Raw genomic sequence first — 72,089 nt, forward strand, 5'->3', positions numbered from 1 at the left:
TGCCCACTGCTCCGGGTGTGTTTTCACTGCTGTGTGTGTGCACTTTGGATGGGTTAAATGCAGAGCATGAATTCTGAATAAACCACTAAAATTTCTCCTTATTTGAGCATCTGAATCACCCAAACAAAAGCCAATTATCTGTATGGCTGACCAATGGCAAAAGTGTTTGAGAAAACTTGTTTGTTACACTATTTCATATTATATATGTATATATAGGCATATATATTTAATAACATTTACAGTTTCAGTATTCTTTGGCTTTCAATTTTAGTTTCTTAACGCCAATTAGGTTTTATAACTAATTATTAATCATGTTGCTTTGTAGCACACATTGTGTCAACCGTTGATAATAGTGTCCTAATAATAAAAATGTGCATATACAGTAGTGGAACACCTTTTTGCAAACTGTTTTTCAGAAGAGAACAAAACCCAGCTTTCTGAAGTAAATAATACATTTCAAGGCCATTAGAAAGACTTATCAGCTCGGCAGCGTGCGAGCTGTCCTCCCTGTTTATCAGGAGAGAGAGCACTTAGTGACTGTGCCACTTTGAAACCTTTTCAGTATCCCTTCTGGCCTGGTTGTCCTTCATTACTCTCACAGACACTCAAACCGACAGACATCAGGACAGATAAGTGCGCACACAAATGCACAAATTTCCCTATATCTCTTCTCCTCCTTTGTTCTTTGTTGACTGTTCCAAGCACACATACACACGCACGCACGCACACACTTTTCTTTACTTTCCATATTTAAGAGTTTCTTTCTCTTTTTTTTTTTCTTTTTGCACTTGGTTTTATGTGTGAAAGGTTGTAAAGTAAGGATTTTGGCAACTTAGTCCATAAAGCCCTAATTTCACACTCTTACACTGTTCTCCCATCATGCCCTTCTGTGTGAGTGAACAGCTCTAATGAGGAAGGTACCATGCTAAGTGCACATTCACTGAACCATTCACGACCTACTGTGCGTCCAGCACCAGCTGCACATAAATCCTGGCAAAACACCTAAACCTGCTGAGACTTACACAACATATCCAGAGGGCAGAGCTGGATTCTGCTATTGGCATTCTAAAGGCTTTTGATGTACATCTGTGGCCATATTGGCACTCTTGAATTTTAATCATACAGTGCAGTTGGACAACAGAACCCTTCAAATATAATAGTTTGCAAAGTCTGAAAGGTTGCAAAGCAGAAAAGATAATGAAAAATCCTTGCAAAGAAAAATGGACCATTGGCAGTTGAAAGATTTTGGCTATTATAGGAAGTTCTTAAAGCTGAAGTGTATCATTTCTGTGCCAGTAGTCACCAAACACTAAATAAATAATACAGTTATTTATTTTTTTATTTTAGTGCTGTCAAATGATTAAACACGATTAATCACATCCAAAATAAAAGGTTTTCTTTACATAATATATGTATGTGTACTGTGTATGTTTATTATGTATATATAAATACACACACATACAGTATATATTTTGAAAAATTTACCTGTATTTACATGCGTGTGTGTGTATATATATATATATATATATATAAATATATATATTCCATAATATATATAAAAAAAAATATATATATATATATATGTCACGGATACGAACCCTGTGAGTCCCTCCAGTGGCCAGCAGAGGGCACCATCACCCGAATACTGACACTTACATGCATCCAAACACTCACGTACACTGATACTGTCTACATTACCCATAAGCCCCGTACCTTGGACTGATCACTGGCCAGGTGTTCCCTATCAGAGACTGCCATATAAGCCAGACCCTTGCATCACCTCTTTGCGAGGTCTTGTTACTGCCACGGCTAACATTTCTGAGCGTTTTACCCTGTCTTGTTTTCCCAGTTGCCTACCTCTGTTGTTTATCGACCTGTGAACCTTCGCTGCCTACCTTTGAACCCTGATTGTTATACGGACTGTGATAATTGCTTGTTACCCCGACCCACTGCTTGGTATTGACTACGATTCTGATATTCCTGTGACACTGTGTTTGCTGATCCTGACCCTTCGCCTGTACGACTACGAGTGTTCAAATAAAAGCTTGCAAATGGATCCCAAGTCGAGTTATTCTTCGTTACAGAAGACCTCGCCCGGACAAGATCCAGCAGTATATGAACATCTCTGCACCAACCTGGCAGCTCAGGCAAGTCAGATCACTGCTAATCAGCAACAGTTAAATCGTCTTACCGCCGTCACGGAGGAATTGGTGAAAGCTATCCAGAATCTCCACAGTCCTGTTGTCACAACACCCGCGCCACCAGCGGCCGACATTACACATGCGGTTCCCACGCCCTCTCAGATTAACCCACGACTGGCGTTTCCTGAGAAATTCGACGGTGACCCTAATAAATGTAAAGGCTTCTTACTTCAATGTTCGCTGTTTGTGGAACAACAACCCATGCTCTATTCCACTGACAACGGTAAGATTGCCTTTGTTTGCTCTTTGTTAACTGGAAGGGCTCTTGACTGGATTACCGCTGTATGGCGCACGGATGGGTCATCTTTCTCCTCCTTCAACGATTTCCTCACACGCTTCCGTGAGGTTTTCGATCATCCCAAGGAGGGAAAGAGCGCTGGTGAACACTTGCTAGAGCTCTCTCAAGGGAAATCTTCAGCTGCTGAGTATGCTATGAACTTCCGCACACTGGCAGCACAAACGACCTGGGTGAGTGACACCTTAAAAGTTCTGTTTCGGAAAGGTTTAAGTCATGAATTACAAACTGAACTGGCATGTCGAGATGAGGGGAAAAGTTTGAATGATTTCATCGAACTGACAATCGCAATTGACAATCTGCAACGTTCACATAAACCCCGTTCTCGTGTCAGCACTGCCATTAAAGCAGTTCAGTCTGTTGAAGACCCTGAACCTATGCAAGTTAATTCCTATCATCTCTCATCTGAAGAAAGGAATCGTCGCTTGGCAAATCGTCTATGTCTGTATTGTGGATCTCCAGGTCATCAACGAGCCAGCTGTCCTTCACGTCCCTCATCTGTCTCGTCCAAATTGGTGAGTGAATCCTTACACTCTCTCCATCCTGTAAACTGTGTGATTGTACCCCTGAAACTAACCATTAACAACGTTCAAGTGACCACATTTGCTTTACTGGATTCTGGAGCGGCTGGGAACTTCATGTCAGCTGAGTTTGCAAGAACAAACAAAGTATCATTAATACCCTGTGCTAACTCTCTGTCTGTAGCTACCATAGATGGTCGTCCCCTGGGAACTGGTATCATCACTCATCTTACTCAAAGTCTATCCATGACAACCGGTTTACTGCACCAGGAGGTCATTCAGTTCTACGTTCTGCCCACGTCTAATACACCCATAATTCTGGGACTACCATGGCTGAGACTGCACGATCCACTAGTATCATGGAGGGAAGGTCAGATATTAAAGTGGAGCACTAAATGTCAAACAAAATGTCTATCTACCATTTCTCCTCTCCCAGTGCACTCGTTGGTGATTAACGAGGAGTAATCCGAGGTTCCCAATCTACCAGCGGAATATCACGATCTCAAGGCAGCATTCAGCAAAACCCAAGCAAACACATTACCATCTCATCGACCCCATGACTGTGCTATTGATCTCCTACCAGGTCACAATCCACCCAAAGGTCGTGTGTTTCCACTGTCACTCCCAGAATCCATGACTAAATACATCAAGGAAGAGTTGGAAAAAGGCTTCATACGTCCTTCCACTTCCCCGGCATCCGCTGGTTTCTTCTTCGTCAAGAAGAAAGACGGCAGTCTGAGACCCTGCATTGATTACCGTGGTCTCAACGAGATCACGGTGAAGTACCGTTATCCCCTTCCCCTGGTTCCAGCTGCATTAGAACAACTTCGCACTGCCCAATACTACACCAAACTTGACTTACGCTGTGCTTACAACCTGATTCGCATCAGAGAGGGTGACGAATGGAAGACGGCCTTTTCTACAACCAACGGGCACTATGAATACCGGGTTATGCCGTTTGGACTGGTCAATAGTCCGTCCATCTTCCAGGCTTTCATTAATGATGTCTTCAGGGACATGCTGAACAAGTTTGTTGTGGTCTACATTGACGATATCCTTATCTACTCCAATACCCTACAGGATCATATTCAACAAGTCAGAACTGTGCTACAGCGCCTCATCGAACATCAACTGTACGCCAAAGCCGAGAAGTGTGAGTTTCACACTACATCCACTACCTTCCTGGGTTATGTCATCAGTCCGGGGGGAGTTGCCATGGATGACAGTAAGGTCTCTGCTGTACTCAAGTGGCCAGAGCCTCAGACTCTCAAGGAGCTACAACGGTTCCTGGGGTTTGCCAATTTCTACAGACGCTTCATCAGAAATTTCAGTACAGTCGTCAGTGCTCTCACTTCTATGATCAAAAAAGGTACACATCGTCTCACCTGGTCCGAGGCCCCCCGTCAAGCCTTTAAGGAATTAAAGGAACGCTTTGTCACCGCTCCTATCCTGCATCACCCTGACCCTTCTCTCCCCTTCTTAGTCGAAGTTGACGCATCTAATACTGGCATTGGGGCCGTTCTCTCACAGCGACCAGGCCCTCAGGAGAAACTTCATCCCTTTGCTTTCTACTCCCGCAAGCTCAACCCGGCGGAGAGGAATTATGATGTGGGAGACAGAGAACTGTTAGCCATGAAAGCAGCGTTTGAAGAGTGGAGACATTGGCTCGAAGGGGCTATTCATCCTTTCACCGTCTTTACGGATCATAAAAATCTGGAATACCTACACTCTGCCAAAAGACTCAACCCACGCCAAGCCAGATGGTCCTTGTTCTTCTCCCGGTTTCAGTTCAATGTCACATATCGCCCAGGTTCCAAGAATACTAAAGCCGATGCTTTGTCACGTATCCATGATGACGACCCCTCCATCTCAACCCCCGAACGCATCTTGCCCTTCCAGGTGGTGGTTGCTCCCATCCAGTGGGATATAATGACCCTAATAGAACAGCACAATTCACAAGAAGCACCACCAGCCACCTGTCCACCGGATAAAACCTACGTACCTGCCCCCCTACCGTGATCAAGTCCTGGATCATATCCACTGTCTTCCTGCCTCTGGTCACCCCGGCATCACAGCCACACTCCATCTCCTCAAGAACCGCTTCTGGTGGGAAACAATAAACCCCGACACTATTAAATTCATTCGGAACTGTCAGATGTGTAACATGCACAAAACCCCTCGTCAACTACCAGCTGGACTCCTTCAACCTCTTCCTATCCCACAACGACCCTGGTCACACCTTGCCATAGACTTCATCACAGACTTACCCCTATCCCAAGGAAACACGGTCATACTCACAATCATCGATCGATTCTCCAAAGCATGTCGCCTCATTCCTCTACCCAAACTCCCCACTGCTCTTCAGACCGCCGAACTCCTGTGTAATTGGGTGTTTAGGTTTTACGGCATACCTGACGACATCGTTTCGGATAGAGGTCCTCAATTCACCTCTCGTTTATGGAAGGATTTCTTTCAAGCTCTAGGGGTCAACGTAAGTCTCACGTCTGGTTATCACCCCCGAGGCCAACGGTCAAGTGGAACGCCTCAACCAGGAGCTCACTCGGTTCCTCCGCTCCTACTGCAGCTCCCATCAAGAGGACTGGTCTCGTTTTCTCCTATGGGCCGAATATGCACAGAACTCCCTGATCAAGCCATCCACCGGGATCACCCCCTTCAAATGCATTCTAGGGTACCAACCACCCATGCTTTCCCTGGTCAGGTGAACCCACCAATGTTCCCGCTGTAACTGACTTGCTTCAACGAAGCGAGGACACATGGAATCAAGCCCACGTACAACCTACAACAAGCTGTACGGCGCCTGAAGGAACAGGCCGACCGTCGTCGACGGCCTGGACACACTTTCCAACGTGGTCAATGGTCTGGCTGTCCACCAGAGACCTTCGGATGAAATTGCCATGCCGAAGTTTAAGTCCAAGGTACGTGGGTCCATTCAAAATCACACAACAAATCACACCTGTTTCATTCCGCCTTGCTTTGCCTAACACATATCGTATTTCTCCCCACTTTCCACATGTCATTGCTCAAGCCCGCTGCTGCCCCTGAGGAGGAGGGCGAGGGGACGGTCCCGTGAGCAGAGTCCCCAGCCGGTTCAGGTGGAGAGCGAGGAGACCTATCAGGTGCGAGAGCTGCTTGATTCGAGACGTCGGGGACGAGATCCTCCAATACTTGGGTTGACTGGGAGGGGGTACGGTCCCAGAGGAACGTTCCTGGGTCAATGCTGAGGACATTCTTGACCCCAACTTAAACCACAGATTTTCATAGAGAACATCCAAAGAAGAAACCGGCCCCTCGACCTCGAGGTAGACCCGACGTCGTCCTCCACCTCACGCCAGGAGGCGTTCGCAGGGAGGGGGCTCTGTCACGGAAACGAACCCCGTGAGTCCCTCCAGTGGCCAGCAGAGGGCACCATCACCCCGAATACTGACACTTACATGCATCCAAACACTCACGTACACTGATACTGAGCTACATTACCCATAAGCCCGTACCTTGGATGATCACCGGCCAGGTGTGTTCCCTATCAGAGACTGCCATATAAGCCAGACCCTTGCTTCACCTCTTTGCGAGGTCTTGTTACTGCCACGGCTAACATTTCTGAGCGTTTTACCCTGTCTTGTTGTTCCCAGTTGCCTACCTCTGTTGTTTATCGACCTGTGAACCTTTGCTGCCTACCTTTGAACCCTGATTGTTATACGGACGTGTGATAATGCTTGTTACCCAACCCCACCCACTGCTTGGTATTGACTACGATTCTGATATTCCTGTGACACTGTGTTTGCTGATCCTGACCCTTCGCCTGTACGCTACTCTCGTGTTCAAATAAAAGCTGGCAAATGGATCCCAAGTCGAGTGATTCTTCGTAGTACATATATTATATATATAATATATATTATATAAATATATATATTCCATAATTTTAATATAATATATAATATATGGAACATATTTTTCTTCAATATATACATGCATGTGTGTGTTTATTATATATACATAATAAATATACGCATTATACACACATATATTATGTAAAGAAAAACTTTTATTTTGGATATGATTAATTGCGATTAATTGTTTGACAGCACTAATTTATTTATTCATTTAATAAAAATTAATTTAAATGATGATGATGATAATAATAATAAAAGACAACATTATAATGCCTGTTCATTATTTGTACTGTCCTATATTGATAAATGTCAACAGTTTGTTGTTTATTTATTATTAATATATATATTTAATAAAAAACATTAATTTTAACAAGAGAAGGTAGTTAATAAAAATAATAAAAATCATAACCACAATATATGAAGTATAATAATAATAATAATAACAATAATGTTCTTATTATAATTATAATAATGCCTGTTCATTTTTCGTATCTTTCATAAACATCGTAAAAAGCAGTAGCTGAAAGCATAATGAAATCGATAACAACATGCACAAATGAGAAAACTGGTAAATGTGAAAGACAGGAATCTGTGAATATTATTGTGGGATCTTATAAACATGTATACAAATGCAAAGACAAATAATGAGAAAACATTAATTAAAGGCTAAAATAGAATCCCAGTTTGGCCTGACCAGATGTTTCTCTGCTGGATGTAAGAATTAAGTGCTCAGATCCATCTTAGAGGACACAAATCCAATCAGAACTATTACCTAAAGAAACTGAGAAAAATAAGTCCGTTTACCCATTATATTTGGTCGTCTCAGATCAGCACACAAACATCTAAGACAAACTGTTTAGACATGAGCAACATCAGCAAGGAAAAAAAAAAACTTGCATTTGGAAATTACAGTTCTCACATCAGAGTAGTTTAATTACTGAAAGTGTTTTATCCTGCCACACGTATCATTACAAGAGCTTCATCTGTCCCTGCTTCACTTGTATTGACACTGTAATGTAGATCTCAGTTGCCGTAATGGGATTCAGAGACAGATACGCATATGAGAACTAGTCTGCAATTAACATCTAACCTCAATCAGCTCTAATAGCTCAAAAAACTGATCTGCAGCTATATGCAACAGCAACAGAGCAGCTCACAGACCAATTAAAACAAAAGTCGAATCCCATTACTGGAGTTCCAGGGGCCCAAAGGGGACAATCCCTGCTCCTACTGACCTACAAAGGCCAGAATCGGAACCTATGTGGTATAAAATTAAATACATCCCATATATCACTTGAATGCATTAACATCGTAATACATTGTCCTCTATATACCGCAAATAAAACGTCCCTGCCGTCTCTAGCCCCACTATCGGAGGGGTATTTGTCAAGCAAGTGCTGTGTGAGAGGCAGCCAATCATGGAAGGGCTCCAAGAGGAAGCATAGGTTATCCGCAAGACGTCTCAGCAGTGTGAATTGATTTAAGGGTGGAATAGAGGTTAATTAAAAAGGCGAGACAAGGGCAGAGAGAGGAGAGAGGAAGGAAGATGTCTGTGTGTGTATTTGTGTGACTGACATTATGCTGGCAGGACTATCAGGCTGGTTGGTATCGAGCAGCAAACACAAAGCCCAACAAAATATTTGGCCATGAATATAATTTTTTGAGATGCACCTGTATAAATATGTGGTGCTAGTCACTCACAACTTATCTGTCCATACAGTAAGTTCAAGTTCAAATTCTTTATTTGTCCCCAATGGGGCAATAAACAATCAATAAATAGTAAATCACTAAAGCCCATAAAAAAAAAATCAGTCTTAATGTAAGTCACAATACTTTAACATTTTACTCTTATTAAGTGAGAGTAATTTTTAGGATTTTTTTACACAAGCAAAGTCTCTGAGAACCTGACACCTTTTAACTTTGGAGACTCCAGGTAGGTTGCAGTTCTGGAAAATGGTGGCGCTGGAGACTAAATGGTTCTTGAGGGTTTTACACCTGTAATTCTTCACATGAATTCTTAGTACTTTTGCAGTGTCTTTTCTTCTCCACCTGTTTTTTTCTGACCTCGCTGACCCAGTGAGCATTTTGCTGTCCAGTGGACATGTCTTAACTTTACAATTTCTGAATTGCATTAAGTTTGAATATTTCTCATGGGGATTTAAAAAATTTGACATCTCAGTCTTAGTTAAACCTCTTTTTTGTCTCATTTTATCAGTAAAAGAAAACATGACTAATAATTCTGCCCACCTGAATATAAGGAGTCTTTCACTTCCAGCCTTCATGGACAATTATATATCACTTATAAATGATTAAATACAAAATCAATAGTAGTTATAAAGATTGATGTGGTTTGAAATTGGTAAAATGTGCTTGGAAAAAAATATCATCAGAATATCAACGTGCCTGCCTAATAATTATGCACGTTGTATATATGTATATAAATGTATATATATGTATATATATATATATATTGCATCTCAGGTCCCTAAAAGTTATAATAATAATAATAATAATAATAACAATATGGAGTCTATTTTTTGTCCTTCTTTATATATGTTGCCTTTTTACTTCTTAAACCAAAAGTGTTCAACGTACATTAGCTTAATCCATGTCAAATGAACAGAGATCTCAAAATGTGAGGAAAGTCAGCATGAAAGGTTTCCAAGTGCCAAAGGCCAAACAAAATAATATTAGACACAGTAAAATTTCCCTAATACCCAAAGCGTTTGGTTAGATGACTTAAGACGGACCTAAATCATTAGCATGTGCTTATTTCCTGCTGTTATAATGAGTTTGAACAAATGAACTGAAAAAAATAAATAAAAACGTTTTAATCATAATGTATTCTTGCTCAAATGTGGCTTTTTTTAAACACTTTGTGCAACCATCATTTTGAAAAACAAAGTAGCCTACATATTGTTCAGTCCTGCTAAATGATATGGGGCCAAGTACACAAGATAAAACTCACCTGTTGTGAATTGTATCTTGGATTGATTGGCCATCTGCCATCTGGCCTTCCGCAGAGGGTTGCAACAATTCAGATCATGTCGTGTGCGCAGGCATTGATTTCAGCTGATGGGATCAATTGTATGAAGCCACTGCCACTTTGTCTTCCTTGCAGGAGACTCAGAGGGACAGCTGTGTTATTCTACACTAGGAGCTGACATTCCCTTTGCCTGCGTGTAGTCAAGCAGAATGTCAACATCAGAATGTGCGACGTCTTGTGGTTATTGACTTGGGTATCCTGAGCACACCGGAGCGTAACCTCAGACTTCGATACTTATTACCTGTCAGCCAGCGGCTGCTTTCTTTTTCTATGCTTGATTTCATTTGATTTGGCCCCGCGGTCAGCTACTAGACTTCTGTATCTATTCGTCTTTGTTTTCTTCTGCCACTGAACTCTCTGCAGGGTCACTGAGTTTGTAAGCTATCTTAAAGCCGAGAGTCTTAACACTACTGCTTAACACTGAGAGCTTTGGAGCCAAAGTACTGCAATTAAAGTGCAAATGTGCTTATTAGAGTGTATTTTTTAATTAAGGATTTCAAATAAATCTTATACTTATGCCATTTACTAAAAAGGAAGTTAATGTGATGATGACATAATGAATGTGACTGGGGTTAATGTTTAGCGAATACAAGACATCGGTTAAAAGTTTGGGGTTGCTTTTTTTAATTCAGTAACGATGCATTAAATTGATTAAAGGTGACAGTAAACAAATCGGTTGTATCAAAAAAAAAAATTCTATTTAAATTAATTGCTGTTCTTTTTAAGAATCCACAGAAATATTAATAACTGCTCAAGCACCAAATCAGCATATTAGAATGATATCTGAAAGATCATGTGACAATGAAGACTGGAGTAATAAATGACAGTTTATTACAAGACTAAATTACAATTTTAAATATTTTCAAATAGAACAAATGTAATTAGTAAGAAACTTTCCAAAAACATAAAAAAAAAATTAAAATAAAAATAATTCAACAATCTCAAACTTTTGAGCAGTAGTGATTAAGAATAAGCTTTAAATTGCTCTAGCTCTATCTAAACATAATTTAAAAAGAATGTTAACAAATTACTTCAATCATTTTTTCTTTTAACTTTGTTGTAACAATCAACCAAATCTCAAACACAAGCACATCCATAAATTATAAATCAACATACATGCAATTCTATATGAAAATTCATAAAAAATCAGAATAAAAAACCATTATAAACCAATATTAAATATTTTAAATAATTCAGGTTGTAGCAAGCGAGGTTAAGACAGGCTAACTCTAGCCACCGATGAAAACACGACACAGAACAAGCCTCCGACCCTGGCAATGTCAAAAGCATTGAAGCATGTCAAAAGGTATTTATTTCTTTATAGCCAAGATGATTTTGTAGCCAAGCATCTTGCTTTGATGCCACTCGACAGACACAAGGTGGGCGATGGAAAGATTTTCTGCCCTGCTGATTTCCACATCGCATTTCCTGTAACCTATGCTGCCGACCCTGTTGCTGTCAATCTCGCCGGCGGTGGAGCGCTGGCATGTTTCTTCCCGCTGCGCTTGATCATGATGGCAGACTGCTTATGTAACCCATGATGCACGGCCGCGCTGCTGCTGTTGCTGTCAGCCAGGAAATCAATTTGCCTGGTGTTTCAGCAAACTACCCCATCACCTCTGCGCAAATGCCTTTCTTTTGTGTTCATTTCACAAATCTCTTTTTTGGATCCGTTCGCTTAGATGCCTCTCTCATGCCCTCTTCTGAGAGAAATTCTCAAATTGTGCTTTAGTTCCAGACTTGTTTCTAAAGATTGTTGTGTAGGTGTATCTGATTTGCTAAACCCAGACATTTTGATTATTTCACACATATTTTGTGTGAAAGAGTCACCACAGGCATTAAAGTGTCACCGATCGATCTGGGTGGATCCTGCAGGGCAATGGCATAGATTTGGCCACCTGCTTCAAGTCCGACTCTAAAGCAGGTGAGAGACGCACACAGCAGGTGAACAAGAGTGTTGCCAGGACAGACACGCAAATAGAAATCCTAGTCTGAGTTTAGGAACCATGTTCGTGACATTTATTTGACCCCAGGCAGAGTATTACTGGCTGTGGTGACCTTTACTTTGTGGCCTGAAGGATAAGATTTTCATCTTTCATTATGTGACAGCTCCCTGGTGAGATGTAGACATCTTTTGTCACAAAAGGAACATGCAGGGCCTGCCCTTTACATGTACTCTGTATTTGCATAGGACTCGCATCTTGCTAAGCTCCTTGGATAATCAGAAAATCAAGCCCTTTTTATTTCAAAAGTTTGAAAAAAATATAATAATTCTGACTATCATGTAAAAAATTATGTACATTCACATGAGATAAAGTCTTGAGTTATCAATGGTCTAGAACAGGGATAGGCAACTCCGGTCCTGGAGGGCCACTATCCTGCAGAGTTTAGCTTCAGCCCTCATAAAAACTCATCTGCCTGTATCTATCTAGTAATCCCGAAAACACTGATTGCCTCGTTCAGGTGTGTTTAATTAGGGTTGGAGCTAAAATCACAAGAACTTTTACCTATCCCTGGTCTAGAAGAAACTTCAGTTTCATTCACTGCCCTCATCTGTTGGCCACCATTTTGAGATCACATGACCTGTTGAATACTAAAACAAACAAACAAACAAATATTTTTATTGAATAATACAAAATTTTCCTGAATTATCACCTCATACATGAAGAAAATGCATTTTTTGTAATTCACTTTCGATGTAACAAGTCAGAATATTTTCGAACATAATTCCATTGATAAGTTCACATATGTTCTTATATCTAATTTTAATTAATCCTTTTCTTTAATTGAAAAGCTGAAATAAGCTAAATATGAATATTTTACAAAGAAAAAAGCATACCATTTCAAAAACTAAAAATTCAGAATTAAAATGAAAGCTAAAAATAAAAAATAAAAAAGTTAATCCAAAATATTAAGAAAATAAGTAAGGAATAATTGATGACAGGATGTTAAATTTTAGAAAATTAGAAATGTTGCCATATCAGTTTACTGAAGTAAAATGAGTTTAATTGGCTAAAATTACAAAAATGAATAAAAACAGAAGTAGAAACCTAAATAGACATTAAAAAGTACAAAGGCTCATTACATTCCTAAAAAATAATAATAAAAAACAATAATTCAAAACATTAAAGCAATAATTAAAGCGTAACCGATGAAGGGCCATTGAATTGCACACCCTAAGTGGTGGAACTACTTCAAACCTGGAACTACTTCATAACTGTGTTCACACTGAAAAATAACTGTACAACACATAAAACAAACAAAACAAACAAAACCAAAAAATACAAAAAAAAAAAAAAAAAACACAATAAATCTTAAATCTAAAAACAAATAAAAAACATTTTTAGTCAGCATACTGAGGGTTACAATTTTTCCTATAAATTTTTCTACTGCTGTCTTTCTCCCCCTCAGGTCTGAGTGAGTCAGCTGGGGTAGAGATGTCTGTTTTACATGATCATGATCACTTAAAACAGATGCATCAGATGCATGTAATACACAGATGATCTTCACACATCACCCGGTGTGCCAGCATTATTCATAGTCCTGTTCTATTATTCATGTCTGATTCATGCTTATTTTTTCTGCACTAGACATAAGGCAACTTGTGAAATAAATACCTTGCAGCTCAAAAACACCTTGAAAGAGGCCATTTTCTGCTTGGCTGTAATGAATAACATCTGGCTATGGGTCACCGCCACTGTTTTGAATATTAGAGGGTAGCCAAAATCCAGGACAAAGATTGCTCATGCACGTTGTTGATGCATGCGAAACAGGTTTGATTCAATTATGTGAGGAACTCAGGAGGAGGGTGGCTGATGGATAGAAAGACTCTACTACACTTGGCATGTTAACAAAGAAAGAAAGTAAAATATAACCAAGCCAACATAAGCCAAATGAAAAGAGCTCATTGCACACACATACATGAGGATAACAAAAAAACAACAAACAAAAAAAACAAAAAAACAAAAAACACTCGGGGGCGTCCATGGGGCGGCAACCTCAAATACAGATTTGTAACTTATTCAGCCATAAATGGTGCATTTTAGTACTACCAACCTTATTTATATAATATAATATAATATAATATAATATAATATAATATAATATAATATAATATAATATAATATAATATAATATAATATAGCACTGTTACATTTTACCATGTTGGTTAATGGAGTACAGTGTGATTATTTCTTTGTAAAAATGGTTGGGAAACATTTTTCTATTGTTTTACAACTTTACAAAGTCTTTTGCCTCAAAGTGATACTTTATTTGAATAAATGCCACAGTTTTATATTCTGTTATCCAATACTATGGCATTCATACATTTTTAAGTATGGTTTAAGTGGCATTCTCTGAACTGCATGAGAAAACTTCACTTTTTGAAGCATCATTACTGCATTTCCATATTTTAAACATAAAGTGGTACTTTTAAACAACAAATGGCTGAGAAACTCTGTAGCTTCTATCCAGCTAGTCCCACACAGGCTTGCGTTTTCTCACTCTGGGCTCAAGTGTGTGCTCAGCAGCTCTTGACATTATGTCGGCTTTGAGAGGGTAATTTCACACTGTGGATAAATCAGATAAATTTTTGGCAGTGCTAAAATAAAGATTTGACACATTGAACAGAGGTATCTATGAGCAAGAACACTAGAGAGCTTCCTCTTGATTTATTTATAGCTCTATTTCCCATCCCCATAATGTTTTACACTTCAGCCGTGGAGAGGGTTTCTCTTGACCACAATTTTACAATGTGATTCCCAGTTTAATGAGGAGGAATAATGGTTGGGTCTTCACATTACTAGTGGCACCCTGACAGAATTAATAAGAATTGTAACTGATATCCCATGAAGGCATAGCATGTGATGATGTGACTAGAATTGAAACAGTCTCATATCCAGCTAAGGTCTTACATGTAACTGTATGTCATTTCAGAAAAATCCTGGACCTTATTAATCAAACCTACCGAATTCTATGCAACAATTTACAAACATTATGAATACGTATATATACCTGTATTTATGCAAAAAAGCTGTCCTTGATTTATAAATAGCTTGCTTTCACTTTATCTTTATTCCTCCCTGTCTAGCTTGTACTAATCTGAATGATGTCTGAAACGTTGTATTAAGAGCACTATGTGTTTATTTGCCTTTTTATGAAGAATCACTTGTTGTATTCCTCTACTGTAAGTTGCTTTGGAAAACAGCATCTGTTAAATGAATAAATGAATCAATGTAATCGCAAAAATTATTTCTGACTTCCAGCCCCTCATAAAATTGGACACTGGTAAAACCTCTATTAGAATCTAAAGAAAAATGAAATTTACCATAGTTTCTAGCAGACTGCATGGCTGATTTTGAATTGCCATCATCATTTGAGAAAAAATGCTTTTTGGGCATCAGGTCATGCTAAGCAAAACTTTGGCCTTCCCCAAAGAAATCTATAAGCACTTAAGCACTTAAATGTACTACAGTTATTGCAGATATCTGACAAATAAGAGGCTATTCATCATCATGTGCAAAACACTGAGTATAATCTCTTTTAAAATGGGATTTTGCGTCAAACCAGGCTCTTGAATTTTTAATATTGGTGGATCCTTTGCAATGGCAAAAGTTTCTTTAATTAAAGTGTTTTTCACACAAAGAAAAATGGCTCTTTTAAGAACTGTTCACTGAACAGGTTCTTTAGGGAAGCAAAAAATGCCATTCTAAGAAAGCCCCTTTTTGCAAGCTTAATTTTTAATGGGCACATAATACAAATATTCACATATTAAAGCTGTGAAACCAGGTCAGCTCTCATAAACATAATCATATTATAATGCATTGACTCTGAGCATAGAACAGTTCTCTGACTCACGATCTTTGCCATTTTCAGCATGTTCCATGACCCAAATATGATTACTGCTTTATGCGTTGGAGCAATTCATAAACAAGACATCCTTGGAGGGGATGAAACAAGAGCTCATGAAATTCAAACTACATTATCATAATGATTCACAGAGCTGATCCGAAGCTCAGAAAACCATGACTGACTTTTCATAAAGACTGAATGAAAAGCATCTGACGACAATCAGTGGAGTTTACAAATAAATATTTTTCTAATACTTTGAATGATTCATTTGTGTGTTAACAAGGTTTGTTTTGGGTTTTAACATGTTACGCTGAGAGTCAAGCTCTTGAGTATCCTCTAATCCACTACAGGGTCCAATTAAACCAGTGAGAATCTCACTGTGGCTAGAGGAAAGAGAGCAAACACACCATAAACTCTTTTTTTGGAGCAGCTATGAAAGGCCATTATTGATGTCATGCTGGCTGCCTTTTACAAGTTTGCAATGCTCAGTCGACACACACTTTTGCTTTTGCTCAGAATGCTCTCCTAAACGCAGAACCTCCCCCATGCTGGAGGTGAAGTTAGGACTCGCACCGTATCAGTTTCTAATCAGTTCTCACAGCAGGCCTCTTTTCACCGGTTCCAATTCATATTGCTGCACTGAATGCTTTTAACTTTTATAAGAGGCAGTAACATCTCATCTGTTCATATCATGATCTATCTCTTAAGGTTCCGTATTTTATATTGATTTTCACTTAATTGGACTTTTTACATTTTATCTCTCTGTTTCCACAAGAAACCATTTAGATAACATAGGATTGATTTTTTAAGCTTATAATGTAGACAACTTCGATTGAAGAAATCCATGAAGGAAATGCAAGAAACGAGGCTCCAAAAAGGTGGCAATAAACAGTTTAAATTCAAGAAGTTGCAACTTCCAATTGTGTACCAAATATATATACAGTAGTATAGCACAAAGACATTTGACCAACAGAGGATCAAAACATCACAGATTGACAAATCTGTTAAACAAATGGTTGAAAAGATAAGAAATAGAAACCCAATTACAAATCAACACAAATAAATGCTAAAAACAAGACCAGCTACAATTTAGTATGCAAATATTAGTTATTGGTTAGATATTGGCAAAGATCCTAACAATCTAAGCCAAGATTGTATTATAAAAAAAAAAAAAAAAAAAATTTATATAAAAAAAAAAAAAAAAAAAAAAAAAAAAAATATATAAAAAAAATATATATCTATATATATATATCTATATCTATATCTATCTATATATCTATATATATATATATATATATCTATATATATATATATATATATATAATATATATATATATATATTTTCATCCCCAAAAATGTATTGATTTTATTAATCTGGTATTTTTTTTTAATTTCATTTGCATCAACAGAACCATCCTTGTATGGAACCTAGGTTTGGCGAATTCAATTTCATCCCCAAAAATGTATTTAGTGATTATGGTTGTTATTATGATTATTAAACATGAGTATGTTTGGCTTCTGGTTTTCTTTGCTGGAGTAAATAAAAATGATCACAAAAAAGCTACAGTCTTTCTCCTTCTGTGTTCATTGAGAATGTTATGTTCCTTACGCATGTTCAAGGTCTCTTTCCATCAGTTTGTGCTGTTTCTGAATGAACAAGCTGTTTCTGTCAGTGCTCTCATGCTCTGTGTTCACAATACCAGCGGCGAGGAGAAGCACAGAGCGAGGACGTCCTGTCCCAGACATTTTCTGACTGACATTGTCTGTAAATTAAAAGCCTGGTCCATTTATCTCCTGTCAGCAGCAACCTTCAGATCTGACTGGACGTGAGTTCAGAGAAAGTTTGACAGTTGAACACTGTGGGATCAATATCAGATCCAAATTTTATTTCATGTTACAATCTTTCTCAGCGAGGAATGAGAACTTGAGAACTAACTGAGCTATTGATACAATCTGAAATGTAGCTATAATTTTATTGTATTGATTTTGTGCAGTTGTGCTGCTCTGCCTGACTTGGCAGTGATGTTGTTTTGGTGACCTCCTGCCATCCAGATACAGACATCCTTCCAGCCATCGATCACCACAACAGCTTATATGACATTTGTACTGTGGGCTACAAGATATAATATCATGTTTAATGTGCACTCCCAAAGCTGCCTAGATATGAAATTCTTTAAGATGTGCTACATAAAGGCAAGTAGAAAACATATGTGCATTTAAATGCAAGTGGCTATGCTGTTTCCTCACTCTTTCTCTGCTTCTGTTTGTCTCAGTGTCTCAGTATGAACAAGTGTCTAGATAAACCTGAGTGAACAAACAGATAAAGTTAAACAGGAACCACAAAAGTCCACACCATGATAACAGGCTCTGCACACCTTTGGTTTCCAAACTATTCAAAAGTTTCTCACTGTCAGGTGTGACATGGCAGCTAGAACGAAAAGGTCTGATAACATCGACAGCAGACCCAAAAGGGCAGTGAGCACATAAAGGGCTGTGGTGGAACATGTACAGCTGCTGCCAGTGGTTATTCTGGTCACAGATCACCCGCAGAGCAGCAGCGCAATACATTACATGCATAAAATGAGAAAGGCTGCAGTCTTTCCTACTGCATCTAATAACAAGCACACATTGAATGCTGAATGCTGAATGCTTTTAGTTATTTTGCACATACTTTTAAAAAACACTTGGTTTCGGAATCAATGAAAATGAAATAAAATTACATTTTCATGGTTTACAATCAGGTGACAAAGAACTCCAACAGAACACTTGGATATTGTGAATACTTATTAGTTATTGTTTTATTTCAAATTATAAAATGCATAGTTACATGGCTGCCTTTTGATTGGTCAATATGGTGTTCCAAACATGCTAAAATCCATGATATGACATTAACAACTGTGACAAGAATCTGTATTTGCTGTATAATACTGTCACATCCTATTGGACTTTTTGTTGTGTTTTCATTCCCCATGTTCTCCGTGACCTAGTTACCCTTCTGTGTTTGATTGTGTCATTTAGTTCAGGTGCGTGTCGTTAATTATCTTCATTATCTTCCGTACTTATAGTCCAGTCTGTTCCGTTAGTCTTTGTCCAGTATTGAATGTTGATGTTGTATGTGATGTGCTACGTGGGTCTCCTGTCTGCCGTTGCGGATTTACCCCCTTGTGGATTATATTAAATACTCTATTAAATACTGTTTAAAATCTTGTATTTACAATATCATACACAAAATGATTCATAAAAAAAAATATCAAAAAACTATATGACAAATTATTGATCATTTCATTTGTTCATTAATGCCATCTTTGTTTAACTATTTGCCTAGGTTTGCCCAGTTTAGTCACTCACATGTTCTATTACTCATAGATTATTAAGATGAAACCTGTTGAACCCACTGTTTCATCTGTCCAGAATATGAGGAAGATGGACTGCGAACAACTGGAAAGAGCATTCACGATAAATTTCTTAAACCTGTGTGGAAAGCAGCATCAGTGTTTCCAAGCAGGATGTGCAACAGAACAATGAGATCAAAACATCCCTAATCCTGATCATCAGTTACCCGCTGTTCATTCACAGGACATCTTCCCAGTAGCTATCATTCACTCCTGTCCAGTGATCTTATATAAGGTCCTCTTACATAACCCAGTGTACCTGATTACATAAGGTGTAGAGATAACTTTTAAACAGTCTCAGAACCACCATAAATAACACACACCTCTCTGGCACAGACCTGCTCTTACAAGCCTCTATTGAAGCAAAGCGATTTGGATGCTTTGCATCCATGAATAGACTCTCTTAGTGGATCTAGTGGTGGGTTGGTATCAGTGGAGAATGAATGAAAATATTTTCACCCTGTAAACCGGCGCTGAGTGAAGCTTTTATGAGGCATGGATTTGTTAGTCATGACTTGCACTGTAAAAGCAACACAACACTCTGTTATACAGCCACGCTTGACCAAATGTCTCACTGGTGAATGTTTCAGATGAATGCTTTTGTCAGATATCGTTTTCACAGAATATAAAAAAAAAAAAAAATAATAATAATTCTTGAAAGAGCACTTGGCCATTTACTCAAGACTTAAAAATGTATTGATGTCATTGCTTTATATAATAAAATCAAACCAAGCACCATTTATTTTAAAGAAAGACAACACAAGCACACGTTTAAAGCAAATAAAATGTTTCAATTGCTAAAACGACCTGTAGCACAAAATTAAGACAAAAAGTATTTGGACATTTTCTTGTCGTGAAATGATAGCGGAACAGTTAATGTGATAAACTACACCAGCATGAAATTTGTAACCTTTTTTTATGAACTGCAAGTTTTGTCATTATGCCAGTAGGTGGCTGTCAGTAAGAGTGAGTCATTCATTCAACAGATTCATTTAAAAATGCTGATTCATGAATGAATATATGAATCAAGTAATTGTCTTTTATAACAAGTCATTGAATCATTCAGTCAAACAATCTGTTCAAAAGCGTTGATGCATTCAGTGTTGCTAGCAGACAAAACCGTTAATTTTGTCGTCAGTTTGTTTTCAACTATTTTCGGTGGTGAGTCAATTCTACTATTACGTTCTTGTGATTTGAACTGTTCAAAGTAACATCACCCTTGCAATTACACTGTTTTTCCCAATATATATTTCAGAGTATATTATATTGGTTTTGTAAGGCATATTATTCAGTAAGCAACTGACCCACAATGTAAAAAAACCTATTTAACATTTTATCAGATTTAGGCTGATAATATTGCACAAAACCTACAAGGACATGCTGCTGCTCAGAGTGACCAGCATCACTCAACAATCAAGAAGACGACATTACTCTTGATTAGCTTTCTTAAAAATCAGATGCTGAGAGGATAATAACTACACTTCACAGCAACTTTGGAGACTTTTAAGAATGCTCTTTCATCCATGACATAATAAATAGTTGCAAAGCCTGTTTCATATAGAACAGACCCAATAATCAGAGCCGTTCAACTATGAAAACATATCTGTCTATCTATCTATCTAACAAACAAAAACAGACAGAAAAAAGACAGACAGACAGATAGATAGATAGATATACATACTGTATAAGATCCGTAAGATTTTTAAGAAGTCTCTTATGCTCATCAAGGCTGCATTTATTTGATCAAAAATACAGTATAGTAATCTTGTGAAATACTATAATGATTTAAAATAACAGTTTTCTATTTTAATATTCTTTAAAATGTAATTTATTATTTTATTTTGAATACATTCAGTTCTTTTTAAAATTTTATTAAAAAAAAAAAAAAAAAAAAAAAAAGAATTCACAGGTTCAAAAAAAAAAATAGCCTGAAGACTGTAGTAAATGCTGCTAGAAATTCAGCTTTGCCACCATAGGAATAAATTATGTTTTGATTATTTACATACATTTACATTTATGCATTTAGCAGACGCTTTTATCCAAAGCAGTTTACAGTGCATTCAGGCTAACATTTTTTACCTAACATACAGAAAACCATTATTTTAAATTGTCATAGCATTTCAATTTTACAGCATTACTGTATTTACTGTATTTTTGATCAGATAAATGCAGCCTTGATGAGCATAAGAGACTAATTTAAAAATCTTACTGGTCCTTGAATGGTATATATATACAGTAAACAAGAAAGCTCTGATTTATTATTCTTATTACTGTTTCCACTGAGTCATCTGAGGACACTTTACAGTGATTCATGTGAGAATGCAGATAAACAATCAAATATACAAGCTGTTTCTCCAGCATAATAAATATGCCTTCAAGTCAAAGATCTGAAGCTGTAAGGATGAGGGTTTAAACTCTCACTGACTGAGGAGAATGAGCGAGTCACTGGAGAGTTACTGCTCCACAGACATCTTTTTTCCATCATGTTGCCTTTAAGCTTCAAGCTAAGCCACTCCATGGAGGTCTCAACCTGCAGCCTGTCGGCCACATTTACAGCTGTTTTAAAACAGCAAATGGCCAGTTTCCCCAAATTTCCACAATTCTTCTGTAAATATTTCCATTTACCGATCAGAAGCAGTGCAGGGTGACTGTTGCTAGTTTAATGCGGTGTGTTACAGGGTACAAACACATCCATTAAGTACCCGTGCAGCTGGAGTGCTCATACTGAGACACTCCCTTCCATCTCTGCCCACCGCTTTGTACAAAAAGCCGGTGGCGGAGATTAGCGGTGGACGCTCTGTCTAATTGGAGTTTAATAATAGCCCAGCTAGGTGGTAGGGAAGACCTCCACTGGCAGTTCCCAACCAGTATTGACTGGCGATGGGGTTGCCATGGCAACGGGGAAATCAAAGAGCGAGGCTGATAAATGGTAAACATCTATTTGAGAGTAAAGCTGTGGTCCAGAGCATTCTTGCATGGGGATATTCACAAACACGCACACGTTACACCCTTGGAAGACTTGTGAGATTTCTTCATACTGATTATCACTATATGATGTCCTTTACGGTCAGTGCATGAACATAATGATAGGGATATCTTCAGATTTGTGTACTGGCATGCCAAAGCACACTAATAACAGACCTTATATATACACAAAAAAAAAATGCTTCATACTCATTGTTACACCGCTGTAACACATCTGTTTGTTTGCACAAATCTCCATTGGTGCTGAAACAGATGTTGTCAACATAATTACAATAAAAAAGCATCTTATTGTCATTCTAACCACAAATTGTTAGAACAATCAAGCTATTCCTATATACATTGTCAAATATCAGCTACTAAACAACCAAACATGATTGTAACAGCCTGCACATTTTCCAATTTGCTCTGTTTTGACATTTTAATGTCATTTGTTTCCATGGTGATCATTGAAATGATAGCACAAACAATAGGATGCAATAAATGGTTTTTCTACGTCAAGCTCTTTCCCTTGGATAACTTCCTTTTGGACAATGGGGGAAGCAGAAACATAAAAATTGATTTTTTTGTTTGAAAATGGAAAAACAATTAGTACATTTGGGTAATTACGTCAATTATAAGAATAAGATATGGCTTTTTGCTTCTGTAATGGCTGTGCTATCAAATTTGTCACAAGTACAATAATAACTGGCTGGTAAGAAGTGCTTTTAAATGAATCAGGAAAATAGGCATTTTGCAATCAGATTTTATTTATTTATTTATTTTTTTTATATGAAATGAGAGTACACTTCACTTTGACTATTACATTATAGGACACATTGCAATAAAATTGCATTTTAAAAATTATCCTAAATTCACATATTCACATAAAGTAAAGAAAAATGTCAGCACTTAAAACACTGTTTCAGGGAAACTAATAGCTTGGAAGAAGCATACTACCAAACAATCGCTATCGGGCATTTTAAATCAGAATGTGACTGATTAGACATGCAATACAAGAACTGATATGCAAGAGTTATGCGAGAACTGCCTCTTATATGAATAATGACTTTTCAGGGGGTGTCCAGAGGGTTAGCCATGCGGAGGTAATCACTCAGAACAGCCCAGTATGAGGCTCTCACTAACCTCGGCTCATCTTTAGACTAGTGTATGATGTGTGTGTATGAATATGTCATTGTGTGTGAAAAAACGATCAGAAAGGTTCTCTATTGATAGACTAGCAGCAGTTATTCTGAAAGGACAACTAACATGCTTTTGCTGATGTATTTATAGTTTTTCTGGCATGTGCATTCAATGCATTATTGCCTTTTTGTCACTGAATTAGTACCTGCTAGCTAGAGAAACACAGAAAAAAGATAATTGTAAGAAGTGGCTTCGTTTTAATGGGGTTCTCTTTTACAATCAGGATTCTTGGGCAATGAACCATCATACAGATGAAGAATTAATTTAACCTTTAAAGGAATGAGAAGTGATGTAGCAAATTATACACGTGGCCCTAGGATACTGTCTGTTAAGCATGTGAAGCATGTGATTAAAGGAAAACAAATTAATTAGTGGGTTCCACAATCTGCAGGAGAAACCGAGTCCCTTTTGAAGGATACTGTCTGTTAAGCATGTGATTAAAGGAAAACAACAGCTTCTAATTAGTGGTCCATCAGCTGCAGGAGAAACAAGGAGTCGAATTTAACTTGGTTAAAGGTCAGCTTTAAAAGTCATGCTTTTTTTGAACCGCAAAATGACTTAAAGGAATATTTTATCCAAAATAAAAATTTGTTAAATATTTACTCGCCCCCAGGTCATCCAAGATCTAGATGAGTTTGTTTCTTCATTGGAACCAACTTGGAGAAATTTAGCATTAAATCACTTGATCACCAATAGATCCTCTGCAGTGAATGGGTGCCGTCCAAATGAGAGTCCAAACATCTGATAAAAACATCACAATAATCCACAACTAATCCATACAACTCAAGTACATCAATTAGCATCTTTTAAAGTGAAATGCTGTGTGTTTGAAAGAAACAAATCAATCATTAAGGCATTTTAACTTCAAACCACTGCTTCCAGCAAAAATAGGAGTCCCCTATCCATAATATTTCTTTCTCCAGTAAAAAAGTCATCTTGTCTGATTTAGGAGAGAAATATGCAGATGAAGCACGGTTTACAAACAAAAACAGTCCAAAACGGTTCTAAACAAATATGTTAGTCAGTTTTAATGTGAGAGGACAGCAGTGGATGGACCTTTTAAATGGAGGAAGCGTTATTATGGACTACAGACTATTCTGGCCAGAAACAACGGTTTAAAGTTAAAATGCCTTATGAATTTGTTTCTTACAAACAAGCAACTTTTCACTTCAAACGACATTAAACCAAATAGACTGAAGTCCTGTGAATTACTTGAGGATTATTGTGATGTTTTTATCATCTGTTGAACTCTCATTCTGACGGCACCCATTCACTGCAGAGGATCCGTTGGTGAGAAAGTGATGTATGCTAAATTTCTGTTCTGATGAAAAAACTAATTTATGGGGGTGAGTATATTTTCAGTAATCATTTTTGGTAAACTATTCCTTTAAAATCAAATGTTTGTCAACCTCTGATTCTGCATGACAAATTTAAACAAAATACAACACATCATATGCTTTAACATGTATTAACTGTATACTTTGTTCAAAAACTAAATATTATCTTGCTTCTCACAAGCTACAACACAACAAAATGTGAGGAAATGTATGATTGCACAAAAAGGAGAAAAATTTGTAGTTAAAAAAGTGACAGAAGAAGCAGAATTGGTAAGATAAATCATAAATTCAAAAAACTACTGCACTTCATAAACCCAATAATACTCTTCTGTAAATGCCTGAAATGTGTCAACATTTAAGAACAAGTCCTTGCCCACTGTTTTATCTTCCAAATAGCCTTTTATGTCATGAAAATAAATCTAAGTGATATTTCCTCCATTGTGAGAGTGATATTTTCTCTGTAAACAAAGAGCTATTTGAAAGAGTAATTTGGGTTCCTGCATCTTCCGACTGCTAATGGAGGTTTGTGGACATGTGAGCCATGGGAGCATCTGTACTTAATGGCGTGCCATAGGAACAGTGCCACTGAAATGCTAATAGACATCACTTATCATAATATACTCATTATTTTTTATTAAGCTATGCTGTATAAATACAGTGTTTTGACTGACCTATTGACCCAGCCATTCTGCTCTTACATGTGTCAAATGGTGTTAGTACAAAATAGATAAATTGTATGACCAGAAGCTGCAATAATCTCTATATTCATCAGTATTCTATAAATTCACTCAAATTTTTTTTACTGAGAACAATGTACATACCATAAAGGAAAAATTCACTCAAAATTTAACATTAGCTGAATATGTTCTCACCCTTAGACCATTCAAATGTAGATGATTTTGTTTCTTCATCGAAACAGATTTAGAAATATTTTACCAATGTATCTTCTGCAGTGAATGGGTGCCATCAAAATGAGAGTCCAAACAGCTAATAAAAACACATAATCCACAAGTAATCCACATGACTCTAGTCCAGAAATAAATGTCTGGTTAAAAAAAATTAAAAAATTCTTTAAACTGTCACTTCTGGTCAAAATATAAGTCCAAAATCCATAGTAACACTTCCTCCAGGGAAAAAGTCTATCTTTTGTTTTCCTCCCACATCAAAATCCACTGACATTGTTTAGAACCATTCACTGCGGTGAGCAAGTGATGTAATTTCTCCAAATCTGTTCTGAAAAAGAATCAAACTCATCTACAGTATGTTTTGAATGGCCTGAGGGTGAGTAAATTTTCAGCAAATTTTAGTTTTGGGTGAACTATTCCTAAAATGTGCTGAGATACCTGCATTTATCTATGTTGATATGAGAAACATATTTGCAATGCTGCATTTATTACATTGACTTTGCACAATAACATTCATCTGAAATTTATCCAGCACAAGAGTGGCTCTTAGCTGTAAGTACAGCCTTTTATAATTACTTTTCAGCCCCTATTGCTAGCACACTGAGGAGGCTTCACGAGTGAATAACATGCCACTTAAGCCTGGGAGTAAATACTGTTTAATGACAATCTTTTTCACGGTTGTCATTCCTGGAAAGAGGCATCCCCAGCACATGGCACGCACTCACCTCTAAGAAACCAGGTCACGTTTTCCCTAGCATTACACTGTTATCTTGCTCAACAAATGGAATAGGAAAGAATATGGTCACATCCAAATATAACAAAAGCAAACCCCCCCGGAAACAAAATCCTCTCTTAATGTTAAAAATTAAATATAGTTATAATAATAATATCATTAGACTGTACAGACACCTTTAATTATTGTCATTTATTCGGAATATATTTTTATAATAAATCTGCCCCATGCTGGGTCAGTCAGGGTTTGAGTGAACCCAGAAACTTGTTCTGTATCCATTCTGCCTGTAAATCACCCAGGCAAAATATGCGCATCAGTTTAGTATGAGACAAGCGCATTTTCTAAACCTGATGGTCTCATAGGACAAAGCCACATACACATGGGTCTGCATGAGGATGATGCCTCAACTGCTCCCCAGTTTGGATTTGGTTGTCAAGGAGATTGTCAGACTCTATGAGAAACCCTGAGCCGAGCACATAGCGTTCTCTTATTCATCAGACATGCATTTCCAGACCTTTTTTGTTCTATTAAACACAATGCCTACTCATATTTGACTTGTTTTCTACATTTGACAACATGTTTACATTTGGAAACTCCTTTTTATTGATAACGGAATGATTTGAAAAAAAAAATAAAAAAATTACACAAGACTTTACGAAAGAACTTTAAAGAAGAGCATGATGTAAATATAGGTACAGTTAATAATTACTTAAATTTAATTTACAATTGCCAAAAACAATAAAACTGAAATAAGTCATAGCAATCATTAATCTTATTATTTTTTTTTAAATGTACAATTCTGTATCTGTATTCTTTATTTATTTCAGGAAAGTAATTTAAAGTGGTCATACTTCACATATATTCATTTATATACTGCTTTTCATCTTCATCTTAAGTTTGAAAGCTACGGACAACACTTGGAAATAACTATGAGCAATATATTATATGCAATGTGGTCGGTTGACAGCTCAGTCTATTTGTCTTTTTGCGAAGAAGCAACTGCATGTTCTATTCGAAGGACTTATTATTATTTCAATAATGAGAGCGTAATGTATATTTGTGCCCTGTTTATGATCCTCCCTCTCTAGACAACGCGTGTCTCCTATTGGGCAGTGTAGAAATGCCCTACAATTTTCCACCGCGCCAAAGAATCTGGTGCGCCTTTGCGCAGAGGACATGGACTTGGACGCACCATTCTCTTTCCATTCCCATACGCATCAGCTGCATTCATCAGCTCACATGGTGACCCAATGAATCCTCATCCTCACGCATCGTCCAACATACGATGGATTAACAAGAAAGACATGAATGTCCGCACAGAGGACGGCATCAGCCTGTGCCAAAGGGCTCTCCAAATAGTGACGGAGCTGTGCCTTGCCGGGCACGTCGACCGGGAGAAATGCGCGGATATATTTCCACTGGAGAGCAACATACCAGGTAAAGGAAATTCAGGTAAATTTAACTTAAACCATGTTCTATTATCCTCTCAAAAACATATTTTCCAGAAACTTACCAGCGAGTTAACGAGACTTTTTCTAAGCACGAGTACGCGGAGTTAGTACTGCAAGTTTGAAAAGTTCGTTCACATGCATAGAACATACTTTATATTCATAACATTACCTGAAATCAGCCATTAGACTGGCAGACTGTTCCACTTGTTGATTATCAGTGCGCAACAAGTGTGAACTAAGTTCGTTGTCTCAGTTTTATTTCAGTGGGGCGGTAGGTACAAAAGCTACAAGGTACATCGTTGTACACAATATTTCCCCTAAATGGTACATATTAGTACATTACAAGTGATTATTAGTACCTGAAGTGTACATACCAGTATACGTTTTGAAAGGGTACCGCCACAGTTTTTGTATCTTTTATTATTATTATTATTATTCCCGATAAAACGTAGTAAAACATTTCTGTACCGCACGTCAATAATGCACATAAACCTGCATGTTTCAATGTCTGTATTTTAATTTTTTGGCGACAAAGGAAAGTAGTTTTTACAACTTATCCCTGTGCAAAGTACCACACTACTAGGGTGAGTAACACAAATACAAACCATGAACGTTTTGTGCATGAATTTATTGTAAAAATCTTGGATAATATGTTTGTATTAACCCTGTAGTCCAGAGCAAATCAAAATGAAATACAGAACTACAAGTTCCATAGGCTTACAGCTCACAAAACGCCAGACAGTACAGAATGTGCTGTACTGCAAACAGTGAGGACTAATGTGTGTGTAATAAAGTATGGCCACGAGTGCATCAGAAGTCAGAAATTAAATTACACGATGGCATGCTGAGGCAAATGACATCAATATATTTTTATACTCATATTCCTACATTTTCAGTGGCCTTGGGTAGTAGTCATATGAGAGTGAGTCCATCCCTGTATCTCATTTCTAACTGGTTAGTAGCACCATTAGCAGTATGGTGGTAAAACTCACTCCATGAAACAGCAATCAGCTATAATTATGTGCTGCATTGTGCAGTGCATTAAGCAGCTGAAACTCTTGCACCTGTTGGACACATATGAAGGTTCAACAGTGCCCCTTATATAAATACCTTTTTTGCATCTTAAATTGACATTGAATGATATTTAACATTTAAAAAAAAGGCTTATAAAAAGGCTTAGTGCCTATGAAGGGACTTTTTTCATCTTTGGTTGCATGGACCACCAAAACGGGGAGCAAAATGACTCTGCTGATCTCTGCTTTACTAAACAAGCACATTTCAGTCTTCTTTTTCTTATACCTTGCCCTCTCTTTCTTTTCTTTTTCTCTCTCCCTCTTTCTCCTGTTTGTCTGTCATGCATCATTTATTACTGCTGGTTCTCTGTCTGTCTCCGTCTGGTGTTCATTTATCTCTTTCTCCTATCCTCGTCTCCTTTCTCCCTCACCTTCTGTTCTTTACGATCTCCTCAACACACTCTCCTTCCAATCTTGCCTCTTTTCTGTACTCTCTCTTCCTCTTGTTGCCTGTAGACATCTCTGTAAGTCTCCTAGCTTTGGTTGTAGGTTTCTGTGGGCTCGCCCTTTTGGTAGTCTCTCTCTTTGTCTTTTGGAAGCTGTGCTGGCCCATTTGGAGAAGCAAGGCTCTCTCATCCCATGCTGATAGCTGCCCGCTGGGGGTGCTGCCCGAGGCCCCCCCGGCCCCACCTCCAGTGTCTCGTTCTGTTTCTCCTCATCCTGAGACCAATGCAATTGGAACTGTGGGAAGGCAGCCATCGCACTTCCAGCACGAGGATGAGGAGGATAAGAAGAGGAAGGTACCAGAAGTAAAGGTCAATGGCCGCAGCTCGGTTAAGATTCTGGAGGCGGCCATGAAGATCAGCCAGACATCGCCAGACATCCCTGCTGATGTACAGCAGGCTCTGCGTGACTGTCTGAGCAAGCAGGCCAAAATCCAGAGGCAGACCACTGAACCTACCTCGTCCTCCAGGTGATACACACATCTGAATGCCAAATACATGATACATTACAGTACATGGGGATCTACTTTTGATGCCCGACTGCACACTACAGAAGAGGGTTAATCATTTCATCATTGCCACTTGAGTAAATAACTCATATAAGGATTAGAAAACAAAACATATACTTGGTGTAATTGAGCAGATATGCTTATAAAGGGGTGCTTTACTGAATGATAAACACATAGTGAATGATTTTTGATCAGTGTGTGCCTTTGAATACAGCAAATGAGGCAGCAGCTGTTTATTTCATTTATGAGATATCCACATTTATGCTTTTCATGGCTGCCTTCCAGCTAGAAATAAAACAACCGGATCCGAGCCAAAGCACAGCTACTAAGTAGATTAAGCTAGCTGTATACAGCATTTTAAATAAATAAAATATATTTATGATCATCTATTAATACAACAAAAAATTAAATAATAACAGTAATGATAAAATAATTAGTATAAATATAAGTAAAATGAATACTATTATTAAAAAATAATATTGGCATACTACATATATAGTAGTATACCATGTACGTCCAAATAAAAGGAATTAAGGTATAAAATGTTTTATTACAACTTTTATTTCACGTATTTACCCTGTTGACAGGGTGATGGCATGTCTCCTGGTTGCTACATACGCCCATTAATCACTACAGTTCACCAATCAGAGCCCTAGAGTCACATTGCCATGGTAACAGCATAAATGACCCCAGCAATTAAACAATCAGCTCTTCTTCTCTTTGTTTCATGCGGCACCGTGTTTAAAGAAAGCAGGGATGTAATTAGTGTTGCCATGCAATAGCGCTGACATGCTGCGACTGTTTGTCCAACTGGGGAAGTGAGGAACAGCTGTGCTCGGCTCCTCGTGGAATCCATTATTGACAAGCCACACAAATAACATAAAAAAAAAAAACAAACATGGTGTAACAAATAAGGTGTCCTCATAAATCACACACTGATGCAGTGCATGAAAAGGCCAAGAGAAGTTACTCAAAGGTCATTGTGAAAGACTGTTTAACTGGACTTGGGTTTACACATTTTTTCTTGTTTTCCTATTCTTCTGTCATTTCTTAAGTATTACCTTCTCTGGAGTACATCGCTTGTCTCTAGTTTCACTTCCAAAATTAAAGAAACAATAAATAAATAGGCAGATATGCCTTGAGATAATGGCAAACCATGTTCAAAAGACATTAAAATAGGCTAAATGTGAAGCTAGTTTCTTTGAAATGGTCATTTCATGGTATAGGTTGATCACTAAAGTGAGAAGAACTATGCTTTGGAGAAGCTAGTTAATCTATTTCTGATGAGTTAATGCACAATTGTTTTAAATCTTTTAGTTTTTGGGGAAGAAACTGAAGATATATAACTGCTATTATTATATAACTTTTTATTGTTTTACAATGTCTCAAATGAAGATTTCTAAGATATGATTCACAGTCACAACCCATTAAGTGCAGCAATATATTAGATAATTTTTTCTACATACCATCAAAAATATCCATTAAATGCCTTTAATATTTAAGCTGGAATTCAGTTCCGTTTCTATAGTGCTATAGTTAAATGGCTCATCAACTGCCTCTGTTTTTTTATTTTGTACTGTGCTCTGAGGTCCACTTATAATGTTGTCAAGATTTTTACATCAAAAAACTTTATAGTTTATTAGAAATAAGCTATTTTCTGACCTGTTATTAACCCCTCACATCAGAATGCAAAAATTAGAAAAAAAAAAAACGTTAATCCCAGACCTTCAATATAAGCTGTTTTTAGACTAATGAGAACGTTTTGAATTCTGAAACTTACAGGATGTTTTTATAATACAATGACCTCTTATATGTCAAAAGATCAAGGGGATTTTGTTTTCTCAGTTCATGCCCCCTCTGAAATTTTTAACTGAATTACTGTATGCACAATTCATTTCATTGCATGAGCATATTACACATTCCTGCAAAAATGAACTCCCTTCTGCTGTAATATGATAAAACACTATTGTTAGATAGCTTGCATAAACTAAACACCAAAATCAAATGAGTAGACAGGATAGTTTTATTTCACGTGTAGCGATCCGTCATCAGTGTATAGTTCAACAGGTAACTGACAGGTGTCAGTGCAAATAGGACTTGAATATTTCCACCTCCTCCATAATCGCTTATATGGGAGGGTAAAATACAGACTGAAATCTGGCACTGGCTCACAGGCATCATTCATTATGGTTGGCAAGATTTTTTAGAATCATTGCCATCAAACACTTGATGGCACTTCGAAAGAAGTGCTCTTCAAAACATCCGAAGACAGAAGTTAATTACTCTGTCTATCTTCAGTTTATCACTGCATTGTGCTGGGATGTTTGTGCAGACTGCAAGGCATAATGTGCAGCAATCATGTGCAGGTGACAGACAAGAGTTTGACAAAATAGAGAGAGAAAGAAAGATCGAAAGCGGCAAAAACAATTGTGAGGAAACACTATAAAAAGTTCAAATTTGGTAAATATTATGATTAATATATCACAAGTTTGTTAAATGATATAATCCATCACTTTTTGTATCATGCTGTCCTTGTCATATGTTTGTTGTCATCGTCTTAAAGGTGCTATAGTTGCTAGGAAACACAGAGGATAAGTAGAGAAATATGATTTCCTCCTAGGAGTCAAGATGAGTGCTGAAAATGGGTTTTCTATAGTAAAAAGATCCGGGCCTAACTATTATGATAAAATCTTGTGAAGTCTAGAATATAAAGATTGCTAAAAATTAAATAAATGCATTTGAAGAGTAACACACGGTACTAAAGTGCTTGTTCTCCAGTGCTAGAGAGTAATTAACTAAAAGGAACCTTGCTACTAAAGGATAGTTTACTCAAAAATGAAATTTTGCTGAAAAGTAACTTACACTCATACCATCCAAGCTGTAGATGAGTCCCCCCCACCCCTTCAGAACAGATATCAGAAATTTAAGTTTACATCACTTTCTCACCAATGGATCGTCTGTAGTGAATGGGTGCCATCAGAATGAGAGTCCAAACATCTGATAAAAACATCACAATAATCCACAAGTAATCCATACGACTCCAGTCCATCAATTAACATCCTGTGCAGCTAAAAAACACGTTTACAATAAACAAATTCATCATTAATACGTATTTAACTTTCTTCCATCCATAATATTGATTCTTTTAGTGGAAAAGTCTTCTTGTCTGAATCAGGAGAGAAATATGCAAAGATCAAGCACTGTTTACAAGCAAAACCAGTCTAAAACAGTTCAAAACTATAGAGGATTTTGATGTGAGAGGACAACAGAGGATGGACTGGAGGAAGCGTCCAGTGGATATTTTGGCCAGAAACAGTGGTTTAAAGTTTAAAATGCATTAATAATAGATTTGTTTCTTACAAACATTCAGCTTTTAACTTCACAAATTGTTAACTGATGGACTTGAGTTGACAATATTGCGTTGTTTTTGTCAGCTGTTAGAACTTTCAATTTCATGACACCCATTCACTGCAGAAGATCCAATATACCAAAATATTTAGTAACTATGAAATATTTACATTTATTTTTTTCTTAGCAATTAAGTTCTTCTCTTTTCATAGGCACAATTCTTTCCGCCGACACCTGCCACGGCAGAAGAATGTGACCAGTGTGGACTTCACCATGGACACTCTACCTGTGCGCCAGTCTTCTGCAGTCAGTATCGGTCGTATCAAACCTGAGCTGTACAAGCAGAAGTCTGTGGACTCTGAAGAGGGCGCCAAGGAGCCAGTAGAGACGTGCGGCAAGCTGAGCTTTGCCCTCAGCTACGACTACGAGGAACAAGCTCTAGTGGTTCGCATTCTTAAGGCCCTGGACCTGCCCGCCAAAGACTTCACAGGCACCTCCGACCCCTACGTGAAGATCTACCTGCTTCCAGAGCGCAAAAAGAAGTTTCAGACGAGGGTCCACCGCAAGACGCTCAACCCCATGTTTGACGAGACGTTCCGCTTCCCTGTGGAGTACAGTGAGCTGTGCAATCGCAAGTTGCACTTCAGCGTGTACGACTTTGACCGCTTTACGAGTCATGACATGATCGGAGAGGTGGTGGTTGATAACCTGTTTGAGCTGTCTGACCTATCACGCGAAGCTGTGGTTTGGAAGGACATCCTTGCAGCCACTACAGTAAGTACAGTGTGTATAGAAAAGCAAAGGTCATAACCAGTACTTTCCTCAGATTCCTCAATGAGACCAGATTTCTGGCAGGTTTGAATTTTTGAATTCAGTTTAAACTGAATTTGAGTTAAGGTAGCAAACAGGATGCAGAATTTAAAAGTGTATTTTGGGAAGTAGAATTTAAATGGATTGAAACGCAAAGAAATTCATCAGTAATTAAACAAATTTTTTACTGATTTAAAAGATGAAAGAATGAATGAACAGAAGTACAAGGACAGCTCTATTCACTTATGTACTAGCTGGTCACATACCTCTGCTTTAATCAAACAGAGCTCAAAGGAAATCTGACTGCACAAATGTGAAGGTCTCATTAACGGATAGATTGATCTGTTATGTAAAGCCAGGTGTCGGGGAGGGCTCATCTCCAAACTGACTTAACCTTTCAGGGCACCCACGTACCCCTTCCAAAAATAGATCCAACTGCCAGTTTTCAAAGCCACAGGAAGCATTATCAATTATCAAGCCAGAGCCTTCAAACGACACCCATGACTAATTCAACAGGTGTGCAATTGAGCTTGTCCTACTGTCCCACTGACTGCAGAGTACAACAAGAAATGTTACCGGCAGTACATTTTTATGTCAAAGTGACCTTAGCAATTTGCTCCGTAGTATTTTTTTTAGGTTCCTTAGTCAGATTGGGCCTCATGATAATGAAGCCCACTCATTATGCCTTTAGTTCATCTTAAAATGAAAATTCAGTCATCATTTACTTACTCTTTAAAATCTGTATGACTTACTTTCTTCTGCAGAGCATGGATTGTATTTTAAAGATTGTTACAACAGTTTTTGTTTACAGTACAATTACTATACCAGTCAATGGGGTCCAAAACAACCCAAGTGGACCCCATTGACTTTCATTGTATAGACTGCAAGATAAGACATTTTTCTAAATAATATTTCTTAAAATAATAGTTTCTTTATTATGTTAATTAAGAAATATGTTTGGAACATTTTATGTTTGTTAAATTCAGGCTTTTGTTTTTTAAAGGAACGACCAAGCGGCCAGCGGCAGTCAGTGAGCTGAGCATATGTTTGATCAATTTAGCCTTCTCAAATCAACACGATGACTTGCCTAAAATAAAATCTATAGACAAACACTTTGTGCATTTCACAGTGTTAATTTAAACATTTAACCTAGATAAATATGCATATCCAATTGTTTTTGCTGAGAGTGGAAGCTTAAAAATATGGTGTAATTTTTGCTCATAAAGGTAAGAGAATACCTAATTCGGAACTGCAAAGTCTGCTTTATTTGTGTTCACTCACAATATCAACAAAACCTTGTGTTTTTGTGAAAAAAAAAAAAGCTTTCTGATGTCGTCTCTGTCTTGAGCAGGAGCGCCTCACAATGACAAACTGAAACTCAGCGAATACTTGGCTTACCAACATGATAAATATAGCTTATCTATGTAATGCTTTAAATTATTGCTTTAAAACGAAATAATTCAAATCAAAAACAAAAACACTTTCATTATATAATCCGTAAAGATGCATTTCTCTCTAAAGGCACGTTCAATGAGGAGATGGCAAGTCAGGTTCATCAAATTCATCTTTGCGACACTGACTCAGAAAACACTAGCTTATTAACAAATAATTAAAATATCCCCTTACTATTTTTTACTTTTTTGTTTGTTTTTTATTTAATAAACTCAAAATAGGCTGCTGTGCCAAAATTGTGCTTGCATTCAGTAGCTACAAATAGCCTATTGCAGCATTTTAGTGCCACGTTGAAAAATAATAAAATAAATAAGATTAACGTCATAATATTTTAAGAATAAAGTCAAAATTACGATAATAAAATCATTTTATATTGCGTTGTTAATGTGAAAATTCCACCTATAGCACCCCCCTCCCCAAAAAAAAAGAAAGAAAAAAAATCAGTGGCATCCGTCATTCTTCACATTTAACATAAAAACAACAATAAAATGTAGACTTAGGCTACGTTCACACTGCATGCTGAAACGACCCAATTCCGATTTTTTTGCCCCTATGCGACCTGTATCTGATCTTTTCATGACAGTCTGAACGACACAGATCCGATCTTTTCAAATGTGACCCAGGCCACTTGGCCGATCTTTTGAAATGCGACCTCCGTCTGAACAGCCAGGCCACATGTATCCGACCCGTACGTCATTGATACGCTACAAACGTCATAATTCTGCGTTGAAGTAGGCGGGAACGAGAAGATAGAAGCCACTCACATCAGTATCCCACCACTCCTGGCTGCGACTCCGCACCCACACGTTTCTCTGTATCGACGTTGCTAACACTGCTCCACAAAACGCCATGGCCAAAAACCTTGTTCTCCTCCTCCTTTTTAATTTTCTTCTTAAAACGAGAAGATTGTAATTGTGCTGGCTCCGTTGGGAAAATAACTTTAATATTGCAAAAAGAGCTCCACTGTTGACTACACTGTTGTTGACATCCATGTTTAACGTTAGCTACTTCCGCAAACAACGAGTGACGTCGTTGACCGTTGCGTACTCTTCTGCGCATGCGGGTCACTTCTGGGTCATTTCACGTTCACACAGGAGATCACAAAAGGTCGCATTTAATTGGAAATGTGAACGGCCTTGCAAAAAAATCGCATTTTTTCAAAAAATCGGAATTGAGCATTAAGCCCTGCAGTGTGAACGTAGCCTTATTGACGTTTTTTAAGACTCTGATTGATCGATTTCATGAGACATTCGTTTGTATAAAATTGTTCAGATTTTTTTTCACACATGCATTCATGTTTATTACGTGCTGCAAATATTAAAGAGGAAAATATAATTGATTCATATGCCGCTTGAACCAAGGCAAATTATCTCACTACAAATTAAAGAGCGAAAAAAAACATTTATTGTTTGTATTTTATCATAAAATTGACAAAAGGCTGAGACTTTGAAGTAACAAAGCTCAAAGCTGTGATTATTGGGTGGCTTGCGTGTCACGATTTACGTGACGTTATTTACTTCAGAAAAATCAACAATAGGGCCCGAGTTAAGTTAACCTAGTTGAAGTCCATAACGTTTGGGTATTTTTTTTTGCATACGGGCCCAGGACTTACTTGCTATGCCACTGGTCCAAATGCCTTCCTGCTTTAAAGACAAAGTGAATGGTGACAGCGTTTCATTTTGTTCACCATGGAGAGAAATCTTTGGTGACTCATTCCTGTTTGGGAAATGCAATCTCCTCCTCCTACTTGTTTGACGCATCAGTCTCTTTTGGGCTAATTCATTTCCTGATTGTGCTGTTTTCAGCATATTTATTAATTTTCCTGTTGTTTGCTTGACAGGGATGCGCATTTCGGCGCCTGTCAAATCACTTCTGTTGTGTTTTGCTAACATTTGGATCACTCTCATGCTATTTCCTTCTCATTCTCTTCACTGACTATTGCTTTGCCTCATAGCTACAGTACAAAAGTATTGATGTTTGGGGTTGGAAAGGCAGTGGAGAGGTTTCGACCTGTTGTGCTCCGTTATGAGAGCATGACAACTGCCCTTTAGGGACAAAAACTGACTCTCAGAACCAGACCAGCTGCTCTTAGGCCCCTGACTGTGGACAGAAGCTAGTGACTCTCAATTCCTAAAATAGTCGGAGCCATAGATTGCAGCCTTGCTACAGTACGTTACACTTCCAACTGCACAATGAAACCCTGTATTTTATCTTAAGCTGACGTTTGAAGGTCTAATTTTGTTCTCTGTTTTTTGGAGCACATTGCTACTGTGGCACAAGGCCATTCAGATCTGGAGGAGAGGAAGTTGGCCAGTCAAAACAGGAAGGGTATTATTGCCCAAAAAAGATTTGTGAATTGTTTTGGACACGAACACTGATAGGAGATGTGACTCTAGAACTAGCCAGTGGCTCTCTGCATTCAACAGTTGTGGTGTGAATAACAAGAGCAGTCAGAGGAGGGGATAGGATGTGACAGAAAGGGTCTTGACGTCATATTACAACAGAGGAGGTACAGTACCACATCCTCATCTGATATATAATCCGTGATGATCTTGTCAATTACAGACAACAGTGTTTGTTAACAAACGGCTTTTTTAAAATAATAATGATTACTAGATAAGGAAATATGCTTCATGATAATGACAATTAAAATTTACAGTACTGTTGGAAAAAAATACGACAAGAACACAACAAAATGTTAATAATGCACTGATTTATCTAAAAAAAAATATATTTTTCAAATAGTTGTACATTAACACTAAATGATACTTAATTAACATAAAATGTTTCAATATTTGGTTTCACTTTGCACTTTTCTTGGTAACTAATCCATTATTATTGTTGACTAAATGTACTCTACCATTAAAAAAGATTGGGGTCAGCATGATTTTTTTTTTTTTTTAAAAGGTCTATACTTTTATTTAGTAAGAACGCATTAAACTGGTCAAAAGTGACAGCAAATACATTTACATTGTTACAAAAGATTTATATTCCAAACAAATGCTGTAAGATTGCCAGAGTAAAACTGAATAAAGATAAATAAATATAATGAAATATTATTTAAATAATAAAAAAGACATCAGACAAAAACTATTAATAATAATACTAAAAAAAGAAAATTAACACTGCATGTGATCAATGGTATTGGGAAAATTCATTGCTTTAGAAGGCTGGAAAACAGGCATGTGGTACACCTGAAATTTAAACACAGTACAACAGTGGTTACATATGTATGTTTCTCCCCATTACGCAATAAGTTTTTAATCTTTACTTAGACAGATTAATCACTATCTTTAGCTGCCTTTGAGAGAATAATGGCTGTCTTATTCCAGTAGTGAGAGGCTGTAAATACCAAAATACACGCTGGCCTTTTAGAATAATCTTTACCGCCTCTGCAAAGCTAATAAAGGTCAGGGAAGCTAGATTTGTCTCATTCAAAACTGAGTTATTTAATCGCACAAGAACCAGCCACCCAAACTATACTTCCCACAGTAACACTTCCACACAAACACAGCCGTTATTAAAGTCTTAAAGTCTTTCTGGAAAAAGCTTGCTTTCTTAGAAGTCATATTTATTTCCACAACTATGTAGTTGTTTCTGAGTCATTTAGTTTTTTCACCTTAATTTTTTACAGACATATTCTCTCTCTAGATTTAATACAGAATAGGGATTTGTTTAAACCTGATGAGCAAACATTAGTCCAATATCTCCCAAGCTATGTTGTTGTTGTTGGCGAGGCAAATAAAAGACTATTTGGAGTCAGTCAATAAGGATTTTGTTTGCAGTCACATCAAGTGCTCTCTAGAGAGAGTCTTAAGTGAAAAATCATCTTACAATAGATGCTGAAGATCCTGCTGATCATTTAATCAATCATTTTTAATGCTATTTTAGGACACTAATGTGCAGACATTACTTCAGCTATCTCTTGGCATCCAACAATCAACTTGTTTTATTCTCAATATCTTTCTTTCTTTCTTTCTTTCTTTCTTTCTTTCTTTCTTTCTTTCTTTCTTTCTTTCTTTCTTTCAGGAGAGTGTTGATCTGGGTGAAATTATGTATTCCCTTTGCTATCTTCCCACGGCTGGGCGCATGACCCTCACCGTCATCAAGTGTCGCAATCTGAAAGCCATGGACATAACCGGCTACTCTGGTCAGTGTTAACCCTCATTTCCTGTTCCTCACAATTTTACCATCTTTATGCTCACGTTTAGCTCCAGCATACCCCAAAACATTTGCTTGGAAGTTTTCAGTAATCCAAAAGTTTTGTTTGATTAGGATTTGAGTTAAAGGGGACATCAGAGTTGATATGATTCTTTAGGGTCTTGAATGCAAAATTCACTTTTACATGTTGTTTGAACTGAAATGTGCGTTGGCAGTGTGTGTACACAACCATCCTATAATGATAAAAATCCACCAATTTTTTATTAATCCCCTTTAAATGATAACCCTTTTCTCAAATCAAGCCATTCTCAGATTCTTAGATGTTTGACGTCACACAAATGGTGCATGTCCCTTTAAATTCTAATGAGCTCTTCTCATCCACACCTCTCTTCCATGGGATGACAAGCAGTTATCAGAGACTGTAAACTTTTGCACATTCGTTGCAGATCTTGCTAACTAGAACATTATTAGGTACAGAGCCCCACACATGACATGCAAGAAAAAATAAATTAATTGTGCGAACGATTTACTAATTCGTTCCCTCAATGTACTAAAGCATGCACATGATTACTTTTGCGTTCCCTCGATTTACTATTGCGTTCCCTCGAGGGAACGAAATAGTAAACCGTGTGCACAATTTATAAATCGAGTGAACGAAATAGTTAATCGAGGGAACGCAATAGTAATCATGTGCACATTTTAGTACATTGAGGGAACAAATTAGTAAATCGTGCGCACGATTTAGCCTACTATTTTTTCCTGCATGCCATGTGTGGGGCTCTGTAATTAGGAAAGGCAATTCTTCTGTAGGTGAAGCTGGATCATGAATGATAAGCACGAACATAGACACATTTAGGCAGATCAGGGGTGCATTCCCTGCAAAAACAAAAGTAATCCACTGCGTCTTGAGTGACTCAGATGTCGGGAGTAAATGACGACTGCTATGTTCATTATTACCTCCAACAACACCTCAATCTCTTAGAAGACAATCTTATCTACCCCTGCTCCGGTGTCAAAATAATGATGGAGAGTTTACAGCTCACTCAGGGTGGGTCAATGCTAAAACAGCCGTGGCAGTTAACAATTGCGGTGGGAGGGGCCTTGGCTTATATGAAGTACATCTGGCCAGAATCTGAGAATGGCTTGGTCTGAGAAAGTGCTAATGATTTTTGGGGATTTAAAAGAAAGCTCTTGGGTGGATTTTTGTCATTAAAGTGTGGTTGTGTACACACATTGCCAACACACATTTATGTTCAGACACCATGTAAAAGTGAATTTTGCATCTGATCTCCCCTTTAAATTCTGCATGCTAGTGTCCCTGCAGGAACAGTATTAGATACCCCTGAGACACTTAAATGACAGTGAAAAAAAAATTGTAGGAACTTTTGAACCAATTTTCTCATTTTTTATTATTTTCCTATTTTTTTTTTTTTATGCAGACAGAAACTGTTGAAACCTTAAGCGCCATTTGTATTTAAACTTGCATTAAAAAATGTCACTGGTATCCAATAAATTATATAATGTTTGTAAATACAAAAATGTATAGTAGAAAAATACAATAAAATAAATCCAATTAAACTATTGGCAGAAGCTTCCTTCCACAGTCAGTGACAAGAAATGTGAAAATTAATTGCATTTTGTTTATGCCTGGGTCTCTGCAAACCCAAAATGATATACAGTTTTTCATGTGATGCATGTTATTAAGTTAAAAATTGGTTTATGTATGAGTTCTCATGAGAGCGTGAAAAGTCATCAACCAGACACATCAATGCTAAGCATGTTTTGTGAGTGTTTAAAATGCCTGTGGGCTCTTGTCATATCGCAAGCAGAACATGTTAAGACAGCTAAAAAGGGGGGAAAAAAAGTATAATGCTATGTTCTTCTATGTGGAAAAACCTTTATATTCATGTTTCAGATACGAAAAGCTCCAAACACATTCACTTTGCATCTTTCCACAGATCCATATGTTAAAGTCTCCCTCATATGTGATGGTCGGAGACTGAAAAAGCGGAAGACGACAACCAAAAAGAACACACTCAACCCTGTCTATAACGAGGCCATCATTTTCGACATCCCACCTGAGAATGTGGAGCAGGTCAGCCTGTCCATCGTAGTGATGGATTATGACAGGTCAGTCCCTGCTCCTTAAGATAGTTTTAAAACAATAACCATACAATTTTATAGCATGCTGAAGATAAATTATTCTGACATGATGATAATTATGATGATGGTTATAAAATTAAGTCAGATAGCATGCTAGCAAAACACTCATGCTTAGCGACTCTTACTGACATATTTGTAACAAACATTTTAATGGAGATCTTTCAGTCTGGTCTCTGCTGTGCATGTCTATTAAATCAGAATGCTAGTATGCTCTAATTAAGGGCAGATTATGCTATTAAAACATCGCTCAACCATCAAGGAGTAAAATATATATGTGGGTGGATGTGGGACCATTTATGCAAAGGTCCTGTTGATCAGCTATTATTTCCACTGGTTTCCTTAGTCTTTTTATCTGGATCAAAAATGCACATCCTTTCCGTCTTAAAATGTGTTGGAAAGATAGTAAACCACTGGCCACTGCAAATGGTTTCTAAAACAAAGTCTTATGTTTCGTTTCTCTTTCAGAGTTGGACACAATGAAGTGATAGGAGTATGCAGGGCAGGGCCGGATGCAGAGGGTCTTGGGAGGGACCACTGGAACGAGATGCTGGCTTATCCACGCAAGCCCATCACCCACTGGCATGCACTTTGTGAGGTGAGAAACTAGAAATTGGAGTAGAAAGCTGGACCCAGCTTGCACTTGCCCAATAGGAAAGATGCTGCATTGTGTAGTTTTTATGCCATGCAAAATGTAAACATTTATTGATTAATGTTGTTCTGCAGATTTATCATTATCCAATTTTGTCAAAATTGTATTTTTTTTCAATATCAAATTAATTACAAAAAACTATTTATATATTTACACTGGGCCCAATACAATCTTTTAAATATCTTTATTATTATCTTTTTACACCTATATGTTGCTAAAAATTACATTTACGGTGGGCCCAGTACAAATGTTGACAGAGTGGTACAAAATGTGAACTAGTGAAGAAAAATATCCATAGTATTGAGATGGAGGAGTCAAAACGATGACAACTTTATGCAACAGTGCTATGTAGATTGAGCCTTGATAGAATGCTTTGGGCTAATTCTGATCCATTTGCCAAGTGTATTTAAGTCTAATATGTCCTTAATTACTCTGTTGTGATATTTTGGTATCATCCGTCCCTGCAGTGGCCTGGAAGAGCATCCAGTTTTGAGAGTCAAGGATCATGTCCATCCCCAAAACCTCCACAGACCCCATAACACCCTGGAGTCCACACGAATCTAACTGCAAAACACATTTGGTTTTGTATAATTAATAGGGTATATTTTTCTCTAGTTGTACTGTAGCTTGTTGCATTTTTATTTGGAAAACATTACTGGTATGCCTGCTACAGACACAATCAAGATTCCACATCTCACAGTTTCTTTGACATTTTGCTGGTGCTGAGTTTATGAGCTCCTAAAACAATAGTTTTCAGGTCACTTTGAAGCTGACAGTGAAATAATGTGAAGCCTCTTGCTGTTTGACAGTATAATGATGACATGTCAATTTACAGACACATGAAATGACAGTGCTTATCCTGTCATATTCTTGAACATTTCAAATAAATCCCCCCCTTTCTGAAAAAAACATACAAAAAATACGAAGCATTACTACAGTAAAAAAAAAAAGAGGTGTTTGAATATGAAATCAAGACCTTTTGGTATGCAAAACATTCATGCAATCATGTGATCAAATGGAGAACAATGGAGATGTCAATTATTTATAAAGCATGTCTTTCTTTATATTAAGAAGACTGTACAATTGATACAAAGCAACACTTCTTTATATCAGCTAAGACACTGGGATGTCAAAAGTATACAACTTTGTGTTTTACCCATTTGAGACAGGATGGATATTCCATCTGTCATCACGACTCTGAGAGGCATTATGAAGGAGAAATCATATTCAAAGCATGTTTACTGTACATACAAACTGAATCTATTAACTGATTCATCTGCTCATTAATTGATGTTTCTAAAGACTCTTTATTTTAATAAAACGGTTGTAGCATACTGATTTAAAGGTATAACATTATTATTATTACATCATATTATTACATAATTTGATTACATTAACATTTAATGATGTGCTCATCATACTTGAACGTCTTAAAGTTGGTAAATGGAAAATGTTACAATAATTCAGCTTTAAAATAATTTATGTATATAGGATAAGAAGCTTCATGAAGGTATTGATGTATAAATCTAGGATTTAGAAAAAGCACAAAAATATAGCAAGCAGTAGGTCACTAAAAGTTAACTTTAGAGCTTTCATAACATACCAAAATTTCATTATAATTTTTTTAAAAGTTTTTTTTTTTCTTAGCATGTGCAGAAAATTATTGTCAAAAGTAACTTCTACAGTAGCCAATTGATGTAGCGTGTTTTATTGTAGTTGTTTTTGAAGAAAAAAAGGAAAAACAAAACAATAAAACTGTTGATTATTCCCAATATTATCAACATGCAGAATAATATTCATATAAACTCATATTATCTTTAAATATATGAAACACTTGCCTAACATTAAATTCTCAAATCTAAAAACAATCATCCCACTCCTGTTCTCCGTCCTAGAGTCATTGATGTATTATTAAATGTCATTGCTTGCAGACAAAAATGATTTCCTTTACAATTTCTAAAGCTCTTACAAGTGAAAAACCTCAGTGTTTGAACAACTAGACAAGTAAATTAACTTTTAATGGTGTCTGGCAGCCTCAGAGAGATCCCGCTGTTGGAAAGTTGTAATTCTTTTAGAAATAATTCCATCAGGTGAATATTAGCAAAATCTACCATATCCAGACCCATCTTCAGATGACAGTCAAAAAGAAACCAGTGTTAACATGGCTTTAACGATTAAAAACAAATTATGAGCTGTCTTGGGGGGGGGGGGGTCAAGGATGAATTGGTTCAAGGTAAAATCATTATTTTCAAATAATCAATAACATCTAAAGCAATTAAAGTGATTGAAACATCTTTTTTTCTGCAAAATGAGAGGTGAAGCACTGCCTTCACAAACTTTAGGTACAAGGGAAAAATTGCTCAGTGATAATTTAAAATGGATGGACAATAGAGAAGCCTTGATTTACTTTTCATTTAAGTGAATTTCGTCTGTTGAATGGTATCCATGTGGTTGAGTTTTGTTATGTCAGAGAATTAGTATTCATTGTGTGAAATCATCCAGCATCTAATCAGTCGGTATGCAAATAATATGGTACATCATGGTAATTGCACACCTAGGGCCTCATTTATAAAATGTTGTGCAGAAACCATCCTAAATTTGGCCTTACAATCATCTCTTAAATATGCATACGTGTGATTCATAGAATTAATGTACGCACAGAAAACGCACGTACGCCTCTCTTTCAGATGTGAAATCTATGAATCGCAAATTATCTTGAACTTGCGCGCAACTGAATGGTTTCAGCTCACTGCCTTGTAAACGACTCCTAATTAATATCATTAACATATAAAAGATCACCTGTCATCATCCAAATCCTTTCATTTAGAACAGCGAGCTGGAAGAACAGCTTACATTTACAAAAACCTGCAGTACTCAGAAATCGTGTGTACATCTGTTCAGACTCTGACGTGACATTAAGCGCTTTTCCACATCAAAGGAATTTTTTACAAATATGAGCATTGGCGTGGATTTAAGCATACGCACACTCTAAGATCAAATCTGTGCATACACACACTTTATAATTGAGGCCCCTAATGTTTTAAAGCTGGACCCTCACAATTGGGTTTTCTGAGTGTATTCTGGTGCGTCCATTAAGTAATAATGCAATCATGGCAATTACACAAATGGCTGTGTACTGTTAACTTTAATTTGCACAAGCCCCAGAGCTTGGTCAGCGTGATAGAACAAAGATAAAGTATTCTTGTAGCATGCTGATACCAGTACATTAGATATTGTTTAGAAATGTAGACACCTATTATTTCTGAGAGGTATTATTTTTTATTTCATTTAACTTTGCCAGTGCCGGCGTGTGTGTATATACTTCGAATTGTTATGTTGTTAAAGTGCATTTCTATGGATTGTTTGGTGATTGGTTTGTACTATGGGCTTGTGATCTTGAATAACTTTCTACACAGTTTGCATATATTGTGTAATGGCCTCTAAAAATTGTACAACTGTTTTGATTAGCACTCAACTTCCTGAGATAACTTCTTGTTCTTGCTATTACTGAACTGCTTCTCAGTGATTCTTTGTCATTCTTGCACAGGACAACTAAAATGATCGCTATACATGTTGTTATGATGTGTACAGTTTGTGATAACTTTTGTAAGAAAAAAAAAAACAAACAAATGCACTAAATATTTGAAATACGATTTTACTGGATGTTTCAAATGTATTTTAACTAAATAAATTCTTTATGGTCAAAGTGTATTTTACAATTACTCAGTTATTTGTAGCTTAGAGTGTCAACTTAAAAAAATCAAGACAGATTTCACCCTGTTTGCAATTATAATTTTTAGACTTCAATTACATGCATATGAAATATTATGAGAATATTCTATTACAGAATATCCTATTACATCCCTTATTATGAAATAATTTTCAACTCAAAATGTAGACAGACACATTCCACATTTAAAACATTTCACATTTGCCCATTTCAGAAAAGGCAACTATGGGCAAAGTAGAAAACGGTACGTTAAGAATGATACCGTATCTTCTGAGAGATGATGGATGTCTTTCAGAGAGCAGCAACTGAATGAGAAACCTCTGTATGCTGCACTGTACCAATTTTTCAGACAATTTACTTAATGGCATCACACTGTTCAGATGTAATTAGGCTTTCTCTGATATTTAATAATTAATGACACTGACAGAGAGGGAGAGAGAGCAAGAGCATGAGAAAGAAAGACCTCAAGCCTATTAAGGAAATAAAAGGCAAGGAATTTAAGCGGTTTGTCAAAGTACATCATATTTTATAATATTTAAGTGAAAAATGCTTTTACAAAATGCTGAAAAGGCCCTATTTGGTCTCTTATTTTGCTGAAATCACTAAGAAATTAGATATTACAAAAAAAATCGCAAAATGTAATCGCTGAAAAGAAGCAGCTGTGAACAATTAATGTTCAGATACATGTGTTTGACCCACATCAAGGCTGCATTTAACAAAAGACCAGCGCCAAATGGTTAAAAGAGAAAATAGAGGCACCAGTGAGATGATGCAAGTATTGAAGAATAAAAACCATGCTTAACACAAAAGGAGATGCTGTTGAATGAGGCACTGCTTTCTATCTTATCTCTGAGCCTCGGACTGCTAAAAGGTGCCTCATCAAAAGCCTGGCACACCTAAGAAAACCTTGATCGTGCTGACAGGCAACTGCTGTTTCCTTAATCTCTGCGGATATCAAAGAGTCGTCTGCCTCAAAGGTTTGCGATCTCCTCAGTCGGCTGGGGAAAGAGATGGCTGAAAACCAGTTGGTACTAATGTTGAGCTTACATCTTGTTATTATGAGCTACGATCTGCCAAGGGCCTACATCCCAGAGGCAAGTTCGTTTAACACATTTAAGCTGTTTTTCGGCCTGCTAAGTAGAACAGGACTGAGTCAGCCAGTCATCATTGCAAAATAAACCCTGACACAGTGAGCAAGAGAGGATTTGTATAATCCCCAATGGGTTTCTTATGTGAAAATGTACACTTAAATGTTTTTAAACAATTTTCACTCAGAAATGTTACAAATAATTACAAAGAACTGGCAAGAAATACTTTTGAAGTAGGAAGGCTGAAATAAAATTTGCTTGTAGAACATACCCCAATAATCTTTTTTATTATAAGTTTATTGTACAAGAAAAAAACCCCAAAACAATTCATTTACTGTTAGACAAATATGTAGTTTAGCATTATTATAGAAAAATATTTAAATACAGAATGCCATGATTGACCAATCAGAGTTGAGTATTCCAGAGAACATTTTATACTTTAAGAGAAGTGTAAAAGTGGAACAATTTTCAAGAAAAATTAATTTATAAATAATAATTAAATAAATAAATATTGATATTTCACAGGTGTTTTACCCGTGATTTTTTGTTTTTAGGTTTAAAGGAAATGTCCGTAAACATAGCAAATAATGTCCTGGCAGAATATTACCTTTTTAATTTTTCTATGGATTATTACAATGTAATAACACATGATAATATAATGTTTTGCTCTTTTGTTACAAGAAAACATCTGATACTGCATTTTTGGTTCCTGTATGCTTTACTATCACTTTGAGCTCTGTACTGTAAAAATATAAAATAATGCAAGCTCTTAGCTCCAAGAATATCATGTCACATCCTAAGCTATACCACAAATCTCAGTTTTCATTATTCTTCTATAACACAATGTAGGTTTGGAAAGGTGGATACAATATGTCTAATAGACCCCCCCCTCCCCCAGACTGAAAATAGCACATCACTGCTCAATAAAACCAACAGTGAATGAAATACAAGCAAGTCTCCATCAATTATTCTAACAGCAATCAGGAATAAAGCATGAGAGAAAGAGTTTCAGGCTACTGTCCTTTCAATGCCCCCCTGGCTTCCATTATACAGGAATAATTTGCAATCTGAGTGGCCAAAGCCTGCATGCTGTTTGCATGTTATGAAATCTACAGTGCATTTAGTCTCCTTAGATAGAGGCTGCAGGGCCAGCGTGTGTGAATGTGTTCACCTTGTCAGTTTAATTGTTGAACTGTCACTCACAACAAGGCAACAAGGGTCCATGTATATCCCCTCGGTCTGACGTCTGACATGTTCTCCATTCTAGCCATTTCTGGAGACTAACGCAAGACGTAACGAAAGCCTGATGATTGTGAACAACTTGTGCTCTCCTGATTTCTGAAAAACTGGCATAGAGTGAACGTGATAAAGGGAATTTTCATCATAAATACAAAACATTTTTTTTCTTATTATTCTGTTTTAAAGGCATTCTTCACCCAAAAATGAAAACTGTCATAATTTAAAAGAAGATATCTTAAAAAAAAATGTTTTTACTGTTTTTGTCTATATGATGAAAATGGATAGTGTTGTTTTAGTATTATTCAGTATTATTTTATTATTCTTTTAGTAGGATTCAATAGCATCTACTATCACATTTTTATCGCTTGTAGTCAACTACACTGGTTTGGTTTAGGTATAATGGGGACTTCACACCAATGTCCTCAAAACTGAAGTCAAAATTAAGAAAACATTGTGACATGCATGTCTGAAAAATTTGTTTGTCAAACTGTAAGTTTTTAGAGCAAGAAATAACAGCCTCAGTCCTAATTGATACGATTAGTTGAGCTGACCTGAAGCCATACAAACTTCCACTGCAACTTTATTATTCTAAAATCGTTTGGGTTTCTAATTCTTGCCATGTATACTCCAACTGGCATTTATCCTTTTTACTTGCACATTTAAACTTGTAGCCTCTTTCTATAAACATTTACAACTCATTTTTGAGTGAAGTAATCCTCGCACATGGATTTTAGCTCTGCTAAAAACCAATCCTGTCTTGTATCTGTCGCTCTGTCCATCTTTGATTTTGCATCAGCGCTATCCTGATCAGTGTGAGCCAGAGGTTATTCTGTGATATATATGAGTGCTGTCATGTTGAGGGGATGTAGTGGACAGGGAGCTCATCTCTCCATTATGAGGGTCATCACAGTCACCCTACAATGCTTCACAGACATTGTGGTTCATGGCTCGATCAAGGAGCTGCCAAGCGCAGATGAGTTTAATGCTGAAAACCAACGAAAAATTGTGGACTGAATAATAAACAGGAGGATAGGTAGCAATGCTTTACTTATAACAGCTCTGGTGAAAATGTGAACACAATGCTTCCATATGCATCTGACTCATAAACACTGCACGTCTCCTTCTGTAATCATCAGCTAGGAGCTGTCATGTCATTTGAAGGTTTAATTATTAGAGGGCATCACACTTCTGCTGCTTATATTTCACACATTCTGGATGAGTACCCACAGTCAACGTGCCTTATCTGACTGCCTCCCTGCACTGACATTATGTGGAAAAAAACAAAGGAAAGAAATCCTTTACTTCAGTTACTACATTATCTATAAACTTCAATCTAAATGTGCAAAACTATGCTCACATAAGCATAAAATGGCTAAACAGCATGAAATGGCTTTTTGCATTATGGCAAAAAGCATGTTCAAAAATGCACAACATAAAAAAAATTAAATTAAAATTAAAAATAAAGAGAAAAATATGTATCTCTAGAAAATTAAAAAATCAAGAGAAATTTGTGTTTAAATATCTACATAATGACAACAGTATATATGATTTTCACATACATTACAACACATTATTGCTAATTAGTAAAACTAATAACTCTTAATATCATTTTTCACTATGCATGTATATTTAGTACACACACACACACACACACACTAAACATATTAAAGCTCCATATACGTTTGAACTCTTATTAATGAACAAGTATCATTTTTCTATATACGTTTTACCATATACGTTTGACTGCTTAGAGAATCTCTATCACTGTTCTTAATGAGCATTATGCAGTTTGTTGTAAACAACTTAATCCATCACTGTCTTTATTTCTTGAAAGGCTAGAGAGAGAGCACTCTCACATACAAAGCACAGCGCCGACTTTCCAAGATACTAACAGAGGTGCCGGCGGTGGATGTGTATTGATATGAGGAACCAGAAATAGTCATTTTGCCCCTTGGATCAGAGAACAGAAATCATCTTTCATTAGAGCTCTCTTGCCTGATATCCTTTGACACACACACACACACACACACACACACACACACACACACACACACACACACAAACTTAATAAACAAGACTGGTGTATTTGTGTGTTTAAAAGGAGAGGGAAGACAGTTTGCATTGGGATGCAGTGCAAACTAAGGGCATTATCAAATATATAATGGATCATCATCTAGCTTTCTAAAAATGTTTGACACATGCTTTTTATAATCTGTTTTCATGTAACACTGGAATAACCTGTTTGAACTCAGGTACAATTTGAATCAACACCTTCAGATCTTAACTACAGGAAGTTTGTGCCGAATGGAGGAATGACTCATTGAAATTATTCAATATTTTCTCTTACAATATGCAAAGACAACTGTAAGTATCCATTTGTAGACTGATTTTGCCGCAAAAAAAGTGGAAACACTGTGTCTAAGCATCCCAATGATCCCAGTCTTTATTTTTTACAATTGTGTTTGGTGATGAAGGTGGTGCAGAAATGATACACTTCAGCTTAAATGATGTTCTAATAAAGCAGGTAAATTTTTCAAGACACATGTCCTATTTATTTAGCATGTGTCCTATCCAGTCTACTTGATGCTTGAAACTCTCTAGGATTAGTGACGGCATCCACTCCATGTGTTATAACAGCATTCCTATCACTTACAGAGCTCCAGCTCTAATTCCCTGGAATTATACCTTTGGGTTTGACTTGCAATCACTTCACATTGGTGGCACTAAACCAGTGTTTTAATCCAAGCTCTGTATGTTGCATTCTGTCATTCAGCGTGGTCTTGGATTTAACCATGATTGTCTATTCCTGTTACAGAGCCTAATTTAAGAATGCTATATCATAAATCGCTAGCGAGAACAGAGAAACGTTGCAGTGAATTTTAATGTCCACATTCATTACAATAATCAATGAGGAGTAAGCAATCATGGTAAATACAGACTCATGTCTTTCTCCTGCTGTCTGCACACACTGTACTGCTCTCATAAGCTCATAAATGGCCTATAAGCTATACACATAAAACACTAAATGGCCATGTTTCTTTATTCATTTTAAACTCATCCATTTTTAAAGTAAACTTTTCTATACTGATAAATGGTGGGCAGGAATTCTAGATAGACAGAATCATAGAACAGCCAATGACACACATGGACGGACAGATGGAACAAACAAATGATGGATGGATGGAGAGACAGAAATAATGACAGACAGAACAAATGAACAAATCAATAAATAACAAACTAACTAAGGATGGATAGGTGGATAAATTAATAATGGATCTATAGATAAATATATATATAGATATATATATAGATAGACAGACAGACAGAAAGAACAAAAGACAGAAAGATAGACAGGTGGATAGAGACAAATCGATAGAGAGACAGACAAAAAAAATGACAGACAAATGGATGGATAGACGGACACAAACAAATGATAGACAGACAGACTGACTGACTGATAGATAGAAAAGTTTTCACCACTGTATTCTAATGAATGTACTTTGTCTTACATGAAGCCAGTAAAAGAAGCCTTTGTGAAAAACAGCTGATTATTAATCACCACAATCCTTTTTTTTCCTGTGTAAATTGCCCAGTGGCACTCATTAACTAAGTTCTGTTCATAGGAAATGGTATTTCTATGAATGAGTGTCCAGACGCCCACTCCACACATCATGAGTCATTGACTGAAACTTGGTGTTCTCAGAGTCAGTGGGTGCCATCAACTGTGCACTGTTAGATCACTGAACTGTGAGACATAACCAGAGTTGACTCATACAGACATGTACTGTACACCTAAACAAACCACCACACAGCCTTATTGGAATTTAAACAAGCTAATATAAATGCTGCAGGTGCAGAGGTAAATTAAAATAGCATTTATTCATGATTAATCTTAAGACTTTGCAGTTTAATCCTCTTTCTTAAAAACTGAAACATACACAATGAGACAAAAGTTCAAATCACTAAATTACATCAGTATTGTATATCCTTCCTTCTCAGCCATTGGTGCATGTCACCCATTGATTTACATTACAGATCAGCACTTTACATTCTCTTTAAATTCTTAAATTTGTCTTTAGTCTCATCTGAACAAAAAAGCAGGTGATTCTGGGCCTTGAAACTGTATTTAGCAAATATCTGCAATATGCGCTAAATTCAGACTGCTCACCATCTGGCTCATAATTATTGGCCTTTTAACAGCAGGCAAAACATCTGTGGTCAGAGTCTGATGTCCATTAAGGGAAGGCAAGGCTCTGCTGTTGGCTTGAGCGGTGAAATGCTTGAAATTTGAGAATAAGGATCATCAAGGGGGAGGTAGATTGATGCCCTCATGGCCGGGCTAAAGCTGTTTGATACCGTCGGCTAGGCACAGGTCCCATCTCAATTTGGTGACCAGTGGAGATAAACCTGCCAGTGCTGTGTGCTAAACCGATCCATCCATCCTGGTGCCAATAGAGCGATAAGAAGCCCAGCGTGAGAGTGCAAGCTAGAGGGTTACAGGCATATCTTGCCTACATAGTAAATTTTAGTATGGTAGCGATGTGCGAAAAAAAAAAAAAAAACTCCAATATTCTGTAAGACGGCACAAGAAATACAACTGCCTCCATTTGCACCACATACAACTGCACAAACAACACAATTAAAGGAAAAGTTCACCCAAAAATGATAATTTGCTGAAAATATTCACCCTCAGGCCATCCAAGATTTAGCAAAGTTTGTTTCTTCATTGGAACAGATTTGGAGAAATCTATCATTACATCACTTGCTCACCAAAGGAACCTCTGCAGTGAATGAGTGCCGTCAGAATGAGTCCAAACAGCTGATTAGAAACATCACAATTTTCCAACAAATGATTCCAGTCCATGAATTAACATCTTGTGAAGCGAAAAACTATGTTTGTAAGAAACATATCCATCTGGCTAAAATGCAAGTTCTCTTTCCATAATATTGCTTTCGCCAGTGAAAAAGTTGTCTTGTCTGAATTAGAAGAAACATATGCACAGATCAAGCATCATTTACAAGTTAAAACCATTCTAAACAAATGTGTTGATGGATTTTGATTTGAGAGAACAACAGGGGATGGACTTTCATTGGAGGAAGCATTACTATGGATTATGGACTTTTGGTCAGAAGTTATGGTTTAATGTTAAAACTCATTAATGATGGATTTGTTTCTTATAAACATGCAGCTTTTTGCTTAAAAAGTTAATTGATGACTGGAGTTGTGTGGATTATGCTAATGTTTTTATCAGCTGTTTGGACTCTCATTCTGATGGCACCCATTCACCACATCTTCTACTTCATAACTGGCTGCAAAGTTTCAGGGAATGTTTGAGCCGCAGGGTGTAAAGATAGTTTGGGGGTTGCTTATTGTGGACTTGGCCTCCTGCTGTCTCTATGGAAACCCCCGTCTGCTTCTGCAGTCTCTGTAAGAATTTAATAGGTATACCTGCGTTCCCACGGTGACCAGACAGCAGATAAAGCTGGTGTCAGTCACAGCTGTTCTTTGAGAACGCATCGTTTTTTGCCGGAGCACATTCGTGATTTAATTGCTTGTGAGTAACACTTCGCATTACAACACCATCCAGCTGAACTGTGATGAATAGACCAGTTATTAATATGAGCACAATATCTGTATTGTGAGGCAAGGTGATGAATTTTTCTAATCTGGTCTATTGGCTACAGCAGAGCAGTATGACCTAACATGGCCCTAATTTGATGATCTTTGGCAAATTAATTAACAGGTACTGAAGAATGCCAAAATATAAATTAAGAATTGGATGAAAATGTTGTTGTTGCTGATTTTACTTATATTTTAAGATAAAGGATGGATGGATAGGGAGACAAGAGATTGAGACATCACATATTTCAGTAGTCTAGATCGCCTCAGTCACATGTTTCCACCTTGTGATCAAAATGTGAACTGCAGTTGAAAGTGTGCATCATGCAACCTCATCTTACCTCAGTTAGGCCCCAGCCGCTGTTCCCTTAAGTCACTTTCAAGCATGACATATTGATAAATTTCATATTCATTAAGACAAATATGGTACAAGATTTAGCTTTTGGGATTTAAACGTATCCATTACCAAAATATTATTAAAATAACACAGAAACAATAATACAACATAGTGTGTTAAATGACATTTTAGAGAGACAGGCAGCTAAATGGTTTAGGCTGTTTGAACAGCTTGAAACCGGCATCACACCAAAGCATCAAACCTATGACAGTAATTTTGCAAATTACTTTATAATATTTTTATTTTGATGACTTCATAATTCCTAGTCAGGCCCTGAGCAGACATTCACTGTTTTAATTACACTGAGAAAACTATTTACATGAAATTATAAAGTCTTACTGATAAATTCCCAGGATCCTGATGTAAGAGAATACAAAACTATTTACAACGATAAGACTCTTCAATCACATCTCATAGTAAGTAACTAAGTAAGTAAGTAAATAAGCAAGCAGTTCTCTAACCTGTAAGATCCATAATATTCATATGTGGAGGTCTTGTCAGACAATACTTTAGCTGAAAGAGGACAAAAAAGTCATTTATAAACATTGCATTCACAACTTCAGTCCCAATAAATAAATTAATAAATAAACCAACACAAATCTTAAGCTAGGTAAGTCCTTTTACTCATTGTGTACTCTTGTGTGTTGAGTCCAAAAAACAAACAAAATTTTAATCAATAAAAAAGGCAACACACTAACAGACTTTTTAATTTATGATGGGATTACTAATGACAAACTAATAATGGCTATCAGAACAGCAATAACATTACTTGAATTATGATTACCCATATAGGTGTAGCAGTCATATCAACACATTATCAACACTTAAAATGTGTTTAGACAGGTCATAGCTTACATTTTCCTGTAATAAGACTTATAAATCGTAAGGGAATATTCCTTTTATTTTTCTAAACAGCTAACGTTTGCCGCCGTTCTTCGCTAGAGAGTCTGCAAAGTGCAAACTCAGCTCAAACAATCAATTAAGCCACAACGAGCGCGTGCGAGCCAATCAAATGCCCATATGAATAAGGATTTAAAGGGACCGCAAACATTTTGATCAAAACAATACACTCGCTAATATTTGTGACCCTGGACCACAAAACCAGTCTTAAGTAGCACGGGTTTATTTTTAGCAATTGCCAAAAATTGTATGAGTCAAAATTATCTATTTTTCTTTTATGCCAAAACCAAGAGGATATTAAGTAAAGATCATTTTCCATGAAGATATTTTGTAAATTTCCTACCGTAAATATATTATAACTTTTTTTTATTAGTAATATGCATTGCTAATGACTTCATTTGGACGGCATTAAAGGCAATTTTCTCAATATTTCGATTTTTTTTTTTTTTTTTTTGCACCCTCAGATTCCAGATGTTCAAATAGTTGTATCTTGGCCAAATATGGTCCTATCATAACAAACCATACATCAATGGAAAGCTTGTTTATTCAGCTTTCATATGATGTATAAATCTCAGTTTCGGAAAACTAACCCTTATGACTGGTTTTGTGGACCAGGGTCACATTTGACCATTATGTTAATAAAGTATATTGAAAGTTTGGCCCATTTATATTGTTGTGTGTTATTTCCTAATTCAGCCTCAAGGTTTTTCTTCCCGTACAAATGTCACCTCAGATGATCTATACCCTATTGATCGTTAATTGTGAAACTTGCGGGGCAATACGCTATCATTTATATATATATATATATATATATATATATATATATATATATATATATATATATATATATATATATATATATATATATAATGGAAGCTCAATCATTGACATAAAAAAAATGTTTTATTCAATTATCATTTTAAAATAAAATTTGAATGATAAACTCTCTGTTTGACAAAAAACACTGCAATGCCGTTTTATGTCCAGAAGATGCCAGTAAAATAAATGGAATATATGACCACCCAAGCAAGGGGTCATACGTGTGGATGGGTATTTAGTGTAAAACAATGTACCGTACAAATGACAGAACATGACAAAAGAAAGGCATTCATTTTGATTCACTGATATAAAATAGTTTCATTCAGAAGACAACCAATTACTGCTATTAAATTAAACTTAGTGATGACAGTCAATTCGAATGTATTGTATGTGTGACATATCTATTTATACTATTACGGGGTAGGTAACGTCGGTCCTGGAGTGCCGATGTCCTGCAGAGTTTAGCTCCAACCCTGAAAAAAAAACCTCACTTGTCTGTAGCCTTGTTAATCCTGAAGTCACTGATTAGCTTGTTCGGGTGTGTTTGATTAGGGTTAGAGCTAAACTCTGCAGGACAGCGGCACACCAGGACCTACGTTGCCTACCCCTGTACTATTACATCAAGCTTAATATATTGGTCTGATTGGTCACATATCCATGACACTATTAGGGAAATGTACTAAGCTACAGTGTGGACGCTCAACCAGCACCATGGACAGCGACTGCTACCATGCAGCAATAGTGTAAGCAGATTCATACAGAAAACGGTATCAAATAATGATAAAAACAACAAGAAAAACAAACAAACAAACAAACAAAAAACAACAGAAGTAGTAATTGAAAGCAGCTCACACACTCTCTTCATCTTCAACTGGCTCCTCTTCTCCATACTCTGTTGTTACAAAAAAAAAAAGGAAAGAAGATTAATCTGTATATTTTGCAATATCTTCAGAATTTAGTCTACATATGCACCAGTTGGTGACTACTTTAGCTGAAAATTACTTGTTTTAGATGGAACAAAAAATATGTCTGATTGAAACACCATGAGACTCAGCCCTTACAGCTCCAACATTTTGTTCACAAATGATATTATCATAATCCTTCAGTGTTTCTTGTAAATATTTTAATGTACAGTAGATGCATATTATGCAAATATGTGTCATGCCAAAACAACCGTTAAAAAACTAGGCTGTAAAAATCACCTTCTCTCATGGCTGTGGCATCAACATAGGTCTCATTCATGCAATCTGTGAAAAAATACAGAGACAATATCACTCTCTCTAAACTAGGAGTAAGTTATATTTGCCGTCCTACTTCATATTTTGGAATTATCATTTTAGTATGGACAGTTCTCAAAATTCAGTCTATTGGTGTTGACATATTCTACTGAAGCCTGTTGGTCCATTTCATCTGTAAATGAAAACCCAATAAATCATACACTCTAAGAAACGTCCATTACAACAGTTCTAAAACAAACTTAGTGGTGAATTTTGATGTGAGAGGACAACAAGGGATAGACTCTAATTCAGACAGCACCCATTCACTTCAAAGGATCAATTGGCGGGCAAGTGATGTAATGCTAAATTCTTCAAGTCTTTTCCAATGAAGAAACAAACTCATCTTGGATAGCCTGAGGGTGTGTATTTTTATTTTGGGAGAACTCTTTCTTTACTAAGAGAGTTTAGAAATGCTGACTTGGATATCTACACTACAAACCTCCCCACAGACTAACACCTGTGTGCTCTCCTCTTACCCTGACTGCAGCTTGCACAAACACAGCGATGTGGTTTCAACTGATGAATTCTGTGGTTAAAAGCAGAAAGCCTAGCAGGATTAACATATATTTAACTCTAACTGTCAAAAAAGACATGTAAAATCATTAGACATGTCAGCATAGTAAAAAAAAAAAAAAAAAAATTATAATAATTATCAAATACTTTCAACTATAAATTCATCATGTTTGATTATTCACAACAATTTAAAATGTTTTCACATTAATAATCAAGGTGATCATTTCAACAGACTCACCCCTCTGAGTGAAGTGATTGTGTCTGTGCTGAATCTCCTCATAAACGGCCTCAGTCATCATCCTGTGTCTCCTCTTAGAGAGAGCTGTGAGTGTAGACAAACAAACCTGCTGTCAGTTCGCAGGTTCGAGTCTTGGTGCTGGCAGAAGTTGTAGGTGGGTGGGGAGTTAATAAACAGCGCTCTCTTCCACCCTCAATACCCATGGCTGAAGTGCCCTTGAGCAAGGCACTGAACCCCCAGTTGCTCCTCGGGTGCTGGAATTAGCTGCCCACTGCTCCAGGTGTGTGTTCAGGGTGTGTTCACTTCTCACTGCTGTGTGTGTGCACTTGGATGGGTTAAATGCAGAGCACCAATTCCGAGTATGGGTTACCATACTTGGCAAATGTCACGACTTTCACTTTTTTCACTTTTAGTTCACAACACATGACTGATCACACACTGAATAAGACACAATATGACAGTCTCTGGATCTCTCCTACCTCTCCTCATCACTCTGTTCTGCTGAATCAGTATAAGCAGTGGCACTAAGAGCAGTAAAAACACAACTCCCAGAACAATCACGAGCACTTATGTTTTTTTTATTTGACTCCTACAACCTGTAAATTACCATGAATATTATTATGCAAACATGAATACATAAAGGTGTTGTGAAAGGTTAAAGACTGGGCTGGTGGAAATTAAATGGTTAAAAAAAAGGAAATAAATTAGAACAGTTATAATACATACAAATTGAATAAGTGTTAGAATTTTTTTCTCTCTCTCTCAAATTGGTAAGTATACATGATAGAAAGGTTACAATGGGATTACAAGATCAACATGATTTGTACAAACCTCTGGAAATAGAAATTTTATTTAATTTTGGCCATAAAGCAATTTTTTTTTTTCTGGCTAAAGGTAATTGATTTAGTTCATACTATACAAAATGTAATGAACAATTGGATTGCAGCTAACACATACAGTATATAAGACCACAAACACTTTAAAAGGATTTGAGGCAGTGGAAGTGCTTTCAGTTATTCAGTCCCTTCATGTTTTCTTGGCGGCGACTCCACATCATCATAGTCTGTTATTAGAAAACAAAAGCAAATTAATACATCAGTATGTGCTTTTAAAAAGTATTACAATCAACACATCATTATTAGCAGTGAAGTTAAATGAGCTATTGTGAACACACAAATTCATAACATAAAGCAATTATAAAAAACTCAAAAATTCATTTTATGGTTAAAAAAGTGTCAATAATGTAAATAACGTACCTAACATGTCACTCACATATTCCCTGATATTCTTCAGATCATCATATTTCTCCCTAACACCCTCTGATAATATAAATGTGTCTATTATTAATTACACAAGTTTACATACTATATATGCAACTATAATTTGAAGAAAAACAAAACATGTTTGTATGTACTAGGGTGCAATTTGACACCCCCTACCTGCATTATCATTACAAAACTGTGGTACAATGACGACATCATCATAGTTTTCTGGTAAGTCATCTACAACAAAACAATGAAAAATGCAATGCATTCATTAAATGTACAAAAACTGGATACATATGCCAAATTAAAATGCATATGAATCAAATGTTAAAACTTGTAGAAGTAATTATAAAAATAATATTAACCTGTACCATGATAATGTCTCAGTCCAACAGTGATTATATCATCATAATTTTCAGGTGTGACTTGTTGCTCATCTAAGTTAATAGAAAGACAGCATAAATAGAGGCCCAGTATGTCATTTAATTCAGTGAAATCAGTTCAAGTCACTGACCTGTTGGGCTGTTAGTGGAGGTGACATCATTATTGTGGTCAGGTGTGACTCCTGGAAAACTTGCTTAAAACAACATAGATGAACAAAATATAAAATAAATCCTTACCTTATCTATTTTCCACAATGATTTATATAACTATGCTAAGATAGCTTGTTAATTTAATGCTTTTAGTTAATTTAATATACATCCATTTATGTATATAGCAAGCAACATCATATTTCAGTCCTCTAACCTGAAAGAAGCTCATCAGCATCTTCATATCCAGAATGCTGTTCTGTAGAAAGGACAATTCCTGTTATGGAGATTAGAACCATCAGACAAGTTCACAATCACAAATCAGCCAAAATCCCCACTTCTAAATTACAATTTCAAATAACACACAAAAAAGTTCCACAAATGAATCAATGTGATTTACTCCACTCATCCCTCTAAATAAACTGACCCAGTAGATCTCCATAAATCAGACACTATAACACTTACTCACCCCTCTGAGTGAAGAGACTGTGTCTATTAGTGGGTCTTTGCTGAATCTCCTCATAAACGGCCTCAGTCATCATCCTGTGTCTCCTCTTAGAGAGAGCTGTGAGTGTAGACAGACAAACCTGCTGTCAGTTCACAACACATGACTGATCACACACTGAATAAGACACAATATGACAGTCTCTGGATCTCTCCTACCTCTCCTCATCACTCTGTTCTGCTGAATCAGTATAAGCAGTGGCACTAAGAGCAGTAAGAGCACAACTCCCAGAACAATCACAAGCACTGGGGGGACGAGGAGAGAGACGCGGAGGAGAGTTTGTGGAGGAGAGACTGATGTGAGCGCAGGAGTGGAGGAGAAAGCTGATGATTTTGTAGCAGGAGTAGTGGACTCTGACACATCTGGAAAATCTGTGAAAAGAGAGAAACACATTAACACTCATGCAAATTATTGATTTAAATAAATATTACTAGCACTAAAATTATCAAATATTTTTAAGTGTTTGGCTGTGACCTGCACAGGTGAGTCCAGCGTGCTCTTTGTGGGAGCAGTCAGTGTGGTTTTTCAGGGATAGAGGACAGTCCCACAGGTGAATCTCATTCCCTCTGCACTCAACTCTGCTCAGCCACACAACACCTTCACCAGCACCAAAGACTGAATTCCCATCAGCCCTCAGTGCTGCTCCACAACCCAGCTGCCTGCAGACCACCTGAGCATCGCTGATGTCCCACTGATCATCACAGACTGAGCCCCACACAGCGTTTTGATACACCTCCAGCCTCCCAGAGCACCGGCCGTCCCCTTCACTCAGTCTGAGAGCTAGGCGTTCTAAATTATATAGACAAGACAGCACATTAATCACCAGTATTGTTAGAATAGCAGCACTAATGTGCAGTGCATGAGATCAAATGCCCAGAAAACACAATTACATTGATACATTACATACAGGAGGGGTGGACCAGTGTCAGTGCTGGAGAGCCACAGTCCTACAGAGTTCAGCTCCAACCCTAATGAAACACACCTGAACCTACTAATCAAGGTCTAAGCGACAGGCAGGTGAGTTTTTGTCAAGGTTGGAGCTAAACTCTGCAGGACTGTGGCTCTCCAGGATTGACATTGACCACCCCTGACATACAGTATGAGTGGTAAGATATACTCTGGCATCAAATTAACTTACCCGAATACTGTCTCTGGTGGGGAAATGTGGACCAAGTCAAATAGCTTTGAGGGGACTCGTCACTTTTCTGTTCTGGAAGGAAATGGAATTATATTATATTTATAATTTATATTATATTATATATATATATTATCTTATATTATTATTATATATATTATATTATATTATATTATATTATATTATATTATATTATATATATTATACTACGGGGTCGTTGAATGCTTGAATATTATTTGACGAAAAACATTCTAAAATGTGCAATTATTTTCAGGGAAATGCATGGCGAACATACTAGTTCCAGGCAGCTCTGGACTGCAATACATGCTCTCTCTCTCTCTCCCTCACAGACGCACATATATAACTTACAGTACAGAAACATACACGCTACTCTGGCGATTTTATTATTGAAATAGTTTAGCAGCAACTTAAAAGCTACATGACATTTCTTACAAGTGAGGTAACAACGGCGCTGTTCGTGAATAAGTTTCACTGTTAGTAGAGACACTGCCTGCTACAGAACACTGTTGAGAGACACACAGACTCACAGAGGTCACACGTCACTCTCTCTCTCTCTCTCTCTCGCTCTCTCTCATATATAACTTAGTTATTAACTGCATTAGTCTGCTATCAACACCCAAGCCACCGTTACTAGGTCTAAAACAACGTTCTGGAACTAGCAACGGAGGCGTTGGATGAGATGCAGAAGCAATGAATCCTACTCACTATAGTGTTTTAAGTAGGCCAACAAAAATCGGACGAATACCTTGAAATATATCATCTGATCGATGACTCTGGGCCGTTGCACTATTATAAAAATAATGTACAGCCATTCCTTACATATTACCTGAACAGGTGATTGTGGCCACTTCATCCCTATTGCAGTCATTCTGTCCCCAGGGTAAAGATGGACAGTGCCACAGACTTGAATCATGTGGTCGACATTTCATTTTATCCAGCCAGTTACGAGCTGATTCCACTCTTGCTATAGAATTGGAGAAAGCACCAGATCTTCCACAGTTCAGCTCTTGACAGATCAGACTCACTGTGTCTCTGTCCATCTGGTTCCAGCACACATTACCCCAGGATCCATTGTAGAAAACCTCCACGTTCCCTTTACAACCCTCAGTTAATCTGATCTCTTTAAACTCTAAATGGAAACAGGAGCACATACTTAGCTTTCACCCAATCCCATTTTTTTACAACCCTGAAGAATTACACATGGGTGACTAAAATATCCCTATACAATGTTTTGACACAAACAAAAGTTGCAGTTTTATTAAAGATGTGTGCAGGTTTTTTTTTTTTATTATTATTATTATTTTTTATAAAGCTCCTGTAACAGTTTGTTGAGATGTGTGCGCATTACTTTAAATATATATATTTTTTCCCACAACTACCTGAGCACACGACTCCTACATCCTCCTTGTCCACACAGTCATGTTTTCCCCAGCCTGGAGAAGAGCAGCTCCACAGGGACGTCTCATTCCCCTCACACTCCACCTCATCCAGCCATATGGGTCCAGAACCAGGACCAAACCAGGCTGGTACCTGCTGGTTACTGAGGGCCACTCCACACTGCAGCTGTCTGCACACCACATGGGCATCTTTAATATCCCAGGAGTCATCACACACTGTCCCCCATGAGCCGCTGTGAAAAACCTCCAGCCTCCCTGCACAGTCTCCCCCAGAACCCACCAGCCTGATGGACCCGCGACCTGATATTCAGAGACAGACAGTAACACATTATTGACCACTAACAACTGAAGAATCTGCCCAGATGTTGTTGTTCTCACCAAGGCAGGTGAGGTAGAGCTGTTGTGTGGAGCTACAGTTGAGAGTTTGTGGAGAGCTGCAGTTCCCCAGATGAGCTTCACTCCCAGAGCACTGGAAGCCCGTCACACACTCATGACTGTGTTCACGACTGGATGAAGACGAGCCGCGGAAGTTCAGCACAGAGCCACAGCCCAGCTGTCTGCAGACCACAGAGGATTCAGTGAGACTCCAGGAGTCCAGCAGAACTCTCCTCCAGACCTGATGGATGAAAACTTCCACCTCCCCCTCACACTGTCTCTCTCCAGACAACCGCACCAGACCATCATGAAGAGCCAGAGAGGAATCTGAGGAGACAATCTGATGTTTTAGTAAAACCACTGCAAGTTTTTGAGAATAAAACATTTTATATCATTAATATAATCTTTCAGTCTGAAATAAACAACAAAAAAACAATATATAAAACAAAAAAAAACAAGTGAAATACATGAGATAAAATATTGTATATCTACTACTGAGTCTTTGAGCAGCATTAATATCAGTCAATCTTACACTATCATCTCACCAGAGCAGATGACTCCAACATCTCGTCTGTGAGAACATTCAGCTCGACTCCATGAAGAGATGGAACATTCTGAGAGTTTTGTTTCATTCCCATCACAATCAAACACATCAGCCCAGATTTCATCCATTTCCCTCTCCAAACCAGTCTGATCCCACAACAGACACAGCAATCCCACAATTCAGCTGTCTACAGAGGACAGTGGCAGCTCTCATATCCCAGCATGCATCACACACTGTGCCCCACACTTGAGGAACTGAAGCTCCACTCTTCCAGAACAAAAGTCTGAGCCATTTATCAGTCTGAGATCAGTGTAACCTGAGCGAAGTAAAGAGAGTTCAGAAACAATGCATAAAACATTCTTAAGCTAAGCTGTCATTAGATTGATCACATTATATCTTAAATCTAAGACATGACTGAGTATCAAAAACAAATGAAGAGATGCTGAATATTTATACTTAACCAGAGCAGATCAGTCCCACAATGTTGTCAAAGGTGCAGTTGTGATTGTGTGATGGTGATATTGAACAGAATGAAATATGAGACTCATTTCCTCTGCACTGAATCTCTTGTGTCCACATCTGAGTGTCTCCTTTGCCAAAAGCAGCTGCTCCCAGCACCTGTACAGGAGCCCCACAGTCCAGCTCTCTACACACAACCTCTGCATCCTGCTGGTCAAAGACAGTGTCACACACTGACATCCACGTCTGATCGTGAAGTATCTCTAACCTCCCAGAGCAAAGATTAGACCCATCAACAAGTCTGGAGCGTTTATGACCTGTTTATATTGCATAAAAGTGAGCATTAGGTGAGCTGTTTTTTTTTTCAACAGGTTCTAGATATGGCAAGTGTTACATGCAATTACATTTTAACACTAATTAACACTCAAGTGTTTCCTAAATATATACATAAAAAAAGTTAATTAATCATTATTAAAGGTTCCTTTAAAATTAATCTTTTAAAATGAATTGAGTTTCACAAAATAAAAATTTATTTCTTTTCCTTTATCTCTCTGCAGGCTGCTTCTTTTCATAAAAATAAAACGCACACAACTAAGCTTTGGTTACTTTTGCTTAATGTTAAAAAGTGGCAGACTTGAATACTTTTTGTTTTGTACTAATAATTAGTTTTTCTGGTTTTACTGTCTATCCCTCTTTATCCTTATTAGCTCATTGTGACTGGGGGAATGTGTTGTTGATGTATAAATGTGCCTAATAACAGAAAGCTGTATAAGTTCAGAATGAGCATGTTTTTACAGTTCAGTTTCATTAGACTTTTTTTTCTGGATTGGGCAAGAACTTTCATCTCTGCAAGTTACATTATACAGTAAATACAGTGGGTATAGAAAAGAATCACCCCACTTTTAAATCACATTTTGTTGCTTTGCAGCCTGAAATAAAGATGAACACAGTTTTTGTTTTATCCAGCTGTATTTACTCAGTGCAACTTATATCATCCAAGTGAAAGATATAACATCAACATGTCAGTATATAATTGGAAAAAAGTTGGAAAAAGATAAGCCAACTCAATCAGGTGTAGCTAATCACCTTCTCAGTGGCTGTGTTTACACTTGGTATTAACATGCGGATCATTATCAGTCAATCAGGACATGGTGCTTTTACACTTGGTAACATCAACTGACTTCTCTACCTGAATATCCAATCAGATCTGTCTTTCCCCCGGTGCAAAGTCGACCTGGAGTGGTGGGTTTTCTTTTGAAAAGCATTTTCAGTTGCGGGACATTTTACAAATCAAAGTCTATGAGTCTCACTAGAGCTCCACAGCCTGGTATTCTCCATCTTTCTTCTGACAATTTTGGAGAGAGTGGGTGGGGTTTTGCGTGACGCCGATCTGCGAATGCAGACATGATGGCTAGACTGCATTTACATTACACTGAGATCCAATCACAATATGCCCACCACTAACACTCTACCAGGACAACATGATCAGATAACATTCCGATCAGAAGCGCATTTACACTTGTCTTTTCCATGTGTATGTGGACAACATCCGGATACAGGTCACTGGAATGCACTGTAAATGCAGTCACTGGAACACAAAGCCATCTGACTTTCAACTGCTAACAACTAAACAAATAACTATTAGCTCAACATGAAAAAAGCTTTCCTGGAGCATTTCAGTCCTTGGTAGAGCAACTGAAGCAAACAATGAACTATGGGTGGCAAGACACTGTCAAAAGATCTCCAGGATAAAGTTGTGGACAGGCACAAGTCAGGAGATGTATAAAAAAAAATGTAAAATGCTTTATCAATGCCTAAAAGCACAGTGACATCTATTATTACGAAGTGGAAGGAATTTGGTACAACACAGACCCTACTTGGATCAGGACATCGCTCCAAACTGTATGAAAGAGCCAAGAGGAAACTGGTCAGAGAGGCTACCACAAGGCCTACAGCAACTCTGAAGCAGTTGCAGGAATTTATGACAAAGAATGGTCACTGTGTCCATGTGACAACAATATCACAAACTGTTATAACTGAGCTTTGCCAAAATGCACCTTGAAGATTCTGAGGTCATATGGAAAAAATTATTATGGTCAGATGAAACTAAAATTAAATGATTCAAAGCACAGAGCAAAACTGACCAAACAGTGGTTGAAGGAGAAAAGGATGAATATCCTTGCATGGCCTAGTCAGAGCCCAGACTTAAACTCCATTGAAAAACTGTGGAATGACTTTAAGACTGCAGTCTACAAACGGTCACCATCAAATTTAACTGAAGCAGCAAAAACCAAAGATTTTAGAGAGCTCGTGCTTTAATCCTTTGATTAGACTGACAGGACAGTTGATTTGGTGGTTGCCTAGCAACATAAAAAACCCGCAGCGCACTGCTCTTTTTTTAAAAGTCACAAAAAAAGCAGTGCGGTGCGCCTCGCGTTTTCAGACCTAAAAAACACGTTCTGTGTGATTAGGGCCTCTGATTCTGTGGGGTTTTTTTTTTCCTGGCTTGTTTCTTTTGTAGCTTTCACTTGGATGTTTCACAGACAGCGCTTAGCCTAAGTCAGGATTAGGCCATAGTTCATTTAGGACATTAAAGTAATTTTTATAAACTTGCCTTAGAAAAATGCATTACCTTGTCCATCAAAACACAGTATTAGTTGCACTGAGTAAAGCTGGATAAAACAATAACTGTGTCTGTCACCATTTCAACTGAGTAAAGCTGGATAAAACAATAACTGTGTCTGTCTCCATTTCAGGCTGCAAAGCAACAAAATGTGATTACTTTGGAGGGGGTGATTCTTTTCTTTACCAACTGTATGTACAGTCTTGTGAAAATGAGAATTTTGGCCCACTCTTCTTTACAGTGTTGCTCCAGTTTATGTTGCGCCACAGCATTTCAGACAGGATGAGGTATGGACATTGACTGGGCTATTGAAACACCTTGATTCTTTTATTTTTAGTCATCCTGTTGTAGATTTGCTGGTGATAGTTCTGTTGCATTTGCTGGTGTGTTTTTTATGATTGGGTTGTCCTATTTAATGTTGCCCATACAAAGACAAGCCCAAATCATCAGACTCAAGCTTTAGCTGAGATCGGACGGAACATGGCCTGTGCATTATTTTATTCTAGAATACTTGGGTATGCAGAGGAGTTGTGGTCTATTTAATGACTGTGAATTCATATTATAGTTGTTTATATTACTATATAAGCTATAGGTCACCAATCTACATTTTGACATAGTAGCCTACATACATACATACATATATTTCTTTAATTTATACATATATATATATATATATATATATACATACATATATATATATATATATCACTTTCTTACATATACAAAATGATCAGAAAGTGAGAAATGCATTGAGGTTTAATTTTATTCACCTGAGCAGATGACTCCAGCATCATGGTTATGAGTGCAGGCAGTTTTATTCCACCCTGCTGATCCACAGTTCTTTAATGTGGACTCTTTTCCTGTACATTTTAAAACACTGATCCAGACTGGTCCTGTTCCTTGCCCAAAATAAGCAGCACCCAGAGCATCTACCGGTTCTCCACAGTCCAGCTCTCTACACACCACTGCAGCATCAGCCAAATCCCAGAAAATATCACACACTGTTCCCCACTGACCTCTATGAAGAACCTCCACTCTACCAGCACAAGGACTGTTACCACCAACCAACCTCACATTTGTTACATCTAAGAGAGGATGAAATAAAGAGAAAGACAGAGACAGACAATCAATCAATAAAAAATAAATCAATCTAAAGAGATGTCATCACATTTAAAACTGGAATAAATACTAATAATGCCAAGTAGTTGTATTGGGGCCTGTAAGTTCTGTGAGTAATCACTTAAATTTGGACCTGTTCATGAAACAAAGCTATTTTACATTCTTAGAAGACTTGAAATACAGAACACGATCATGGAATAGACTTGAAATACAGAGCATGAATAAAATTTGGACCTGTTCATGAAACAAAGCTATTTTACATTCTTAGAAGACTTGAAATACAGAGCATGAATAATATGGACTACATTTATGGTTCTTTGAAACCATATGGTTCTTCCAGAGTCAGAGTCAAACTTTATTTCAAATAAACCTCAATACAATTAGTATACGAGACAGCTAGTATACAGTGAAACGAGAGGTCCTGTTTCTCCAGGACCAAGGTGCTACATAGACAAAAAACACAGAACACAGGCCTACAAAGAACTAAACTGGACATAATTCAATTATATTAAATAGGCTAAGTAAAACTTAAATAAGAACTAAGAAGACTATTCAAAAACTTAAAAGACTATAAAATAAGAACTGTAAACATTTAACACAGACTACACAGGACTACATAAAGTGCAAGTGTGCATACTGAGAGAACAGTGCAGACAGCAAAAATGTCCAAAAACTTCATGATGATGGGTGTGAGTGTGATGGGCCGGTAGTCATTGATGCAGGATGCTGAGGACTTCTTAAGCACAGGGATGATGGTGGAGGTCTTGAGACACGTGGGGACAATGGTGCTGCTCATGGAGATGTTAAAGATGTCAGTGAAGACATCCGCTAGCTGGTCTGTGCATCCACTGAGTACTCTGCCAGGAATGTTGTCTGGACCAGCAGCCTTACGTGGGTTAACTCTGCACAGAGTTTTTCTCACATCATCTGTGGAGACGCAGTACTTCGTCATTAGGAGGGGTGGTGATCTTCCTCGCCACCGTGTTGTTCTGTGCCTCAAAGCGTGCATAGAAGTGGTTCAGTGCATCTGGGAGGGAGGCATCATTATCACAGGTAGGTGGTGTTTGCTTGAAGTTAATGATGGCCTGGATGCCCTGCCACATGCAGCGTGTGTCTCTGCTGTCTCTGAAGTGAGTGTAGATTTTAATTGATGTACTATAGGGCCATGTTTCCCCTGGCAGACCACATTTTGCCATCTCTAAATGATGCAGCCTGAGCCATCTCAGAGACTTCCATGTGCAAAAGGGCCCTATGGGGTTACTCCACATGAGTAAATGTCACTTAACCCCCTGTGGGAGGAGGTGACTCCGCAGTGTGCCTCTTCCAAGTGGAAGAGCATGCTTTCCCAGTGTTATCCAAGTCCTACTGTTTAGGTTGCTCGAGGAACCGCAGTAGTCAACCTTCTCTGTGTAGAGCCCGGTCCTATTGTCTGCCTTATAGAATGGATCAGGAGGCCTATGCAGGGCACTGGAGGGGGAAGCCCCTGTGGAGCATTGGTTGGGATCTCAATTTCATCGGTCATCACCGATATGATGTCGAGAGTGACCGACTGAAAGGGAATGTCTCGGTTACGTATGTAACCCTCATTCCCTGAAGGAGGGAAGTTGTAACTGTATTATTTAATGGACCCGAGGTAACTTGAATTAACAGTTGTATTTTTTTAACAAAGAACATTATGTTCTGTAACAAATGTATCTATTGTTCATTGTTAATTTTAATTCATTAATTAAGTTTAACTAATGGGATCTTATTGTAAAGTGTTACCTATTGTTCTTCATAGTTCTTTTGGACTTCAATCTGTTTGAAACATTTGTTTACGTAATACATTTTTGTGTATTGATTTAATGCATTTAAATGTTCAGTACACTTTTTATAATATCGTGATAATACAGTTTACTGTGATAAAAGCTTTAGCAATTATCGCAACATGAATATTTGATACCATCACATGCCTAATCTGCAATAATAAAATTACGGATTTAACAAAAATATATAATATATAACTCTCGTATCAGTTTAGTAGTGCTTGCCCATGCAATGTGCATGATTATCAATGTCTCCAAAATGTATCTTTTTAATGCAAAATACAACCTTGCAGAATAAACAAACAGACTTACAAATGCTATTAAAAACTAAAATACACATATAAACATATAACAATTTAAAAAGACACACAGACAACAACAACAAACACAGAATTACGGTGTTATATTTTCATTAATTTCAGTTAATTCTTGAAAGCTGTGGGTGTCATGGGGACACCACCGAGTGTTTCTGCACTGGGGTGCACATGATCCTTGTTATGCTACTAATTGCTCTCATATTAATCATCTTACCAGCACACAGAAGCGCCTGGTGATCATCATGAGAGCAGCTGTGTTTCTGTGATGATGTTGGACAGAGGTGAATCTGAGACTCATTTCCTCTACACTGAATCTCTTGTGCCCACATCTGAGTGTCTCCTTTGTCAAAAGCAGCTGCTCCCAGCACCTGTACAGGAGCCCCACAGTCCAGCTCTCTACACACAACCTCTGCATCCTGCTGGTCAAAGACAGCGTCACACACTGACATCCACGTCTGATCATGAAGTATCTCTAACCTCCCAGAGCAGCGATATATAAAGATACCTAAAATATGAAACAAATATCGTGTACCTGTAGCAGGCTGACCCCAGCAACTTTAAGAATGATTCACAGTTTGCGTTTAGTCCCGTCCCATGGACACACGGTTCTTCAGCGTTGACTCTGATCCATACACATGACATAACTCATCCAGACTTGGTCCTGATCCTTGTCAAATAGAGTGTTATACAGAGCCTCTCAGGTTCCCCCACAGTCCCAGCTCTCTCTACACTCCACTGCAGGCATCTTTACGATTCCCATAAATCCATCAACACAATGACGTTTCCCCACACGACCTCTATGAAGAAACTCGACTCCTCCCAGCCCAGCGACTTTGAACCACCCACCAACCTCACCTTTACATGAGCTTAAATATTGAGGCAGAAAGAATGAAAGTCTGGAGTACCTGGAAGAAAGTGTTGTGGACTATTTATCTTCTATATCTATTTGCATTGGGTCCTAAAATGACTGTGTAATCAGTGCCCTGCATTAATTCTTTTTTCTGTCTGGGTTTTTCACAAAAAAAATGTTTGCTCTCAGTTTGCTCTCAATTTTCCTTGGATCATAGACAAACAATAATTAGTTTTTCCTCTCTTTTTTTTGGCATGAATTTAAAACAAAAGCCATTTCTAAGTATAATAAACAGTTTCTACTCTGCTTTATCCTGTGATATAAATGAATGTTTTAACAACCCTTTGATTACACTTAACTAACATATATCTCTTTACTATGAAACCACTTATTATACCAGAACTTTTCACGCATATAGACTACAGTGAGTTCCAAACGTCAGTTTTCATTTCATGTCTGGTATGGTTATACCATGACATTTGACATTTTTAGCATCATGAAAATTAAGCAGAGATCTACTCAAACCACACAGGAAAAATATAATGCATGCAACTAAGGGTTTACATAAATAAATAAACCTGATTATTATTATACATATATTACATTATCATTATAAGTCATCTTAGACAACCACATTACATTACACAGCTTAATTGTAAGTCAAATAAATAACACAAGATTCAGAGCATTTCTAAAAATAATTTCATCACATTTTATTCCTTGTGTACTTACCTAAGCTGTGATGATTATTACAACTGAAATCATTAAATGACTTATCGGCATCTTCCCATCACCTCATCATGATTAACATCAACACCAGAACAAGCTTCTCCGCACTGATGATACAGAGTGGCAGGCAGCCTCTCATCCCCTAATGCGAGGAAAAAGAGGCCCAACAACCCTCCAATCACA

The 72,089-nt window shown here is 37.3% G+C and overlaps 2 protein-coding genes across 3 annotated transcripts; one reads left to right on the plus strand and one right to left on the minus strand.

Moving 5' to 3' along the window:
• The first annotated feature begins 27,472 nt into the window (after positions 1–27,472).
• LOC109076035 (synaptotagmin-10-like) lies at positions 27,473–43,307 on the plus strand. 2 transcript variants are annotated; one of them, XM_042721841.1, is made up of 7 exons: positions 27,473–27,804; positions 29,333–29,789; positions 33,389–33,950; positions 39,468–39,588; positions 41,558–41,729; positions 42,228–42,357; positions 42,879–43,307. In XM_042721841.1, exons 1-7 carry the CDS (start codon positions 27,603–27,605, stop codon positions 42,948–42,950), a joined length of 1,716 nt encoding a protein of 571 aa, XP_042577775.1. In that variant the 5' UTR covers positions 27,473–27,602; the 3' UTR covers positions 42,951–43,307. The 2 variants fall into 2 exon arrangements, with proteins under 2 accessions (XP_042577775.1, XP_042577776.1); XM_042721842.1 differs by having other exon boundaries at positions 27,474–27,789.
• Positions 43,308–67,848: 24,541 nt separating this feature from the next.
• LOC122137115 (scavenger receptor cysteine-rich type 1 protein M130-like) lies at positions 67,849–70,727 on the minus strand. The gene is made up of 2 exons (XM_042722618.1): positions 70,542–70,727; positions 67,849–68,171 (listed from the first exon to the last, which is right to left on the minus strand). The coding sequence occupies exons 1-2, from the start codon at positions 70,654–70,656 to the stop codon at positions 67,849–67,851; spliced, it is 438 nt and encodes a 145-aa protein (XP_042578552.1). The 5' UTR covers positions 70,657–70,727.
• Between the last annotated feature and the right edge of the window lie 1,362 nt (positions 70,728–72,089).

This window comes from Cyprinus carpio, chromosome B4 (assembly GCF_018340385.1).
Source record: "Cyprinus carpio isolate SPL01 chromosome B4, ASM1834038v1, whole genome shotgun sequence".
NCBI classification, from domain to species: Eukaryota; Metazoa; Chordata; class Actinopteri; order Cypriniformes; family Cyprinidae; genus Cyprinus; species Cyprinus carpio.

Bases quoted from the DNA above. Each gene is read 5' to 3' on its own strand.
- LOC122137115 (XM_042722618.1), bottom strand. From the start codon at position 70,656: ATGTGGGCACAAGAGATTCAGTGTAGAGGAAATGAGTCTCAGATTCAC. The intron at 68,172-70,541 runs GTAAGATGATTA...ATCCTCTCTTAG, and splicing joins CCAGGCGCTTCTGTGTGCTG to ATGTAACAAATGTGAGGTTG.
- LOC109076035 (XM_042721841.1), top strand. From the start codon at position 27,603: ATGAATCCTCATCCTCACGCATCGTCCAACATACGATGGATTAACAAG. The intron at 33,951-39,467 runs GTAAGTACAGTG...TCTTTCTTTCAG, and splicing joins ACATCCTTGCAGCCACTACA to GAGAGTGTTGATCTGGGTGA. The intron at 42,358-42,878 runs GTGAGAAACTAG...CCGTCCCTGCAG, and splicing joins ACTGGCATGCACTTTGTGAG to TGGCCTGGAAGAGCATCCAG.